This window comes from Corythoichthys intestinalis, chromosome 14 (genome assembly GCF_030265065.1).
Source record: "Corythoichthys intestinalis isolate RoL2023-P3 chromosome 14, ASM3026506v1, whole genome shotgun sequence".
In the NCBI taxonomy this organism is placed as follows: Eukaryota; Metazoa; Chordata; class Actinopteri; order Syngnathiformes; family Syngnathidae; genus Corythoichthys; species Corythoichthys intestinalis.
The window spans coordinates 25,588,481-25,660,569 of NC_080408.1; positions in this window are offsets into that span (position 1 = coordinate 25,588,481).

Genomic DNA, 72,089 nt, shown 5'->3' on the forward strand with positions numbered 1-72,089 from the left:
AATGTACAAATGATAAATCAATGCTAGGACAAATATTTTTTTCTGATGATGGAGTGGATCCAATTTCGATTGAAGACAATATCTGTAGCTCCAATATCAAACCATAAATGAACTAAACCTTCATGTCAACTTTTAGTCTCTCTAAACCACAAAACAGCAAAAGGTGTCCCGTCCTCATTTCCTTCCCCCTTTCTCTTTTTCAAGGTTTGCTTATTTGCCTGCTGCGTCTTGTAACTCCCAGACCCAGGCATTTGGCCTCATATGTAAGTCTGTGTTTCCAATGGGTGTACAGTGGAAGCCACTTCGCCTCCCCATCATCAACAGAACATCTCCATAGTTTGAGTTTAATGAGCGATAAACGTGGCACAACTGCTAATGACGCATCTCTGTGTGTATTTGGATGTACTGTATGTGTGTGCGTTGCTGTCTCGATTAGAATGTCTATGCTTTAAGCAACTAAAGTGCTAGTTAGCAGTAGGGGTGTGTCTCCAAGGAGCTGGTTTTGATTCGATATGTGCCTGATGTGAGGCGCGAGGGGTTATCGGGTCAGGCCAATTACTTCCTTGTTGAGAGATTTGTGCTCTTTGATTCAAAGATTCCAAAGGGTACCCAGGTTCCAACAGTTCTGCACGGTATGGAGGGGTGGGTCAGTGAGCATGATTAAGGAGGTGTTAATTGGGGAATGTTGTTAAAACCAGCTGGGGATGTGGATATGTGACTGCAGGTGTGTGTACAGTGTTGTTTAGGGTCCAATTTTACGTGTACTCACAATGCAGCATAAATGAAAGTGTTCAGCCAATTTCTGCCATGCATTCATTTACAAGTAAGGCCGAAATGATCATTTAATGCCTGTGTCCATTTTTTTTTTTTCTTTTTTTTTTTTTCGTCCATTGATATGAATATGCGATACGACCCATTGATTTGAATAAGGCTAACTGCATCACTGGATAATACAACAGCAATTATTTTTGCTTAATTATCTGATGTGCCTATGATGTACCAAAATTAGATCATATTTAGTAAGTAGATGTTTTCACTGAACATGTGTATGTTGTATTGTTTTTATTTGTGTTGTTTGTCAAGAAAATGGTTGACTAGAGCTATATATACTGTACATCCATCCATCCATCCATCCATCCATCATCAACCGCTTAATCCGAGGTTAGATCAGGGGGCAGCAGCTTTACCAGGGAAGCCCAGACTTCCCTCTCCCCAGCCACTTCAACCAGCTCCCCCGGCGGGATTCCATACAGCATGTTAGCTACACTAATGTTATCTTGTCCGGATATTTTATTACAGGGGCTAGAGATCCAGATAATTTCTTAAACGCCGGATATCCGGTCAAGTATAAAATCGGAGCCTACGGAAGTGACGTCATGGAGCACGCCATCGCTATTTTTTGTGTGGCATAACGGTATCGTAAACAATGGATGCAAATTGTACACAAGCAGCTTTCCTGCTCCTCTTTTTACAACTGAAAGAGATAGTAAATTTTACGCTAGAATATGTCCGAAAAACACCAAAAAGTTTCCGGTTCAAAGGTGACCCGCGCAGACAATGACGTCACACACGAGGTTGGTCATTTTTGAGCAGGCATAGTCTACGCAAATGCAGGCGTCCCTTGCAGGAGCGTGGCGTTTATAAACGCACATTAAAGATAGTGCGGCCAGGTATAAAATATTATTTGAATTACAAGGCAAAAAAAATATCTGTCCTTGTGTCGACGTAGTCATAGTCTCTCCACCCCCGTCCCCGGGGCCTCCTGCTGGTGGGACATGTCCGGAACACCTCTCCAGGGAAGCGTCCAGGAGGCATCCAAACCACCTCAGTTGGCTCCCCTCAACGCGGAGGAGTGGCAACTCGACCCTGAGTCCCTCCCGGATAACCTAGCTTTTCACCATTATTATAAGCTGCTAGTATTTATTTAAACAATTCTGCTCCATGTGAACCCTGTGGCTTTAATTAAGAAGTGGATTGTTTATGGATTTTTTTTTTTTTTTTTGGTGGGGGTTTGGGGGATGGGGTCAAATATGCTGCATGCTTTTTCGTTAAAAAAAAAAAAAAAAAAGAAAAAGAAAAAAAGAAAAGAAAAAAAATCAACATTTCCATTCACAACATATATACATTGGTACCTCTACATACAAAGTTAATTCGTTCAAGAACCTTGACCTTGTTTGTAAGTCGAAATGATTGTATTTCGAGCAGGATTTTCCTCTAAGAATGCATTATAATTCCATTAATTCGTTCCACAGCCCAAAAACCTAAATCCTTAATAAATACTGCTGGTACTATAGCAAATAGCAATTACACAGAGCAAAACAAATAAATTATGAATACAAATTGGAATAATAATATAATAATTATAATGTAACGAATCGGGTTCTAATGGTGCAAATGTGTTTTCGTGGTGTAACTGAATGCATCGCGTGGCTGAGTTGACAAAGTGAGCCCGGGTGGATGGGACTTTTTACTTTCACTTTGTCTACTTTGATCAGCTGTGGAGGACAGTAGACGTTGCACAAGTTGATGGAATAAATGATTAGAAACCTGACGATTTCTTTGGCGATGTTACCACAATAATAATTGTCACCTTAAATTATAAAGAGTGGCAATAGAAGGTCGGAGGAAGACCGTCGAGAGTAGATATTCTACGGCTGCATTGTCAAGCCAGTTCACGGATGCGCACCCCACGCTCATATTCATTTTCATTTCGATGGTAAGCATCACCTTTTTCCTTTTTTTTCACCACTGGCACTAACATTGTTGGAACCCCTGTTGATTTATCTCACAAAATAATATGCCGTGCGTCCGTCTTCCGGGAAAACAAACTGCAGCGCCGTCATAGATCGTCGTATTTAGAGCATGTCGTCTGATGTAGAAACAAATGGTGAGTCAAATTTTACGTCGGATGTCAAAAAGATCGTGTGTCGAAGTGATTGTATGTCGAGGTACCACTGTACTCAATATACATTACACGGGTTGTGATTTGATACAAAAAACGATATCTTTACAGCCATAACGGTTCAATTATTATTTGGTTCAGTACGAAAGCAATTCAATTAAATACGATGTAGGGCGGAAAAGTGATACAATTTGATTCCACATGGGGGAAAAAAAAAAAAGAGCGAAAATGTTTTTTTTTTCCCCCCAAGACATAAATCTTAAAGAAAAGAAGAAGGAGAATTTTTAAAAAATGATATTCTTAAACTTTCTTAACAGATAAGAGGCACTTTTTATTATTTCTTCAGAACCTCAAGTAGAGAATGACACTATTGTCAAAAATTAAATAGATACAGTATATCTATATACATATTTTTTATTATCTTTGTGACATACTGAAGTACTTTTGTGATCTTGTTGCTGCTTTGGAAATAAAACTATTTTAGATCATCAACAAAAAGTGTGCTCTGCAGCTGAGTTTTAATAAGAGATACATTTCATGACTCACTGAGAAATCCTTGGAAGACTTTCAGAGGGTCTACAAACAAACAAAAACAACATCCTATGTGTGTACACGCGTATGTGGCTTGGTTGTTTTGTGTGGGTGGGTGTTTTGTGTGTAGGCGTGCGGGTGTGTGGGGTGGGGGTGTGCAGGTGTGTGTGTGATGTTGACATGGCATAATTTGGTGTGTGTGATGAAGTATTGAGTTGAACAGTTTCTCACTGGGCTCGTTTAACTTGTCATAAAAGATGTTCTCTTTATTGGCCCGACCTACCGGACACACACTCACATACCAAGCACTTAGCGTCATTTCCCATCTTCCCTCTACCTCTTAATCCACTTCTCCTGGGTTTGGACTTTACTGCTCCCTGCTTGGATGTGTGAGCTGCCCAGGATCAATGAATTGTTGTTGTCAGGAAAGTGTGAATTTAAACTGCAGGCCAATCCAGGAAACTAGAAGATGGGGTTGCCATTGGAGGAGGAGGAGGAAAGGTTGTCAGCAAAATGGATGATATATTTTAATGTTTGCTTTATTTGCTCTTGAGTAACGATTTCAAAATCTGCCATTCCAGAGAGAGGAAAGTTGCTCACAAATCACCTGGCGAATGTAGTATCATTATATGTTGAATACAATTTTTGAACTACGGTAGTAGCAACAGTAGACTAAAACAGTTTTCAAATTTTTAATATTTTATGAATAATGTCAGTGTGAAAGGCTTCAACTTCCAGATTTAAGATGCTCATATTTTGTATTATATTCAGATAGGGTTAAGATTAAAAAAAAAAAAAAAAGTATCTTAGTTTTAATTTTATTTTTTTATGTCCTGTTGGATAAGTCAGGGTGTGTTGTAATAACACTTTTTTTTAACGTTTTTGTTTTGATTGTGCCATTTCGGAATGGTAAGCAGACAATCAGAATTCGGCCTGCATACAGACTGATTGGTTCAGAGTGTTTGCGACATTTGAAACATTGTGTCACGCATCGCAAGCATGTGGACTGCACACACAGTTCAATGTGTGCTTGTAGGCAAGCAAGAGGGGCAAAGCAAGTGCAGACAATAACTCTAATATAATTGTAAGTTCATGAAAAATACATGTTTTCTTTCACACGTACACGTACAGTACATATGCATTCAAAACACGCTTTTGTGATTGTTGTTTCCCATTATATGCGTGTAATTGTGGCACAGACATAACGCTGTAGACAGAGGTGGGTAGAGTAGAGTAGCCAAAAATCTTACCAAGTAAGAGTAGTGTTACTTCAAAATGATATTACACAAGTAAAAGTAGTCATCCAAAAAAATGTATTCAAGAACAGGTAAAAAGTATCCAGTGAAAACAATACTTGAGTAATGAGTAACAATTTGAGTAACTGCTTATTTTTTTTTTTTTTTTTTTTAGACAATGGTGACTTTTTTTCTCTCAGTACAAACTTATCTGTATGAAATGTTCTTATACTGATACTGTACAATAACCTTTTACAAAACCACATTAAGGCAAATAATTCAATAAAAAAAATCATTAAAAAGAAAAAAAAAACAGTATTGAAGCATTATTTGTCCAAAGAGTATGAGTGTCCAAAAGTGAGTACACCCCTCGCATTTCTGCAGATATTTAAGTACAGCTCCCTCCATAATTATTGGCACCCCTGAAAAATATGTGTTTTTTAGCTTCTAATATATATATATATATATATATATATATATATTTAATTAAAAAAATATGGGACCTTTAATGGAAAAAAAGAGAAAAATCCAACCTTCAATACAAGTGCATTCATTCAGTGGGGAAAAAAAATCCCACATAAAGAAAAAATTATTTGCCATCAAATAATGTGTGTCACAATTATTAGCACCCCTGATGTTAATACTTTGTCCAACCCCCTTTTGCCAACAAAACAAGGTCTGGGGACTGAGATGGCCATGGGAGGAGCTTGATTTCGTGTCTGGTGAACCATTTCTGTGTAGATTTGGCCATATGTTTAGGGTCACTGTCTTGCTGAAAGACCCAGTGACGACTCATCTTCAGCTTCCGGGCAGAGGGCAACAGATTATGATTTAAAATATCCTGGTATTTCAAAGCATTCATGATGCCATGCACCCTAACAAGGTTCCCAGGGCCTTTCGAAGCTAAACAGCCCCACAGCATCACTGACCCACCCCCATACTTCACAGTGGGTATAAGGTGCTTTTCAGCATGCACATCTTTCGTGGCACGCCGGACCCACTTAGAGTGTTTGTTGCCAAAAAGCTCAATCTTGGTCTCATCTGACCAAAGCACACGGTCCCAGTTGAAGCCTGGGACCGTGTGTGTGTTTTGTTTGCTTTTTACAAAGAAGTGGCTTCGTAAGAAGCATTTCAAGGTCCTGGAGTGGCCTAGCCAGTCTCCAGATCTCAACCCCATAGAAAATCTGTGGGGGGAGTTGAAAGTCCGTGTTGCCCAACGACAGCCACAAAACATCACTGCTCTAGAGGAGATCTGCATGGAGGAATGGGCCAAAATACCAGCAACACTGTGTGAAAAGCTTATGAAGAGTTACAGAAAATGTTTGGCCTCCATTATTGCCAACAAAGGGTACATAACAAAGTATTGAGATGAACTTTTGGTATTGACCAAATACTTATTTTCCACCATGATTTTCAAATAAATTCTTTAAAAATCAAACAATGTGATTTTCTGTTTTTTTCCCCCACATTCTGTCTCTCATGGTTGAGGTTTACCCATGTTGACAGTTACAGGCCTCTCGAATATTTTCAAGTTTGCAAGTGGGAGAACTTGCATAATTAGTGGTTGACTAAATACTTTTTTTCCCCACTGTACATGGTAAATCAAAGAATACAAAACACAAAAATGTAACTTCAGAAACTAAGCCCATGTGTTACACTATAAGTGTATTTCCACATTGTTTTATCTTAATCAGTTTGCTGCACCAGTTTTTTTTCTCCCTGGTGAACACTTTAAACACTTCTGATGAAGGTTCAAGGTTTTCCACTTTACTCAAACATCTACCTCTTAATATTTGGATTTCACTTTTCCCTACTCCTTTGGGTCTTACTCCGCAAGTGCTCCTACCAGGTCTTTTGAGGGATATCCCTGCCCAAACTTGGCATCCTCACAACCAGATCATTTAGGATTTAGTCCAGCCTTGGCCCATCACTATTTTCAATCTGCATCAAATCACTTGATCATGAGTTCTTACCCTTGGGTTACTCCCATCACAGTACATTGATGGAACTCTGCTTTACCTCTTGCCTTTTTTTCCTTTACAATAAAATTGAGAGATATGGACACCAGCATATGGATGTCTTCCCATAACTTCAAGGTCAATCTGGAGAAATCTCAGTTTCACTTCACTTTTAGGACAGATGGGCTCCAGACTACTCAAAAGATTGTGGCAGCTAACTCCCGCAGGTTTTTGACATACGATGCAGCACTTTTCAAATTTATTTATTGTGTTCATCAGTGTTTAACTAATACAAATTGTTCATTGCACATTATTTCATTATCTGGTTTGAATCTATATCATGTGTTTTACCTCTTTGGCCCTCAATTGGGTCATAAACCTGTGTCCAAACCTTTTCTTCTGAGGGGTGCAGACAGAAGGAAAAAAAAACAAACAAAAAAAATACACGGCCACCCTGAAATCATTCAATTTTTTTTTTTAAAATAAGCTAGATCCACACATTTACCTTACCACTATATGCACCACTGAATAGGAGTTTTAATCACGACTTTAAAATGTCTACATATACCAGTACAGTGGTACCTTTACATACGAAGTTAATTCATTCCAGGACCTTTTTTGTAAGTCGAAATGGTCGTATGTCGAGCAGAATTTTCCCATAAGAATACATTATAATTCAATCAATTCGTTCCACAGCCCGAAAACCTACACTAAATCCTTGATAAATACTGCTGGTACTATTGCAAATAGCATTTACACAGAGCAAAACAAATGAATTGGGAATACAAATCAGAATAATAATATTAGGGGTGTGCCATCTTAGCCACCCCACGATTCGATTCGATTACGATTCAGGGTGCTACGATTCAGTTATTGAACGATGATCACGGTATTGACGATGATCAGGATTATCGATGCATCGTACATAATTAATTATTAAAGTAGCCAAACTGTCCATGATTTATTTGAAATATCTGAATGCTTCAACAGCATTTTTTTTGTTTTTTTTTTTACAAGAAAGCGCAAAAAAATTAACCATTTTAAAGGCAGTACTTATTTCTCAACATGCCCATACAACACACAGCTGACCTTGAGATACTCTTTTCCACAAAAAGGTACCAAAACATTACCTGTTTCATAGGCAGTACTTATTTGTCTTAAAGACCAAATGTGAAGAAATTTCATAACATGCCAAATAGGATCACAATTAAAGTAATTAAACATTGTCCAACAAATAAAGCATGAAAAAAATAATTTATATGTTGTATATTTGACAAAATAATTGCTTTTCCGAAGTACGAGCCTGAAAGGGGATGAACCCGGAAGTGATACATCACACCGAGAACAGCGATGGCAGCACTCCAAACGGCCGCCATACAAAGCCCTTCAAACAATGATTCAAACAGCGATATAAGCGATAGATCGAGCGCAAGGGAGGAGATCCAAGTTTTTGAAGAGTTGGAGGGAGAAGAGGAGGTTGGAATTTTATGTTGGACCTAACATGTATTAGCCAGACGCTAATCAGGATGCAAACAGTGCGCCAAGACTACCTGACATGGAATGGAGATAAGACCCATCGAGATTACAAGATTGGTAAAATACAGGCTGTTATTATTTTCGTTATTTGAAGATGCAGGCATTTGCACATAATTTTATGTTTTTGTCTATCTGATGACATTGTTTAAAAAAAATAATAATAATCAGACTTCATGTTCACTTTGGCAGATCCGGCAGCTCTCGTGCATATAGAATAATAATATAAAAACGTTGGGGGGATAGAAGGAGATGAGTCATTGATGGCTTTCTCCACTTTATTGTGGCAACAATAAGAAAACAAAATAATAGCGGACTGCCGCCACATTCGACTGCAAAGTTTTGCTTCTCGCTCATCTCACCCCCTCGCCTCCTACTACTCACCAGTCCCAGCGTCTCTTAAACGGATCGTGCATAGTGTTGTGTTATGAGCTTTTTGTTGACAAAGGTATCGAACACACGACGTGCTGACAACTTTGTTTCTTTATTAACACATGGAGCTAACAGTACGAACACAGCTTGGGGCTCTCGGCAGGCTGTGCGGAGCGATAGATAGAGCCTGTAGAAGTGGCGTCTAATGGCGTGAGGAAATGTAGTTTTTTTCACACAAGCGAACAGATTACAAAGCACCACTTCAGTGTTGTCCCGAGACTACATTTCCCATGATTTACTCCGTGAACTGCGCCGCTTGCTGATTCGTTGCGAGATTGACTCAATGGCTACGTTGGTTTCATTCACAAATTTATTTTTGAGTCTTTCGAAAAGGAGTAAATCTTTCGCTCAGTAACCCGCAGCATCCATCATAACGTTGTGCGTGCGTCTCTTAAAGGTGTCCAGGCGGCAGACGTGTCTTGAATTTCGTCCCGCTACTAGCGGCTGTCATAAAGTTACTAGGGAAAATAATCGTTTTTGAACATTTATGAATTGTAATTGAATCGTCACGTGTCAAATCGCGATGCATTTAATAATCGATTTTTTTGGGCACTCCCTTAAATAATATAGTAGTAATAATAATAAGTACCTGTAATAATGTTATGTAGAATCGGGTTCTAATGTGGCAGTATTTTTGTGTGGTGTACCTGAACGCACCGCATGGTTAACGTGTCAGAGTGAGGGAGAACGTTTTACTTTCACTTTACATGTTCAGCTGCAACGGACAGTAAGCATGTTGTGTTGTACAAGTTCTGAAATAAATGATCACAAACCTAAGGAAGCTGGCGATTTCTTTGGAAATGTTACAATAATAAAAATTGTCACCTTAACTTATAAAGACTGGCAAACGGAGGAGGACCGCCAAGATCATAGATTGTCTACGGCCGTAATGTTGAGCCAGTTCACGGATGCGCACCCCACACTCATATTTTTCTGTCATTTCCATCTTCAATTAAATTGTAGGCTCACCTTTTACCTTTATACACCACCTCAACTAACATTGTTGGAAGGAACCCATGTTGATTTCTCTCACAAAAAAATCCGCCATGCGACTGTGTTGCAGTAAAAGAAACTGCGGCGCTGTCATAAATCATCGTATTTTGAGCATGTCGTCGGATGTAGAAACAATTGGCGATTCAAATTTTACGTCAGATGACGAAAAGATTGTGAGTCGAAGCGATCGTATGTCGAGGTATCACTGTATATGTATATTGTGTCCAACTATCTGCCAGATGTGATCTTAAATTAGTTGATTCTGACACATTATTTTGGACCTACAGCTGGCCAAATCCCTTCATTTTGCTCATCATAATGGGCCATATTTTCAATGTTTTCAATAGCGCTAATTTTGTTCAATTCATCAGCTAAAATGCCTCTTAATTAGACAATATAATTTGTTTTATGTTTTTTTTTTTTAAACATGGTTTGTTCATTCTTGTTTTTCTTTTCTTTCTTTTTTTTTTTTTTTCAAATTAGCTTCTTTTTGTGCCAATTAAACCAAACTTTTAAGACTCCGAGATGTCTTAACATTTGTCACATGAAAACAAAACTCATGTTAAACTGTTGAAAATGTTAAGGCATACATATAGTACGGTACTTTGTTTTCTTTTAATGTCTTCTTTACTCTGTTCCACAGTTCAGAGTGTCCCATTTGTTACATTTATTTCCTTACTGGCAATTCACATAGTTTGCTACATTTCTCGAAATGCTGGCTTTCATACTGTATTCAAATGCACTATTTCTTCTGTTTTTTTCTTTGAATACAGTGTTCTGTTTGTATTTAACATCTCATGAGTTTTTAATCTCAGGATGAAAAGTAATTTGGCAATTTCTGTGATGGGGTTGGGGTCGTCTTGCCCATTCAATTTGAAATATATATTTTCCCACGCTAGCGCTGTTGCACAATGCTACTTGCTAAGTTGCTCCATGATGTATGCTACGTTATGGTCTTGCCATACATGTTATAACATTCTATGATTTATAACTTTGTTCAAACTGTGAATGAAAACATGTAACATTTCTTCACTGTGTTTCACAGAGAAGGCACCTGAGGTATGACATGACAGAACTCTGAGACCACTGTCAGTCTATTGTGTCATCCATCATATTTTACCAGCTTGAGTGTGTCATCTTTATCTTGACCAGGCCAGTGCATTGTTCTGCTAGGCCAGTCCTTCTCAATACGAGTCATGGTTTGCGAGGAACAGCCGAGAAACAATGTAGAGGTTAGTGAGGGGGATGGCAAAGGAGAGAGAAAGCGTATGTAGAAGAGACGGGAAAAACAAAAAAAGCCCTGAAGTGTAACTCAATATAGGAGAAAGTGTCATGTTGACAAATGTAACACAGTGTGATCTATTGTGGTGCTTGTTTTACAACACTTATACCCCACACTATGCTAAACAGCTGCCTGGGTGTGCAGACATAAACACAACCACTATACTTACAGCAGCAGCTCTATCAAGTACCAATAGAGAGCAAACAACAGCTAAACAACTTGTTTCTGACAAAAAATGAGGGGATATTAATTTAGTCTTGTTTTTTTTTTTGTCTGTAGTTTTTGGTGTTGTAGTTTGTTCTTGCCCTGACTTCTGTTAATCTCTGACTGGAAACAAACTAATATTTATCTTCATTACTAATTGAACAACAGCAATAAAGAATGCAATGTAGGAAAATTGACGACATTGTTGGGAGACACACACTCAAGGCACCTCATTGTCTGTGTGTGTGTTGTGATATACGAGCTGTGAGTTGCCGTAGCTGTAATGTCAACCTGCAAGCCATTCATAATGAACGCAGGTGAATAATGAATGGTTGTTGTCAGGGGCCGTGGTGGGCTGTTCCGCTTTGCCCTGATGGTTGTTTAACATGAATAGGAATTAGTGGACCAAAATGTTGGGTGTGTATGCATGTGTTTGTGTAAGAACGACTTTGACAATGTAGTTCTATTAAAAGGACAACCATTTATGACAAAGCAAGGTTTATTTGAGCAAGGTTTTGACAGCAGTAGTGTAGTGTGAATGGGCTACACTAGTATTTAACAGGAATATTGCTGTAATTTAATCATTCTTTATGGTATTAAGTACACGAAAAGTTTGCCGTAGTAATGTAGAAACAAGCCATATGTAACACACAAAAAAATGGACAACAGCATGCTGAGCTCCATCCATGTACAAGTAATAAAGGCTACCACTGCTCCCATGGAAGACAGACAGCAACAAGCAGGAAGATCAGTTTAAAACTATATTTTCAAAGACGACAACAACGCCATGAGTACTGTTGTAGCTATTGTCTACCTTGGTGCGAGACAAACACACAACTCTATGAGCGAAAACTAGCCAGCTGCAGCAACAGGTCTCAAAAGCTAACAGGGTATTTTTTTAATTGAAGATATTTTTGGGTAGCCATTAAGCCTGAACGATATATCGTTTAAACATCGCCATCGCGATGTGCGCGTGCGCGATAGACCCATTGCAAGCACGTGCGATATATATATATTTTTTTAATCCATATACGCCTTGCTTTCTACTCTGCGCACAGCCTCACAGCCTCCCTCTCCCAGCCCTTTGTTCCTGTCAGTCACTGCGGCACTTGCTTATTAAAGTTAATGATGGCTTTGATTTGGCCAAAGAAGCAGACTTCACACGGGCATCTGTCAATCATCGTTTAACTTGTTAAACAGTTTCTGCAAGGAAGCCGCACTGGAATAAACGCGTGTGTGGAGACGTAGGAGACATATAAATGCCAGAAGTGATCATGAGGAGTTTGAAATTTCTACATGTCACTCCAACTGTCACAGCTAAGGCAGATAAACAGAATCATTTAATAAAGCCAAGCATTTATCTACTACAGTACTTTATTCTTGTTCAAAAATGATTTGGTTGGACAGTTATGTTTAAAACTGATCATAATTTTGACATATGAAGTGCTTAAAAACCATTTTATACACATTTTTTTAAATCACTTAGGGGGAAAAAGTGTGAAAAAACATGTCTTATATGTATCTCTTTCCAATGCTATATCTGAATAAATACATTGAGCACAAAAAACACACACGCGCACACACACAAAAATTGGGGGGGGTGCGCTACTTCAGGGTTTTTCACTTATCGCGGCGGGTTCTGGTCCCCATTAACTGCGAAAAACGAGGGATCACTGTACACTGTGGTGATGGTGAGTCATCCAAAGTCTTTCCAAACAGCTATTCAAGTCATCAAGTGAAAATTACTTAAAAATATATATATACAGTGTATATATATTTTTTTAATTATAAAAATATACAGTACTGTGCAAAAGTTTTAGGCAGGTGTCTTGCCTAAAACTTTTGCACAGTACTGTATATATATATATGTTTCTTTTTAATATCGCAATATAATATCGCAATATATCGCAAACCCCCCAAAAATTGCAACAATAGTTTTTTCCAATATCGTTCAGGCCTAATAGCCATTCATGTTGCACAAAAATATATGCGACTTGCATGATGTCCGTGACATCACAGACATGCACACTGTGAATCGTGTGACACATCACGTGTCTCAGTGTTTAGTAAGTAAATATGGTCTCTTAGGGAGGTCTCGGCCACCGCGTTTTTGCGGCAACTTTTGAGGATTTAATGCTTCCACAGCTAGAAATTTTTTAACCTGATAGTTTCACCTGTTGTATCAAGGAACAGTACAGTGAGCCCTCGTTTTTCGCGGTTAATGGGAACCAGAACCCGCCACGAATAGTGAAAAACCGCAAAATGGTGCACCCCCGCTCCAAAAAATATTTTTTTGTATATTTTAACTCATTTGCTCCCAAAAACGTATAAATACGTTCTATTTTTAACTGTTTCACTGTCCCAAAAACGTATTTATACTTCTTTTACGTTTTTTTTTTTAAATTTTTTTTACAAGAGGCATCTCGAGGTTCTGTTGCACCTAAACTGCAATGCACAATGCTCAAAACTCATTTTAAAGCAATAAAACTGGCCACTGGAGGGCAGTAGCGCATTTTGTAAGAACTCATCTCGGGCCAAGAAAGGAAGTGAAGAAAAATAGGAAACGGAAGTTGGAGGGATCTTGTGAAAAAGCGTGAGAATTTGAGAAAAATGTGGATAACGATCGGGGAAAAAAAAGGCAAACGACACTGGAGGAGTGTTTTGAAAAGAAAACGAAACCATCGTCAAAGAAGGATTGAAAAAAAAAAAAATCTATCTTGATGAGACAGACGGTGATGGCCACAACAGTGTGAGGTTCCACACGCGTTCTGCAGAGCTCACGTTGCGTTACTCCTAAGCATGAGGTTGAAACCAACGATGAACATGATGAAAAAATTGAGACCGATCTTGATCCGAACTCATCAAATTACTGGGAGCCACCTCATTCAACCTGGAGCATCCGAGAGCTTCCAATGTTGTTATGTGCGCCAATAGTTCAACAGTTCAATAATTTAGTTATGTGTAAATAAATTGTTACTTTGCAACCAAAAGCTCTATTTGTCTTGTTGTTTATGCTATTTTGTAGAACGAAAACATTATTCAGATGTTTGGGATGTCACAAAAGCGGAAAAATAGCTGTGTTAAAGTCAATGTTTGAAATGTATGCTTTTACAAAAAGCTCAATTTCTCTGTTTTTTAATCAGAAATTGGAAAATTGCTCAAACTAAGCTATTTTCCAATGCTGGTTTCTAAAGAATGGAAAAAGATATGAACTAACACTTTTTTTTCTGCAGAAAGAAGAGAGTCTCTTTTGGTGGGTTCCGTGTTTATATAGCAATAGAACAGAATTTTCTTTGGGCCTTGCAAAATCAGTCAAAATCCATTAAAACGGCCGGGAGCGAAGGGCCTTGCTCCGGTGAAAATGGCTGGGAGTGAATGAGTTAATAATTGCTTTTTAAGAACTTCAAATGCAATAATTATAATACGTTTTAAACATGTTACTGTCCCACTGAATTACAGTGGGGAGAACAAGTATTTGATACACTGCCAATTGTGAGTATCAAATACTTGTTCTCTCCATTGTATTTCTAAACAAGAATTCAGTTGTAGAAAAATGCTTGGCTTTATTAATTGCTTAATTGAGCGAGTCTACACAAATCTGCTCCGAGCTGCTCACGTACACACAATGAATTGCCACAGCAACTGTTTAACAAGTTACATGATTGACGCATGCGGCGCTTTTGAAGCTCGTGACTCTGGCAAGATCAAACTCATTCATCTGTCAACCATCGTTAACTTTAATAAGTAACTATGCACTGCCTGCCTGATGAACAAAGAGCAGGAGGAGGGAGGGAGCGAGAGTACTACGCAATCGGCTCAGGACAGCTGATCTGAAAAAAATCCGCGATGGACTGAGGGCACGAAGTAGCGAGGAATCGCTGTATAAACAAATAAATCAGAATTGACCTCCAGTGTGAATGTAGTCTTGCACGTTTTGACACCCATGCCCGTATTTGATAAATAACTTTGAACTAACAGTTACATCTAAAATGAAGTGGTAAGTAATATGACTGAGTTATGTTTTTTTTTAAGGTAACTAGGAACACTAGAAATTACTTTTGGGTTTTGCAGTAATGTTGTGAGGAATACCGCCATTTTGATGGCTTTTCAATTGAAGATAAATTTCAGTATTGTGTGATGATTTCCATTTGAGAAATAAAGAAAGAAATAGTTTCAATTTTGGGAGAAAAAAAAAAACAGTCCCATTGGATCAATGCTGCCATTAATGAGTTTCATTCTGCAAAGAGTGACAGGTAATGAGTAATTCATTACTTATTTATGGACATTTGCATTTGGGGCAACACTATTTGCTGGAGTAATGGTCTTACTTAGCTACAGAGACAACATAATAGACATTATATTGTCCTTCTGAGATATTCACTGATGTCCCATTCATGTCTACTTTTGTGCATTGGTCTAGATTTTAAGTAGAGAAAAGTCTAAGGCTAGGCCATTTGTATTTTAGAATGAGCTTGTTTTCTGCACCCCACACTCCTCGTCACCTATAGTACTTCCTCAGCGTTCCATTCATCTGGAACTACATATTGAGTAAAACAAAGGGCTCACTTTGGCATTGGTGCATGTGTATGCATCTTAATGATAGAATAAATGAATTATTTTTGCCTAAGTGTGACAAATAAATATTTAGGCAAGGGGTATTTCAGTCCTTTCAAGGGCCAAATGCAAAAAGAAATACAAGGTGTTTTCTCACTTCCTTTATCTAGCTCACTTGTTCTTCAAACAGAAGGTTGAGAGCTGTTTTGTCCCAGCGAGTACAGGGTTTGGACGGTCCAGTTCTCCATATCAGCCTAAAGTTTTCAGAGAGGATATAACATCTTCATCATCATAATCGAGTGATGTGGGTAGATGGGCAAAGAAAGAGACAGGAGCTACGTCCCCATTCAGGGTCTCTATAATCAGAGTGTACATCTGAAGGCTAGTTACTTCAAAAGACTGAGCGAAGGCTTGTACCAATACCTTAAAACTTGTAGGATAGTCCTCTTACACATTCATAATTGGTTCACCCATTTACAGTGGGGCAAAGAAGTATTTAGTCAACCACCAATTGTGCAAGTTTTCCTACTTGAAAAGATTAGAGAGGCCTGTAATTGTCAACATGGCTAAACCTCAACCATGAGAGACAGAATGTGAAAAAAAAAAAAAAAACAGAAAATCCCATCGTTTGATTTTCAAAGAATTTATTTCCAAATTAGAGTAGAAAATAAGTATTTGCTCACCTACAAACAAGCAAGATTTCTTCTAACGAGGTCTAACGAGGCTCCACTCGTTACCTGTATTAGTGGCACCTGTTTTAGCTCATTATAGGTATAAAAGACAACTGTCCACAATCTCAGTCCGTCACACTCCAAACTCCACTATGGCCAAGACCAAAGAGCTGTCAAAGGACACCAGAGACAAAATTGTAGCCCTGCACCAGGCTGGGAAGACTGAATCTGCAATAGGTAAAATGCCTGGTGTAAAGAAATCAACTGTGAGAGCAATTATTAGAAAATGAAAGACCACTGATTATCTCCTTCAATCTGGGGCTCCATACAAGACCTCACCCCGTGGCGTCAAAATGATAACAAGAACGGTGAGCAAAAATCCCAGAACCACACGGGGGGACCTAGTGAATGACCTACAGAGAGCTGGCACCACAGTAGCAAAGGCTACTATCAGTAACACAATGCGCCGCCAGGGAGTCAAATCCTGCACTGCCAGACGTGTCCCCCTGCTGAAGCCAGTACACGTCCAGGCCCGTCTGCGGTTCGCTAGTGAGCACTTGGATGATCCAGAAGAGGACTGGGAGAATGTGTTATGGTCAGATGAAACCAAAATAGACATTTTTGGTAGACACACAGGTTCTCTTGTTGGGAGGAGAAAGAATACTGAATTGCATCCGAAGAACACCATACCCACTGTGAAGCATGGGGGTGGAAACATCATGCTTTGGGGCTGTTTTTCTGCAAAGGGACCGTGACGACTGATCTGTGTAAAGGAAAGAATGAATGGGGCCATGTATCGAGAGATTTTGAGTGAAAATCTCCTTCCATCAGCAAGGGCATTGTAGATGAGACATGGCTGGGTCTTTCAGCATGACAATGATCCCAAACATACACTTAAGAAGCATTTTAAGGTCCTGGAGAGGCCTAGCCAGTCTCCAGATCTCAACCCCATAGAAAATCTGTGGAGGGAGTTGAAAGTCTGTGTTGCCCAATGACAGCCCCAAAACATCACTGCTCTAGAGGAGATCTGCATGGAGGAATGGGCCAAAATAGCAGCAACAGTGTGTAAAAAGGTTGTGAAAAGTTACAGAAAACGTTTGGCCTCCGTTATTGCCAACAAAGGGTACATAACAAAGTATTGTGATGAACTTTTGATATTGACCAAATACTTATTTACCACCATGATTTAAAAATCAAACAATGTGATTTTCAGTTTTTTTTTTTTCCACATTCTGTCTGTCATGATTGAGGTTTACCCATGTTGACAATTACAGGCCTCTCTAATATTTTCAAGTGGGAGAACTTGTACAATTAGTGGTTGGCTAAATACTTATTTGCCCCACTGTACCTTATTAAAATTACATTTAATGAATTAGTTTGTGGTGGTTTCTTACACCATTGCATGTTCATAGTTTTTCAATAGAGCGCACATTTTATTAAACCCAGCACAGAGCGTCACGTATTTCAAAGCCCTGTAATAAGGTTGTTGAATATACATGAATGTGCTTCAAAACAATAGTCTTCTGCCACAATTTGTTATCTTTGCATGTGTGCAGCATTAGCAACAGGTACGCATGCACATTTACAATGACACACAACTGGCCCATCCTGCAGATAAAGCAGTCAAACCATTCAAACGCACATGATGTCTTATGGTCTGTTGCTCTCCAGGCTTTGAGATACTGTAGCTGTCGTTCAGCTCTTAAATTTCTGTCTGCCTACCTGCCTGTCTGTCTTCTACACACACATGAACACACACACCCCTGCAAACAACACACACACTCACAGTTATGGGCAATACTGAAGGTTGGTGGTCCATGTTGACAAATGATGTGCATCTCACGTGAGAACAATCCGACCCTTCAGGACAACATGTCTGAATGCCATTTTGTGCATTAATGCTTGGGAGGTTCTCTCCATGAATATCAGTATGACGGCAGATAGTTGAGTGACATGTATTTCTTATTCAAACACGTAGGTATTCAAATATTAAAGGCAGTCCGACAAGATCCGGCTGCCTTGTCTCAACCGTTGGGAACTATTGACTACACAATCTAACGATGGGAACTGTTAATGACACAATCTTTTAATGCGTGCTCTCACCAACAAATATTTTTCTCATTTGTAGAATGAAGAAAACCAAACAAGCACCTGAGTAGTTCATATTTGAAAGAAATACACATTTTTGAGACAGGGGAAAAGATATACGCACATAGGCGGAGTTTGAATTTTGGGGCTCGGGGGCGCAACATGTTGAAGACCTTGAAACGCAGTGTCAGCAATACAATTAACTTGCATGAATATTTATAATAATAAGTTGAAAATGAGTGTTTTTTTGTTTCCGCTCATTCTTGTGGGAAATTCTAAATCAGGCGGCTCAGACAATACTTTACGCCAAGATCGTCATCCATTGAATGTGGTACACCCGCAAGTGTCGTGCCAATGTAGTTACCCCTGTCAAAAATTGTATCCCCTGGGCGGAGACATATGGGGGTAGATTTGTGTCTTTATTATTCAATCAAAAAAAGTTGCTTCAATCAAATATATATTTTCAACCCCAAAAAAAGTCGCTTCAATCGAAAAAAAAAAAAAATGTGTTTGAATGCAAAAATAAATTTGAGACTCAAAAAACTAAAAAAAAAAAAAATGCATATGAAAGCTATTTCTTTTGATTGAAGTCAAGTTTCGTTTTTACTCAAGCAACTTTTTGATTGAAGTAATGTTTGATTTGTGTTTGGGCCACATTTTGGCTAGCACATTTTTGTCCTTATTATTCAATCAAAAATAAGTTGCTTCAAAAAAATATATTTTCATAAAGAAAAATCACTTTAATAAAAAAAAAAAAAAAAAAAAATTTCAATTATCGAAAAAGTTTTTGGATGCGAAAAAATATTTGAGATTGAAAAATTTGCATTTGAAAACTTTCAAGTTTTCTTTGATATTATGGGTAGGACATTTGTGTCTAAATCATTCGATCCCCAAAAAAGTTGCTTCAATAAAAAAAAATATATTTTCAATCAGGGAAAAAAAATAATTGGAAAAATAAAATTGCCTTCCCCTAATATATATATTTTTTTCTTTTTTTTTTAATTAAATGCAAAGCAAATGACAGTCTAAGATGCTAGTCACATGATCTGTTCAAAAAATAATTTTGACCCATTAAAAAAGTATATATATTATTTTTTATTTCATTCATTGTTGTAGCACTTTTATCGCTTTACAACGTTTATATACTGTATATAGGAAAGTCAATTACATGCAATTACACTTTTCGGCCACTATGGGGGGGGGCTGCCCCCCCCTTAAAATCCGCTTATGTATACGCACATACAAACACACACACATACAGTATGCCTTTGGGTTGTACTTTTAGCTCCACTGACATTTAACTAAAACCCAATCTCCATTTCTGCCATCTTTACTCCATAACCTCAGGGCTAGATGGTGGAAAATGGGGTGGTGTGCATGTGTGTGTGCATGTGATTGCCTGTGTGTGCGTGAAGAGAGCATCAGGATGTCCATTGTCCCCTGGGTGAGGTCAAGGTCTCTGTCCCCTATTCAATATCCCCACCTTCTGAGGACATTGCTCCAATAATATAGCGTTGAATCAAATATATAATCAGAGAAAATGTCCCCTTGTCGCCACCATGCCATAATCCAGAAGGAATTGGAATTGGAAAACTTATACAAGGGGTTAGGCAGCACAGTTAGAGTGTGCCCCAGGGCCTCAGCAGTTGAATGAGGTGGAAGGGGAGGTGACATGGCAGCGCGAAAGTGGAAGGAATGAAAGTGGAGAGGATTTTGATGTGAAAGTGATTCATTACCAGCTAATGAAGAGGATAGTGAGAAAAAGAAGTGAAAACATGAAGGTACAGAGTCTGCCTTTATTTGAGTTTCATGGTGTCAGTACTCCACTTGCTGGACTTGATTTTTTTTTTTTTTATTTCGCTGCAACCTCTGGTGATGAATAGCAAGGTAGGAGCCTGAAGTCACCTAGCCATTCCCCAACCACCAGCTTCTTCTGAACAACAGCACATCCAATGATATAGTAACATCACCCAGGTGAAACTAAAATTAGGGGCTCTTTCATTACTCACCACCCTACTTTGTATTGAAGTGTAAAGTGGATTTCTATTTTTTTTTTTTTGTTGTTATTAGCGAAATGTGCCTTTCTATTTTGATTTTTTGAAAAACAATTACTGTATTTTTTGGACTATAAGTCACAGGTTTTTTCATAGCTTGGCTGGTGGTGCGACTTATACTCAGGAGCGACTTATGTGTGAAATTATTAACACATTGTGATAGCATTTCACATGTTATTTTGATGCTTTGGAGTGACACTGATGGTTTGGTAAACTTGTTAGCATCTTCTTTATGCTGTAGTTATCTGAATAACTTAATAGCTATGGCCACATTCGTGTTCTGCCTTTGGCAATGTGTGTTCAGTTGTATTATTGACTTTTTATATATTGAAATGCATGCTTTTAGTTTGTGGCGCTTTCACGACCACGTGAGGGCGCACTCGGACTTGTTTACGTGAAGAAAACCGCTCACACGCCAGAAGAAGGCAGACAGCTACGCAACTTGAGTGAGTGGGCGAGTTAGCGAGAGAGAAAGTCGTGTGGTTGTTTGAACGATGTGCTAATGCTAGGGAACGCATGTTAACTGTTTGTGTCATTGCTGTAACAGCACCTAATTATCATTTATTTACGTTGATGTGAACCTGTTTGGTATCGAGGACGAAATTCCTCAAATTATACGGACGTCAAGCATTGTCATTTGGGAGTTTAGCTCGCTGTATAGCCAGGACCAAGCCGTGACGTCCTGGTGAGGACGGTATATTCGCATTTCGTTGTTCATGCACTGTACACTGTACACTTATTCAGCATGTTGTTCTCAATTGTATTTTTATATTAAAATTGCCTTTCAAGATGACAGATCTGTTCTATGTGTTGGATTTTATCAAGTAAAAGTCCCCCAAAATGCAACTTATACTCAAGTGCGACTCATATATAATTTTTTTCTCTTCGTTGGGCATTTTATGGCTGGTGCGACTTATACTCAGGTGCTTTTCTTTTATATATACAGGGTGTTTTTATGGCATGAGTCCTGTGTGGGGGTGTTTTGTCAAGCTCACAAATACTGAAGACCCAAGACTTCAGAGATTTCGGTGGATTGGCGGAAATGCTAGTTAATTTGAAAACTACGGTGGTACCTCTACATACGAAGTTAATTCGTTCCAGGATCTTGTTTTTAAGGAGAAATGGTCGTATGTCAAGCAGAATTTTCTCATTAGAATACATCATAATTCCATTAATTCGTTCCACTGCCCAAAAACCTACACTAAATCCTTAATAATCGCTGCTGGTACTATCACAAATAGCAATTACAAAGAGCAAAACAAATAAATTATGACTAAAAATCAGAATATTGACATAATAATAGTAATAATAATAACAATGACTGTAATAATGTAACGAACGGGGTTCTAATGTGGCAGATGTGTTTTGCGTGGTGTACCTGAACACACCGCGTGGCTGACTTGACAGAGGGAGAGAGGGGCTTTTTACTTTCGGCATGTTGTGTTGCCTGAAATAAATGATTAAAAATCTTACGACGCTGACAATTTTTTGGTGAAGTTACCACAATAATATTTGTCACTTTAACTTATAAAGACTGGCGAATGAAGGTCGGAGGAGGACCGTCGAGATCGTATACATTCTACGACCGTATTGCCGAGCCAGTTAACGGATGCGCGCACGACGCTCACATCTTTCTATCATTCCCATTTCCGTTTCAATGGTAAGCCTCACCTTTTTTCATATTTTTCACCACTTGGACTAACGGCCTTGGAACCTATGTTGATTTCTCTCACGAGAAATTGCGCCGTACCTTCGTCTTGCGGGAAAACAAAGAAACTGCGGCACTGTCATAAATCGTCGTATTTCGAACGTTTCGTCAGATGTAGAAACAAACGGTGTCGAAAATGTCGAAAAGATCATGTGTCGAAGCGATCATATGTCAAGGTACTTCTGTATATTATTTACATTGAAGTAATGTACTGTATGCTCATGTATTATAATGGTCAAGTATGTTGGACAATGTTGATGCCAAATTGAAAAAAATAAAAATCTTTTACTTGTTTTTCTGCTTTCAAGTAGATGCTAAATTCAGTCGAGAAAGCTAATTAAATTACATTAAAAACATAATAAATAATAATAAAGAAATAAATGATAATAAAATAAAAATGTATGTATGATGCAAATTAGTGACAACAGGCATCTATGAAAAAAAAAAAAGCATTGAAGCTGCTTTGACCTTGAATTTGACTTTCGTAACAATAGGCATCAATGAGGTTTTTTTTTTTTTATTTAAAAAAAAATAATAATAAAATAAAAAACTCTAATGCTTAATCCAGAAATGAATAATCGCAAAATGTTTATGTTAATCCACTAATGCCAACAGAGAGTTAACAGGTATTTTAAGTAAAAAGGAAAATGCAAATTTTAGAAATAAGTCATTTAAGTAAGTGAATGTATTTTATACTGTTTTACCGGTGCTTAATGCCACTATTCAACAACTAAAAATAAAAGATTAAAAATAATGCACATTATTGAGTCTCCCCCCCCCCCCCCCCGCTTTTTTTATTTTTATTTTATTTTTTATTTTTTTTGTTTGTCTCCTTAAGAACATTATTAAACATGTTGACAATTATTTGACAAGTATTTTGATAACACTTCAATATCAGGATTTTTTCCCCCTTTAGCTCTTACCTAATTTGATTCTTTTAGGTTATTTTTCTTTACTCTCTACTCCATTTGTATTTCATCTTTACCTCTATAAGGAACAGAATATTGTCTTACAAGAATATCATTGAAAATATTACTTGGTTGCTTTACTAGTAATCAATGCCCTACGTTCTGTAAGATTCAGGTATCTACTTACGTTAAAGGTAGGTCACATAACCAGTCATCAACATTACTAGACCAGATCACCACCTTCAAAATCACGTTTTTTTTGTTTTTTGTTTTTTTTTAACCCACACCTTTATCAAAAGGACACTCAAGTGACATTGATTTTTTCCTTGCCACCCTCTTTCTCCAATTGCTCTTTTCCTATCGAGTCTTTTTCCCTCATCCCTTTTCATTTGTCTCTGTCATTACCCCAATGTGCTTCCTTCATCTCCTTGTGTTATCTTCACCTCTCGCTCATTCTCTTTCCCCAGCACACCTTCCTTCCTGGTTGTCATGGGAAGGCCAATGCTGTCAGGGAAGTTTTCCCAACCTCCTCATCCTCTCATTTTTCATCAGCTCGCCCAAATACACGCTCATACACGCACACACCCCACACACGCGCACATGCGCACACACCGGGCCATCTCAACCCCTCCTTCTGCTCTCCTGTCTGTCCGTGGTGCAAATGCATTTGTTCAATACCTCCAGCAAACAGATTAGCAGGCTCTTATCAGCGACAGGGCGACAGTGATAATGGTTTTCACCACATCTTCCCTCTGCTACAGATTAAAATGGGGCAGGTCATCCAGAACAAGCGCACAAACACACACCCACGTCCATGTTCACTTGAAAATACTTGCACACAGCTTTAAAACCACCCAAAGATTCCAATAATGTTTTTATACTGTGATTGGAAGTCACAGAAGAACATACAATGACTATTGACCAACAGCAGGATGCAACAGTCTGTTTTCTTCTGATGTTCCTGAAAACCCTCCCCCTCCTTGTATTGTATCTCAGCTCACAGTTCCGTTTCCTTTCCAAGCCATTGTTGCAAGACAGGGCCAAAAGATACAAGAAAACGTCAGTTTCAATCTGACGAACCGAAGTTAGGAAACCTTTTTTTGTTAGTCTTGATTTACTGTACATAGGGGTGGATATCATGTACACTTCTAGCATTATATAGGGGTGGTCAAGTAATTTTGCTGTATTTAAACATAGCTGGTTAAGTATAGGTGGGTAGAAGTTAGCTAACATTTTTTTTCTTGGTTTCTAGTTTGCCGAAAGTCAAAATAAAACGATCGCAACAGCATCAAAAACTAGATAGAGGATGAAGTGTGCTTGATAGGTTTTTTCTTGGTTTTCTGGTTTATTGTTGCAAAAACAAGAGAAGCTGGAGGCAAGAGATGGCAAGTGGCGAAGAGGAAGACAAAAAGTGAGACACAGTCCTGCAAATTGCTTTCAGACATAAGGGCTACCGGAGTTCAGCATATGTCTGAAAGAGGCTCATGATGCTGCATTTAACAGACTAGTAAAATACGTTACACGAAACAACTACCGTATTTTTCGGACTACAATTCGCACTTAAGTGTAAGTCGCACCAGCCATAAAATGCCCAACGAAGAGAAAAAAAACATATAAATCGCACCGGATTATAAATCGCATTTTTGGGGGAAATTTACTTGATAAAATCCAACACATAGAAAAGATATGTCATCTTGAAATGCATTTTAATATAAAAATACAACAGAGAACAACATGCTGAATAAATGTACAGTGTACAGTGCATAAACAACGAAATGCGAATAAACTGTCCTCACCAGGACGCTACGGCTCTATACAGCGAACTCCCAAATGACGATGCTGAACGTCTGTATAATTTTCTGAATCAATTTGGTCCTCGATACTATACAGGTTCGCATCAACGTAAATAAATGATAATTCGGTGTTATTACTGCAATAACATAAACGGTTAGCATGCGTTCGCTAGCATTAGCACATTGTTCAAACAACCACACAACTGGCTCTAAGTGTCCGATCGCGGGTGGAAAACACACAACAACAACAACAGAAAAGATGATACACACAGGTGTTGCCTCTGTAGAGATATTTTAAAAGCATAAACAATGAACGTAGGTTCCCAGCCGTGTTTCTCTCTCGCTAACTCGCCCACTCACTCAGAGCTACGTAGCTGTCTGTCTTCTTCTGGCATGTGAGCGCTCTTCTTCACGTAAACAAGTGCGAGTGCGCCCCCACGTGCGCATTAAAGCGCCACAAACTAAAAGCAAGCATTTCAATATAAAAAAAGTCAATAATACAACTGAACACACATTGCCAAAGGCAGAACGCGAACGTGGCCATAGCTATTAAGAGTTATTCAGATAACTATAGCATAAACAAAATAACATGTGAAATGATATCATAATGAGTTAATAATTTCACACATGTCGCTCCTGAGTATAAGTCGCACCCCCAGCCAAAATATGAAAAAAACGTGACTTATAGTCCGAAAAATACAGTAGTCGCCCACATCTCTAATTCTTATGGGAAAATCCAACTCAACATACGACCATTTTGACTAACAAACCAGATCCTAGAACTAATCCAATTCTTGTGTAGAGGCACCACTGTATTTCCTAGATCTTCAAACTTTAAAACAGGTCGGTTTGACCTGTAACATAACAGGAGGGTTAAGTGAAATTACTGATCCATATAACCAATTGTTTATAAAGGAAAATTTTGAGAATCTGCCAAACTTTTTCATGCCAAACAATTAAGAGAGTTACTTTAAACTCACTCTTTATGATGGCATGCAAAGATCAGGGCACCCTTGGTATGCCAACACCTTATTATGCCATTCTATAATAATACACTTTACCTTGAAAAAAATGTAATTTCAGGTCATGAATGCTTGGAAATATAATTTGGTTACTGCGGTTTAAATTTCACTGTGAAAAAGGTACTAGTGCTTATATATTTTGTTTTTAAGAAAAAAAAATACTGTTTTCAACCCAGTGAATTGTGTAAGGAGCATATGTAATTTGTTCATTTGAATGTGAATTACACGCAAGACACATATTACCAGCGAGTGCAATCCATGAAAGCAAACACACAATACAGTGCCCGCTATTTCGGATCTTAGTAAATCAGACCCTCAGAGCAATAAGTGGTGCAAACGACACACTGTATTCTTGTCTCAACTGTCCTTTCCTTCAGTTTTCATAATGCTATTATTCTAAAAATTGGATTCTAAGTACAGTATATTCAAACTCGCATATATCACTTTCTAGCATTTATTGCATGTAAGTACGTTATGGTTTGTCTGTTGTCAATGTTTGAAGCAGGGAGCTAATGTGAGAGCGATGTGTGATGAGATATACATATTTAATGAGGTGGGATGAGATGTGGGTGAGGGCAAGGTCAGGGGTGGCATCCGTGCACACATATAACACATTAAACATGCGTAGCTACTCATAGTGATGTCTGTGCTGTGTGTAGACATACACATCTATACCCTCAAAGGAGCGTGTGTGTGAAACATGCTCTCATTAGACTAGCTGCATAGGATTAACAACAGCAGTGGCATTTGGTGGCTTGTAAGAATCCAGTCCATAAAAACAGAACAATGAAGAAAGGTGAGTGTGTGAGGGGTATGCAAATGTTTTTATTTTCCAAATGCTCTCCTTGACACTACCGATGTTTTTCTGTGTGTAGATTACAGCCACTGTCGTACTCATTGATCAGGTTAACACAGACCCAACATGAAAGTTTATCGGGCCTCAGCGTATATTTTTGATAGGGTTGTCAAACGATTCAAATTTTTAATCGCGTTAATTACAGCTTAAAAATTAATTAATTGTATATACATTCAACATACTGTACATAAGTACTGTATTTGTTTATTATAACAATAAATCAACAACATGGCATTAACATTATTAACATTCTGTAAAAAACGATCCATGGATAGAAAGACTTGTAGTTCTTAAAAGATAAATGTTAGTACAAGTAATAGAAATTTTATATTAAAACCCCTCTTAATGTTTTCGTTTTAATAAAATTTGTAAAATTTTCAATCAAAAAATAAACTAATAGCTCGCCTTTTTTGATGTCAATAATTACACAATGCTCATGGTGCTGAAACCCATAAAATTAGTCGCACCCAAGCGCCAGCAGAGGGCATGACAACTGGACATGATACTGTGCTGTCATTTTAATTGGTTTGAGCCGGGCATGTGCGTTAAATGCGTCAAATATTTTAACGTGATTAATTAAAAAAATAATAATAATAAAAAAATGGATGCCCCGTTAACGCGATAATTTTGACATCCCTAATTTTTTAGTTGATTGCAACCAGTTCTGAGCTTGCACTGGATGGATGGATGGATGGATGGATGGATGGATGGATGGATGGATGGATGGATGGATGGATGGATGGATGGATGGATGGATGGATGGATGGATGGATGGATGGATGGATGGATGGATGGATGGATGGATGGATGGATGGATGGATGGATGGATGGATGGATGGATGGATGGATGGATGGATGGATGGATGGATGGATGGATGGATGGATGGATGGATGGATGCTCCGTTACATTTACTTGAGTAACCTTTTTGGAAAAATGTACTTCTAAGACTAGTTTTACGAAGACATACTTTTTACTTCAGTAGATTTGTGAAGAAGAAATGCTACTCTTACTCAGCTACTTTGGGCTACATAAGAGTCATTCCATTTTTCCTCTTTATTCTACATATTAGATGTATTATTTTATTTTGCCAGTGATGCCAAGAGGAGCTCTACCAATTTCACCAATGAGACATTTCAACAATAATCACATGACTCCATTTCACCCCTCAGTAGCAAGCTTTCCGTTCTATGATCATGTCAGCCTGTTCAATCACATGGCGTCTTCAAAGTACCGTAAAAAAAGGAAGTAATTGGCATACAGAGTTGCCCTCAAAATGGCTCGAAAGCGCGGATTTAAACCTCTCTCCCAGTTTTCAGTTGGCACCTTTTGACCACGGAAAAACCGAGATATGATCCTTTTAATTTCATAATAGTAATTTTGAAGGAACTATTCACTATTCAAACTACGAACTTTTTTCCCCTCTAGAGGGCACTCGTGCTCTTTGGATGAATTTTTTTTTTTTTTTTGTCTCGCCAGAATTTAGTGATTTTTTTGTTGTTGTTTTAATATGGCTTTGTTATTGCACAGTGTCAATATAACAACAGTTCATATAGATAAGATTGTGCTGAGAGAAAATACCATTGTTTAAAAAAATCAAACAAAAATGTAAGCAGTTACTCATAATGTTACTCATTACTTGAGTATTCTTTTCACCAAACACTTTTTTACTTGTAGTTGAGTACATTTTTTGGATGACTACTTTTACTTTTACTTGAGTAATATTATTTTAAAGTAATCCTGTTCTTATTTAAGCAAAATTTTGTCTACTCTACCCACCTCTGCCCATGAACGATTCATGCCATGGTAAGAGAAAACCCTAAAAGGCAATATACACTGTAATCTGTACTTCCAGTAGATATTCGCAACTGCAATAGCATTTTTCATTTGCACAACCCATACATTCAGGTTAAAATAATATAAAGAGTTCCTTTTTTTTTTTTTTTTTTTTTTTTTTTGCCAGTCAACGCAGAAAGTTATTTCAGTTATTTCAAGAAATGAAATGCAATTTGAATGCAAATAAACAGAGTATTTTAAGCCTTTGTTTCCTCTAATTCAGATGGTTGTGGATAAATGGTCATGAAATGCCAATATTTATGTTTGGAAATTTTGGGGAATATATTGAGATGAAATCTTTTGAAGTCTTGATGTCACCTCCTAATCAGCTAAATAACTCAAGACAGCTGCAAAGTTTCAATGAACCTTTAGACTGTCTCTCACTACACGATCATACGAACGACTGCTGACTTGACAGATGTCCAGAAGACAGCCTTCACAAGGAACTTCAGCCACAAAAGGTCTCTGCTTATAAAGATTTACAGAATAATGTTGCATGAGTGACTGAAAGAAAAAAGTGTGGTTCGAATATGTGCATAAGCATTGAGCAACAGGGAAAACCTTAAACAGTGCCCTGAATACACCAAGTTATTTGAGGTACGTAGTTCTAAATGACACTAATTTGAACAAACGGTTACTTGTGTACTCTTGTCTGCTAAAAATAATAAAAAAGATATGTACTGTACAAAGAGTGATGCTTTAGGGACTTTTTTCCTCGTTATACCAAACTGTGACCCTGAAACTGAATTATTTACCATCCCATTATAAATTATATTGGTCATTCTGCAAAAGTTCATTTTACCCTCATAATTCTGTATAACAAATATTACATGCTGAGTGGCTATAACATGTAATCCTGCTGTGATCCTAAAACCAGAACTAAACTACATGGACTAGCACCTACTATTTTCAATCCTGACTTAGTTTCATTCCCTCTCATTTCCCTCTCATTTATGCACAATTTTCCATTCCCCCTTTACCGCCACCTGCAATTTCATCATTTCTTCTGTTCTCCAGGCCATTTCACACCATTTCGTTTCTCTTTTCACCAGGTCTCCTCTCTCCCCCGTCTATAGCTATCCCACTGTCATGGAAGCGATGATTATGACTAGTGAGCATAATGCATAGCCATGAATAGGACTGTCTGGTTGATTGTGATGTATAGTTTTTCATTACAACTTCCCAGCCCCTGTCATTAGGCAAAGAGTGAATGGTGAAGAGAGGTAGAGGTAATGTTGGTAGGCTATCTACAGTATTTATCTAAGATGTTTTTTTTTTCTAGTTTTTATTTTTTTAAAGAAAGAAAAAAACAAGAAAAGATAAAAAAGAAGGAAATTGGACAGGTATGAGTGCTGGCCCCTGATTATATGATTACATTACATAAATGAATATTTGTCAAGCTGAAGAGGCACTACAATATTTGCATTGTTTACTAATATGTATTTCAGATGTAAGTAATACAGTACTGTACCAGTGGTACAAAGAAAAACTCCTCCATATAACTCTAACCTTTTATTGGACTCATTTTTAAAAATCCGAATGACAAATATGAGCATTTTGCACTCGCACAATGTTTTACACCGTACACATTACTCAGTGGCTTGCCACTTGACACCAGTCTTGAAATAGTTTGAAGTTGTGCTTAAAATTTGGTGGTTGATAACTATTTCGTGCAAACAACACATGGTAGAAAGAGAGACAAGGAAGGGACAACAGACATGAGAAAAAAAGCTGTGCAACCTGTGCAACTGCCAGTTTACAACAACAGTAGATTGGCCCTACGTTTTGATGGTAACGATGACATCCTCACCATCTCTTCCTCCTCGGCCCACTAACACTTCCCTACTTCCATGGTTGCATTCACTGAATTTCCACAGCTTCTTTGAATTGTTTGTCGGAGAAAATGTCCACTTTTGAAAGCCGATGAGGGGCGGGTAGAATAGTCGCTGGTGGGGCAATATTGAATGACTGAATAAATAAAAATGACAAGGGGAGAATAATTGGCCGTTTCATAGTAGCCATGTCATAACATGCATTAAACCATTTTATTTATGCTTTTGTTTCTATACCATTGATTTGTATATCAATAAATAAACAACTTTGTAGATATAGTATTAATTTTTCTTTTAAGTCTCCCAATACACACATACAAAAACACTCTTATATGCATTAATCGTATATGCATATATTTTATTATGCTATATAAATAATTGTATTTACAACTTTTGCAAGAATAAACAACAACTCGATTGTCTTTCATAGACATTTTTGCAACTAGATCAGCGTGGCTCCCGGTCGACTTTATATTAATATTATTATGTTTTGTAGTCCAGTGTAACATGACGTAGTAATTCTAATTTTCCGTCTGTCCAAACAGAAAACCAGGCTGCCATTACCATTTCACCGCTAAAAGTATTAAAAAAAAAATAAGTCAGTTGAGCGGAGAAAGATGTTGTCAAGGAACTGCGCATATTGACTGTCGTGTTGTAAAACTGCACTGCCCCCTACTGAATGGCATGGATACTGCTATATCGTATTCACACAGACTTGCACCATAGTTCGAACGGAAATTGAAATCGAGCTCTGGTCTTGCGCATGTAAATCTGTAATGGGCTACTCTCTGCTGATTCGGTCGGAGAGTCTTCGTGTAAAAGACCCCTAAGTAAGGTCACACCGTCACTAAAGATGAAATCTGACCTATCAAACTACAAGGAAAAAGGCACAGTGAGCTACATGAACACAAATTGAAACAATAGGTTATGTTAATAGTGTGGTATTAATATATAACTCAATACTCTGTTATGATTGATCATTTCTAAGCTGCAAAGAAGCAACTTGGTGGTTAGTGACAATTAGCTCCTCAAAAGGAACCTCGGACTTACTTTTAGGCTGTAATAGGCCACAATTGTTCTCTTTTACTAAAATTTGTTATTAGAAACACATAAAAGATTGCCATTGATTTTAAAATCTATAATATTTAGTATATGTTTTCACCTACACGCGCCACCAGGTTTTATGCACGCAATGGCCGCTCAGGGTGATGACATAGTTTGTCAATGTCACTAGACGAATACTACCGGGGTTCTGCAATTCCTTCCTACGCGGCGAGACGTCCAACACTTGCGCACATCAGTTAAAAGCAGTGAGTACTTACTATTTGTGTTTTTATTGAGTCTTCTATTACCTTTTAATTATCTCGAAATGCTTTTTGCATGTGTATCCCTCTCATACTTTTACGCATTGTGGTTTCTAATGGTATCTTTAAAGCAGATTGTTGATCTGTTGACCACATTAGTCACATAGCCTATTTAAACCACCCTTATTTGATATTACTACATTTAAGTATTTTCTTAAGGCATCTTTAGTATGTTTTGTCATTATGCATCTAAACAAAACAAGCTGAAAGCGCGCGTTAGTACTTTGGGTGTCAAATTGGCCTCTTGTAGGAGCACATAGCACATTTTGGCAGAAGACCGTTTTTCTCATACTCTCGTCTCATCTCATCCCGTCTTTCCTGTTCATTTTACTTTTGCTGCTTGTTTTTGTGAAATATCGACAGTGCTATCATGCTCATTAATGTTCCTCTTGGGTTCAAATTGAAGGGTTGAACAGATGACATGTTTATGTCACTAGTCATAGCACGTAACACAGTGACTTCACCGCCCTGCGACGTCAGCAACAATGGCGACCTACTAGTTAAACTAACTTTACAAATTGTATAAGAAGAGGGTTTTAATATGAAATTATTTTAACTCTATATAATGTTTATCTTTTAAGAACTCAAGTTTTTCTATCCTTGGATCCCTTTAAATTCAACCCTCATTGTTTTGGCCAGAAATGGATTTGACATAAAACAAACAAAATATGCTTTCACCAAAAATTTTGAGAATTTGAGGGTATTTACAAATCAAAATCAGATGAACAATTCCAATACGAATACCCTGATTTGGATGTGTCGAATTAAATCTAAAAGTCTGCAGTTAAAGTACCAGTATATCTTGTACATTTAATTTCAAATCCAGCGCTGTGGGGCGGCGGTGATGACCTGACTGTAAATAGTAGAAATAAGTCATGTATTTAGTGTTATTTTCAACACAGTAGTTTTTTCACTTCTTTGTTTAGATGCAACTATTCATTTCTTCATTGCTCTTAGTCATTAAAAAGAATACTTCACTACCGGTTCACTCATTATTATTGTTTTCTGATAAGTGCAAATACGTCATTCCTCCCCACAGCTGCGTCCTGCCTAGTCACTGTCAGCAATCAACTGCAAAATTTCTACTACCTACCATAATGTTTTTTTTTTCTTTCTTTCTTTCTTTCTTTAGGGAAACTTACTTTTGCACGCTACACAGCTGTGCTCGATCTTGCCAAATATATGTCATGACAAACAGCTAAGGAAGCACACACACATAGAAAACAAGCAGCATGTCAATCTGCTTATATTATGTTATTATTTGGTAGCAGACCAGTAACGTTAAGTTTTATACAAATTTAAAATTCCTTAGCAATGTACAGTGGTAGCTCTATATACGAAGTTAATTCGTTCCAGGACCTTGTTTGTAAGTCGAAATTGTCGTATGTCGAGCAGGATTTTCCCAAAAGAATACATTATTATAATTCCATTGATTCGTTCCACAGCCCAAAAACCTACACTAAATCCTTAATAAATACTGCTGGTACTATTACAAATGGCAATTACACCTAGCAAAACACAAATTATTAATACAAACTGGAATAATAAAATAATGATAATAATAATTCCTGTAATAATGTAACTACCGTATTTTCGGACTGTAAGTCGCAGTTGTTTTCATAGCTTGGCTGGGGGTGCGACTTATACTCTGAAGCGACTTATGTGTGAAATTATAAACACATTATATAATTTCACATGTTATTTTGTTGTTTTGGAGTGACACTAATGGTTTGGTAAACTTGTTAGCATGTTCTTTATGCTATACTTATCTGAATAACTCTTAACAGCTATGTTATGTTAACATACCGGCCACGTTCGAATTTTGTCGGTCATGCATCATGTAACATTATCATACTTATTCAGCATGTTGTTGTTGAATGTATTTTTATTTTAAATTGCCTTTCAAGATGACATATCTGTTCTACGTGTTGGATTTTATCTAGTATATTTCGCCCAAAAATCCAACTTATACTCCAGTGTAACTTATATATGTTTTTTTCCTCTTCGTTGGGCATTTTATGGCTGGTGCGAGTTATAGTCCGAAAAATACTGTAATTGGGTTCTAATGTGGCGGACATTTTTTGCTGTACCTGAACGCACCGTGTGGCTGACGTGACAGTGAGATAGAGCAGGGGTCCCCAACCTTTTTTGCACCACGGACCGGTGTGATTTGAGTCTTTTTTTCACGGACTGGTGTTCTGTCAAATTTTTCACCCTTATAAAATTTTGCTCCCAAAGCTTTTGTGGCGGCGAAAAAAGCCCTCTTTTATATAAAGTTGGACTCTCAATGTTATCCAACGGTGCTAAAAAACTATTTACATCATAAACATACATGTGCAACACGAAAATGGCTTAAATATATGCTTGTCACGGCGAAGTTGTGAAGTGAGAGTGCTCCTTGCAGTTGTTGTGTGCAGCTAACGTAAGTTAATATTCCTTTCTTTAAAGAAAGTTTGTAGTGTGTACTTTGGAATCGCTGCATTCGCGGTCATTTTTAACGTTACGCGCATGAAAATTTGTCAGAACAACGGCAATGTGCGGCAGAAAATACAACAAATACAAAATAACATTTGTTTTTAGCCCCGTCATGTTACGTGCAGGGAAAATACAACTCACCCGCTGAATCAGTGGGAGGCCTGAGCTTGTTTTGTTGAGACGAGATAGTCCCGAGATGGGAGAGTGAGAGAAGCCCGCTTCACAAAGATACGATGTTGGAAATTGGAACACAGTTTTCAGTGCCCTCCTAGTGATGTCAGGATATTCCGAAATGACTTTAATCCATCTCTACAAACTGATATTCCTGTTGCACAGACATGGTCGAATCACTTGGTTTATTCACATACGGGTCACGAATCCACTCCTTCGCAATTTGTGGGTCTTTAGTGATTGGGAAGTAGCATAAATTTTGTTTTCCCTGATGTTGTAGGCTCATCTTCTGGCTCGTCAGGTGCCTTTTTCTCCATTAAAAATCTGTCCAAAAACGTCTGTTTTTCAGTTATTCTAGTGTGGGGGTTAATTATTTCCGGGATCAAATGTGATGGGCGTCGACCTACGTCATACGTTATTATCGAGGCCAAGCGCACATAGATATACAAAACAAGATGTACTGCTAACAGTCTAATCAATGCATTTCTATGACAACCTCCCATCCTGTAGTTGTATATCTAGAGTAGACAGGGATATTGGTGTGTTAAGCGGCACAGGCCAAAGTCAATCGGCCAGAATGCAGTCGTTAATAAATTATTTATTATTTCTTCGTGGCCCAGTAACAAATGCGCCACGGTCATTGGGGACCCCTGAGATAAAGAGTGTGGTTCTATTTGACTTCCTCTTTTAAAGTTTTGCTGTTACTGTCAACTGGAGCGGACAGTAGGCATGTTGTGTTGCACAAGTTCTGAAATAAGTTGCGCGAAAGTGCCAAGGGTTCTCGGTTCGCGGGGATGGGGTCCCCTAGCCCCCAGCGCGGCCGCCAATCTCCGCAGACTGGGGCTTCTTCCCCAGTGGCTTTCAGGCTGGCTCTCCTGCGGTTAGAAGCCATGCGGCTTCTTCCCCAGCAGCTTTCAGGCTGGCTCCCCTCCACGGCCGGTTGCTGAGAGTCGGCCCTCACTTTCATTGCGCCTCTGGCTTTCGTCGCTGGGAGATGCCTCTGGGTAAGCGTCATCTTTTTCGGGTTTTTCCCTTCACCACCTGCACTAACCTTCTTGGAAACTGTTGATTTCTCTCACAAGAAAAGATACACCAGTCTGTGGCGCTGTCATGTCGCCGTATTACGAGCATGTCTTTGGATGTAGAAACATATGACGACTCAAATTTTACGTCTGATGTCGAAAGATCGTGTGTCGAAGCGATTGTATGTCGAGGTACCACTGTATTGTGTATGTTCTTAAGACAATTACAAGTAATTCTTGTCAATTCTTTATGCTTGCCAACAATCTGGATGTCCTGCAGTTTAATAAAAATGCTAGCATGGTGAGAAATGCTAGAAGAAATGGCCAATGGGCTTGTTTCAGTAGCAATTGCTACACAAACATCCAATGAAGCAGCCGTTAATGTTAAGCGAATGAAAATGGGGGTGTTTGTTGCTTAAAGCGTTAGATTTTAAGTGCTGACCTATTATTAGGATGCAATGTGTAATAAAACATGAAATTTGCGTGGAGAATGTTGCTCTACACTGTTGGAATGGCTGACTAGCACTTGGGAATCTATTAGCCTTTGTGTAAATGGCTTGTTGCTTTTACACACCCTGACTCTGGAGCATAGCCACTCACTTTGTAATTAGTGCTGCATTTTTGCCAAAGAACTGATGGCTTACCCCAAGCATGCACTCTCTCACATAAACACACACACACACATTTAACAATTAGTGTGTTTTAAGTGATAAAGAAATTATGTAAATGGCTGAGGAGTCCAGGAGATGCTTGCTTATTCAATTCAAACAGGTCCGGGCCCCATTACCATATCCTGAACATCTGACTTAATTAGGAGCATCCGTGGAAGAGGGATGAGAGAGATGAGAGAGACAAAGAATTTTAACGGCATCCATTCGCCTCATAAAGAGGTTATTAGGAGTCGAGGCTGAAGATGGCTGCTAATGATGTGTTGGGGAAATTAGGCCGATCAAACATTAAAAGCCAAAGCCCCCTCCTGTGGGCAGAGAAGCAGCCAAATGGGTCAATTAGAGAGGTATTATTTCTCTTTTTCTCTGTCCCTCGCAAGAAAGGCAAAACAAGTGGAAGCTGATCTGCATAAAGTGTTTATCAAGACAGACGTGTCCACTTAGGGGCAATCACGCTGAAATACCTCATCCAGCTTGATGAAAACGAGGGGGAGGGGACAAATTGGGGAGCCATGTATCTCTGTGTGAGTGTGTTTTGGGTTAATTAACAGGACAATCACGCTTTTGATTTGTTGCCCCTGTGTTCTGTCGCCAGAGTTGGAAACCGCGTTTCACGGAGTTTAAATGCATGCAAGGAAAGGAGGACGGGTGGGGCATGATATTAGTGCTCCTCAATCTAGCAATAATTTTGTTGGGGCCCACATAATGTCCTGGTCGCTATAAATTATAATAACGAGAATAGAGTTAACTGGTAAGGGGCTTAAAATTGCCTAAAATATAGTTCAGACATGCAGTCCTGGGTGTACTTGCCCAGTCAGCTTAGATAATGTAGCTATAGAAAAAAGCCTTCTCCAGTTATTACTTTAACATCTTGAAACAGCTGTTTTTTTTTGTAGGGCTAGTATTATTAAAAAAATAGGAATTTTCATACATTCAATTGCAATCAACAACATTACGGTGATAAGAATATGCCTGAAATAACACACTACACGCATTGTAACATGAACAATTTTTTGGTTCTGTGAAATGGCTGAGGCAATCCATTTCAGAAGCAACATTATAGAGAACTTTACCATCGCGTTAGAATTGCTTGTACATATGTCCATAATGTTAGCATTCAGCAGTTCTTCTCAAATAGTGGGGCACAAGCCCTGGCACATGCAACCTCGGGGGAACCTACTTTTTTGCTGTACTAGAACAAAGTGTAATCGCATATCCACTCAGTGGGTGGCAATGGTGCTCTCATTTTCAGAGTGTGCGCAGTATTTTTGAACCCAACAAGAGCACACAGCAAAGAGCACTGGAGATATAGAGCGCCAAGACAAGGAAATATGACGACACTTACTGTATGTAGTGTTTGGCTTTTTGCTTTGACTTTTATGACAGTGGGAGACGAGGAAAGACCAGTCTGTTTACTGTGTCTAAAAATCTTTGCTGCAGACAGCAGGAAGCCTTATCAATTAAAACGTCACTTAAAGACATCAGAACCCAATCACATTGATAAGCCACATGATATTTTTTTCCCCAGCGGAAACGTGCCGAATATTGCCAACAATCGTCCCCAATCATGAGTATACCAGCGAGCACTGGCATACCGTATTGCTCAGTGCAAAATAACCCCACACAACAGCAAAGAAGTTGATACTGCCTGCAGCAAAAATAAAAACTGCCCTTCTCTCCAATGACACTGTCATTTTTTAGCAGGGGCGAGAGCAAAAAGTGGTATATCCATTTTGCCACATTGCAAAAAAATGCCACATGGTAAAATCCATTTTGCCACATGGCAAAAAAAATGCCACATTGCAAAAGCCATTTTGCCACGTGGCATTTTTTTTGTCATGTAGCATTTTTTTTGCCATGTCGCAAAATTGATTTTGCCATGTGGCATTTTTTTGCAATGTGGTAAAATGGATATTTCCATGTGGTATTTTTTTGCAATGTGGCAAAATGTATTTTGCCATGTGGCATTTTTTTGCAATGTGGCAAAATGTATTTTGCCATGTGGAATTTTTTTTTTTTTTTTGCCATTTGGCATTTTTTTGCCATGTAGCAAAATTGATTTTGCCATGTGGCATTTTTTTGCTATGTGGCAAAATGTATTTTGACATATGGCATATTTCTTTTTTTGGTATTTGGCAAAATGGATTTTGTTTGTGGCATTTAAAAATTTTTTTTTTTTTGGTATGTGGCATTTTTTTTTGGGGGGGGGGGGGGGGGGGGTATATGGCGTTTTTGCAGGCCATCCACGTCCATGCCATTGACGGATATGCACATCCAAATTTTCCATTCATTTTAAATGGCAGAAAAACATGTGTGGCCGTGATTTGTGAATATAGACTTACCATTTCAGTGCAGTGACATTCAACTGGCACCCAAGTCAGGTTATGCCATTGACAGCTATGAACGTCCAAATTTCCCATTTCCCAAAATGCCACGTGTCAAAATACATTTTTCCACATGACAAAAAAAAATACCATTTGGCAAAATAAATTTTGCCACAAAGCAAAAAAAATGCCACATGGCAAAAAATGCCACATAGAAAAATCCATTTTGCCACATAAAAATACCCCATGGCTAAATCCATTTTATCCCATGGCAAAAACAAATGCCACACGGCATAAATAAATGCCACATGGCAAAATCCATTTTGCCACATGGCAAAAAAAAAAAAATGCCACATGGCAAAAATATGCCAAATGGCAAAATCCATTTTGCCACATGGCAAAAAAATGCCACATGGCAAAAAAATGCCAAATGGCAAAATCCATTTTGCCACACGGCAAATTTTTTATTTCAGTGTCAAATGGTCAAAAAATGTACCTTGAGTGTATTTTTACAGTTTGGATGTGACTTTTTTTTTTAATTCAGAAATTTTAATGTGCTTCAAGTATTTTCTGTTACAAACAAAACAATGTTCACGAAGTCGTACTTTATTTGATCATTTTAGTTATATTAGTATTAATATTATTATTTAATTAGACGATTATTTAAGTTGATCTACATTACTTTTACCTTTAATATTAAGAAGGGTTGAATGTTATGGAGAGGTGTACTTATGATAATAATAATTTCCTTATAAAAGAAAAAAATGACACTATTTACAGTGGCAGCAGAGGTTTAGGGGACGTGCAACGTTTATGTCTTCCTGGGGTGGCGGGGTAACAGAAAATAATTGAGAAGCAATGGTATATAGCATTGTGGTTTCGTTGATTTATTTTATTTTATTAGCCTATAAATTAAGAATGTTAAAAAATGTGACGCATGAGTCATCATGCAATTCATTTGGCATGCCATTTGAGCTTGGATTTACCAGTAATTGTTTTGGTTTTATGTCTTTGTATTAGTAGAGGCTACATTTTACTGAAACAAATAAGAAGGTCCGTGCTCAATGTCAGAGATTCTATTATTGACTGATATGGACACAAGTTTATATGCTTTATTGTTCATTATGTTAATTGAACATGTTTTGAGTCTTATCCTGTATGTTTGCGAAACAAAAGGAGAATGCATGTGCTTTAACATAGGCCTTTAACAAGACAGAGGAGAGACTGAGTGTGTAAGAGAGATAGGGAGACATGAGAGGGAGAAGAGTATGTGAAGGAAAGTGTAATTCTTGTAGTGAGTTTCAAATAAATTAGCTCTTAACCGTTCAGGGTTAGGCTAACATATTAGAATTTTCCATCCTCTTGCTCTAAATCACCGGCGAGTCCGCTCTGCGCAAAGGGCAGGCTGCTCATCTCTCAACTGACGGGACAGATTGCATTACTGAGCAATATACCTTTATTTCCTCTATTTAATCCTCCGGCACACGGGCCAATCAGTGCGCAGCTAGCGGTAATATGCGCTGTGCATGGCCAATTGAACATAGAGAAATGCACTTACCTATAGTCATATACACACACGCACACATTTCTTTGTATGATTTTTAACAATGACCGGGGGAGAAAAACTACATGTCATATCATATTTTTTTCCATCTACTGTCACAAAATATTTGCATGACACACCTATACAAACACACACCCTCAGATTAATTTTCTCTTTTCAAGTAGCAGTATCTAGTCAGTTTCTTCTGGTGCATCAGTAATCAACCTTGATGCTCACTGCTGTTGTGGCCATTGATTTTTCTGTTCCACATGTGGGTGAAAATTGCACTTTAAGTTACCCTGAGTGTTAAATTAATAATGAAACCACAAGAGTGCCCTCTCCTGACTTTCAATTAACACCGCCAGGATTAGAGGGGATGGATGGAAGGATGGATGAGCAGAGAGAAGAGAGATAGAAGGAGAGTGAAGGACTAGCCACTATGACATCTATTCTCAAGGTCTGGATTTAATCGATTTTGGTGTCCCGTCCTTATTCGAGTCTGTTAAAAATGAAGGTGTTGCTCCTGAAATCATCTTGACTGAAAAGACGATTCAAACTGCATTGGTGACCAACTTAGCAAAATAAGTCAGATGATGCAGAAAGACTTTCCACGAAAAAGACAAAAATGTCTCACAAGGTGATTTTCTTATTGCCATATCCTAATTTAACACTACACAATCATCTCTTTTATTATTTCAAAGTTTGGTTATCGTTGAATGAAAATTGCACAGGGTTCAAAAATCCCATTTTGTTGAAGGTAGTCCACCAAGACGTCAGAGATGATCTCGAATACAATCGCTCATTTCTTACCAGTTTTGTAAATATCCATATGTGGAATCCCAATTTATGGCTATTAGTATGAATGGTGCTGCAAATGCATGGTTGCGATTTGAACAGGTATCAACAAAAATTCAGTAACGAAAATTAGAGTGAAGGCAGAAACTAGGATGAATGACGACAACTCTGGTGATCTTAAAAATGACACCAATGATGGTCAAATCAACGGGTTCGAACAAACAAAAATGGTTCAGCTTTGGACATGAATCAATGAACAAAGATCCCTTAGTTGTTGATGAAGTTTAATGACACTGTTTCAGGATTAATTCTAAAAGTAAAATGAAATAAAGTCATTATTTAAAAGACAGAAACGGAATATGTCTGTTTCAGTGACAAATCTGGTGCTTGTCCGACCTCACTAACATATTGGATACGGACAAGTGAAGGATTGTTGTAAAAGTGTCATTTTCCTACTTTGTTTTCTCCTAATTTTGAAAATTTAAGATGCACGGACAGCCCAAATTCAAGTTAAGAAACATCATACACTGCTGGCCAAAAGTATGGGACCCATGCAATTCTGTCAGATAATGCTCAGTTTCTCCCAGAAAATGATTGCACTTACAAATGCTTTGGTCGTAATTTCTTAATTTATTTTGCTTGTAATGAAAAAACACAAAAGTGAATGGGAAAAAAATTAAATCATTATCATTTTACACAAAACTCCAAAAAAGGGCCAGATAAAAGTATTGGAACTAGAGATGCCGATCGATCAGGATGCCGATCGATCGGGTCCGATCACGTCATTTTCAAAGTATCGGAATCGGCAAAAAAATTTCGGCCATGCCTTTTTTTAATATATATATATTTTTTAATTAAATCGTTTTCTAAATATATTTAACGTTACAGACATAATATGTTACACTCATCCAGAGTCTTTAGTTTAGGCTTAAGGTACCGATAACAGCGGTAATTAATTTTTAAAAAATGTATCATGTTAAATATTTAACGCAATTAATGCATGCATTGCACGACCCACTCACGCATTGTCGCGCTCAATCTATAATGGCACCGTTTTACCCATTTAGAGAGATGAAAGGCAGCGTAAAATGAGTAGAGTGATTTATGGCAGCCTTTGGAGCCTTTTTTTGATAGGCTAAAGCCTTACAATCCCTCTCCCTACGATTAGAAATATCATGGGAAGCAATGTGCGGAAGCAAGGTAGCAATTGATCTTTTTCTTAACACCTTCTGTTATTTCCCAACACAGAGAAGATATATGAATTGGTAGCACTACGCACAGTCATGGGTCCACTTCGCATCATGCATTTGGGTTGAATGGCTGCAGTATCATTTACTGAAAGCTCAACAAATACACTAGATGGCAATATTTAGTCACAATATACAAAGTCACAAGTCTTTCTATCCGTGGATCCCTCTCACAGAAAGAATGTCAATAATGTAAATGCCATCTTGAGGATTTATTGTCATAATAAACAAATACAGTACTTATGTACTGTATGTTGAATGTATATATTCGTCCGAGTTGTATTCATTTTTTTCTTAATGCATTGCCAAAATGTATATGATCGGGAAAAATTATCGGGAATGATTGGAATTGAATCGGGAGCAAAAAAAAGCAATCTGATCGGGAAATATCGGGATCGGCAGATACTCAAACTAAAATGATCAGGATCGGATCGGGAGCAAAAAAACGTGATCGGAACAACCCTAATTGGAACCCTTTGAAAAATCATATGATGCTTCTCTAATTTGTGTAATTAACACCATCTGTAACCTGTGGCACATAACAGGTGATGGCAATAACTAAATCCCACTTGCAGCCAGTTAAAATGAATTAAAGTTGACTCAACATCTGTCCTGTGTCCTTGTGTGTACCACATTTAGCATGGAGAAAAGAAAGAAGACCAAAGAACTGTCTGAGGACTCGAGAAGAAAAATTGTGCGGAAGCATGGGCAATCTCAAGGCTACAAGCCCATCTCCAAAGACCTGAATGTTCCTGTGTCTACCGTGCGCAGTGTCATCAATAAGTGTAAAGCCCATGGCACTGTGGCTAAACTCCCTAGATGTGGACGGAAAAGAAAAATTGACGAGAGATTTCAACGAAAGATTGTGCGGATGGTGGATAAAGAACCTTGACTAACATCCAAACAAATTCAAGCTGTCCTATAGTCCGAGGGTACAACAGTGTCAACCCGTACTATCCATCGGCATCTGAATGAAAAGGGACTTTATGGTAGGATACCCAGGAAGACCCCACTTCTGACCCAGAGACATAAAAAAGTCAGGCTGGAGTTTGCCAAAACTTACCTGAGAAAGCCAAAACGTTTTGGAAGAATGTTCTCTGGTCAGATGAGACAAAAGTAGAGCTTTTTGGGAAAAGACATCAACATAGAGTTTACAGGAGAAAAAAAAAAAAAAAAAAACGAGGCCTTCAAAGAAAAGAACGCGGTCCCCACAGTCAAACATGGCGGAGTTTCCCTGATGGTTTGGGGTTGCTTTGCTGTCTCTGGCACTGCACTGCTTGACCTTGTCACTGGCATTATGAAGTCTGAAGACTACCAAATAATTTTGCAGCATAATGTAGGGCCCAGTGTGAGAAAGCTGGGTCTCCCTCAGTGGTCATGGGTCTTCCAGCAGGACAATGACCCAAAACACACTTCAAAAAGCACTAGAAAATGGTTTGAGAGACTTCTAAAGTGGCCAGCAATGAGTCCAGTCCTGAATCCTATAGAACACCTTTGTAGAGATCTGAAAATGCCAGTTTGGAGAAGGCACCCTTTAAATCTCAGCGACCTGGAGCAGTTGGCCAAAGAAGAATGGTCTAAAATTCCAGCAGAGTATTGTAAGAAACTAATTGATGGATACCAGAAGCAGTTGTTCGCAGTTATTTTGTCTCAAGGTTGTGCTACCAAGTATTAGGCTGTGGGTGCCAATACTTTTGGAGTTTTGTGTAAAATAATTTTTTTTCATTCTCTTTCGTGTTTTTTCATTGCAAGCAAAGTAAATGAAAGTATTACTACCAAAGCATTTGTAATTGCAGTCATTTTCTGGGAGAAATTGAGCATTATCTGACGGAATTGCAGGGGTGCCAATACATTTGGCCAGCACTGTAAGTGGTTGAATTGCAAGGGCGTAGGTTTGCATAGGGACAGTAGGGACATAACACTATAACTTTTCAGGATGCTCAAATTGTCCCCACCAACTTTTAAGCAACTTATTTGGATTATATAAAGAGTTCAGTTATATAGGTCATTTAGATTGTCTTCCCATGCTGTCATGATAGTATAGACCCTACCATTATTAGGTGAATCATTTTCATTATATTCAGACTTACATTTATCCCTTCTCACATGCTGAATGTGCCGGTCCATTTTTCCCCCCTCAAACGAACGTTTGGTTGGCAAATATAACCACAACTTGAAGAGAGCTTTTTGAAGATATATTGTAAAACATTACCTTGCAGTAATTTGTAACATTGCAGTTAAGTCCCCTAAAAAGTACGAAAAAGTGGGACTTTTTTTTTAAATTAGCATTGTTTGATACAAGGGCGTAGGTTTGCATAGGGACGGGAGGGACATAACACTGCCAACTTTTCAGGATGCACAAATTGTCCACACCAACTTTAAAGCAAACTTATTTGCATTACCATATGAAGAGTTCACCCCTCGGTGCAGTGTCTGCAGTGATGCGGACTCTGCACTGGTCCGTTGTGGTGAAGAAAGAGCTGAGCCAAAAGGCGAAGCTCTCGATTTACCGGTCGATCTACGTTCCTACCCTAACCTATGGTCACGAGCTGTGGGTCGTGACCGAAAGAACAAGATCCCGGACACAAGCAGCCTAGATGAGTTTCCTCCGCAGGGTGTCCGGGCTTTCCCTTAGAGATAGGGTGAGAAGCCCGGTCATCCGGGAGGGGCTTGGTGTCGAGCCGCTACTCCTCCGCGTTGAAAGGAGCCAGTTGAGGTGGCTTGGGCATGTGGTTCGGATGCCTCCTGGAGAGGTGTTTCGGCCATGTCCACCGGCGGGAGGTCCTGGGGACGACCCAGGACACGCTGGAGAGACTATGTCGCTCGGCTGAACTGGGAACGCCTTGGAATCCCGGAGAAGCTGGCTGAAGTGGCTGGGGAGAGGGAAGTCTGGGCTTCCCTGCTAAAGCTGCTGCCCCCACGACCCGACCCCGGACTAAGCGGAAGATGATGGATGGATGGATGGATGGATGGATGGATGGATGGATGGATGGATGGATGGATGGATGGATGGATGGATGGATGGATGGATGGATGGATGGATGGATGGATGGATGGATGGATGGATGGATGGATGGATGGATGGATGGATGGATGGATGGATGGATGGATGGATGGATGGATGGATGGATGGATAAAGAGTTAAGTTATATCGGTAATTTAGATTGTCTTCCCTTGTTGTCATGATAGCATAGACCCTACCATTATTAGGTGAATCATTTTCATTATATTCAGACTTACATTTATCCCTTCTCACTTGCTGAATGTGCCGGTCCATTTTTTCCCCCCTCAAACGAACGTTTGGTTGGTAGATGAGTTGAAGCCCTCCCGTCCCATCACAAAAACACACACACATACTTACACAGCCCCAACAGATTCATGTCGACAACATGCCGCCTCCTCTACCCCCTTCGGAGAGTTTTTTTTTTCAGCCAGCAGCAGGTAAAAAGACATCAATGTTGTAGAAGTGGGGGAAACACCACTAATTTTGCTACTGAAAGTCCGACCTGCATCAGAGTTAGGATTACATTAAACTTGCTAACCTGCAAAACTACTGTGGTCAGGCCAGCGTCCACAAGGAAGAACGAAGTCAAGCCAGCCTCTCCTTATTTGGATCATTGTTTGCGTTATGTGCATTATGTGCATTACAGTAATATCGTCCCTACCAATGTTGAGACCAAACCTACGCCCTAGTTGAATTTACATTGCTTATCTGAGAATATTATATTTTTAATGATACTAAAACCTTAATTCTGAAACAAAGGATCACTGTGACTCTCTCTGCTATGCAGGATCACATTCATTAGATACATTTTTGGAGAGTATGAGGGTCTAAACAAGTAGCCAACATTACCATCATCTGGTAAACAGTGCAAACTCGAAGAATTAAGAATATTTAACCATACTTGTAACCTTTTTTGAATATGCAAAGTATTGCAATAATGAACGCTCATGTTGTTGTTAATCTAGCTAATCAGTTCTGTGAAGTTATGAAGATTTTAAAAAATTAAAAAGACAGACAAACAAACCCACTAAACTCTCACGCACACACACATTTACAGTTTATACTGCTAGTTCAGTCTGACCCTGCTTTCCCATCTCTCCGTCAGAGGAAACACCTGCTTGATGGAGCTCTATTTTAGGAAAGTGAGAACATCCCGGAGCCTTTTAGGTAGGTCTGTGTGTGTGTGTGCGTGCTTGGGATGCGTGTGAGGGTGTGTGTTTGTGACTGTTCGCCATAATCAGAAGGGTAAGGTATTATAGAAAAGAAGTCATAGCCTTTATGATGTGTACCCGTGAGTGAAACTATGTTGAACTCTTACCTCTGTGACTGCTCAAACACCTGCACACAGTTATCATATCACTTCCGAACTCCAGGCATCTTCCAAAAAAAACAAAAAGAATGAAGCATGTCAATAAATGTTTAATGTCATGTATATATGTATGTATGAGGTGCTGCATAGGCAAAATATACAATTTACTTTTCACAGATTCATTCAAAACACCTCTCACACATATCACACGCAACAAGATTTTTCTATCCGGTTGACTATTTCAGCGAAACAAACTTTCTCTGTTCCTTTTTATTTATTTTTGTTCCAAATATTTTTGTTCCAATAGCCTACTTTTTTTTCTTTACTTTCTCACTTTGTAACATGGATTGCCAAACTAGCATATAAGTAATTGATCTGTAGATTTTACCACTACACTAAGATTCTTATAGAAACCTGGTTTAACAAAAATGAGCTGCCAAATCATGAATGAGTTTGTGAATCTTCATTGATCAGTTTAAGGTAAAAAACTGAGAACATATTTTCCACCCACAATATTCGCTTAACTGAGATGGAATATGCCTACTTTGTTTTTACAGTATATGCTGTCCATCTAATCACATACAGTGTGTGAGTGTGTGTTTTTGGTTTGGTTTTTAATAAATGGATGCTTAATCAATGTTGTAGTCTCACCTTATCATAAGTAAGCAACATTCATCCATTCCCTATCCTATTTAGGGTTGTGGGGTGTTGGAGCCCATCCCAGCTGAATCCGGGTCAAAGGCAGACTAAACCCTTAACTGGTCAGCAATCAGTCACAGAGCTCATATACTGTGTTGCTGGAAGGCCACTTATGCTCTTCTGTTATTGAGAATGAACCGAACACAGGGTGGCAGTACCTAAGAAAGGCGAATGTAAGAATATTCATTAACAGTAAAATGAAATGAAAGAGCACAAAAGAGTTGGAGTCAAATGGCTTAACTTCCTATTAATAAAGTATTTTTTTGACAAGAACACTATTCAAAACCACACCACACTCGCACACACATTAACTTACATGGGCCAGGTGCACTGTGAGTCTCTTGTTATTCTCTTGATGTACTGTACTCCATAGCACAATGTTTTCAGATCATCCTTGCTGATAACTTCCTGCTTCCTGTTTCTTACCTCTGCTACTTCCTGCGCTCTAAAGCATGTGGATCCAAGCCTAAAGATAACACAAGAAAATGTCTAGCAAAATCTTCCACAGACCTTTGCATTGTGTTCTATTATTAAATTCAGAGAGGTAATGTGCCTGTACTCCTCTACTATTTTTGGGAGGATCTTATTATTATTTTTATTTTGTTAAACAGCTAAAATAAATAAATAAAATACAAATTTAAAAATAAGCTACAATTGCAACCAGTTAATTTGGAAAAAGAAAAGTAATTTAGATGCTTGAGTCCTTGGTTAAAGGCCTAAATCAGGTGTAAATTGTTATATTTAATAAAGTCAACAGCTGCAGACATCAGGGACTCAACATAAAAAATGACAAATGGTTTTGCCAAAACTGTATTGTAAGTTAATAGCATATTTATCGTTTAGCCTTCACACAAAAAGGACAACTAGTTGTGGGGATACGATTGTTGGGTCAACAATCGCTAGTCTTGGAATAGGAGAAAATAGGTTATTGCTATGGCTTCTGTCTTTACTTCTATGATAACCTGTATCTTGTTTCTAGTGATCACATCTTTTATACTTATTTTTCATTTATTCATTCATGCATTCATTCATTTCAATTTGGTCAATTCAATTAGTTATTGCCAATAAGGTTAAAACTATTTTCTGTGGATTCAATACGGTATAGGTATTTGATAAATTAAATACATGGGAGAATAGCAACTACTTGCACCTGAAGATATTTTTGTATGATTGAATTGTAAACTATAGTATGTTGCCCATGTTTTGTTAATCAAAGGAAGGACGTTGACACTAAAAATGCAGTTTACAAGTAACTGACACTAATATACTTCCCTGCAACCCTTGATAGGATAAGCGGTACGGAAAATGAATGAATGAATGAATGAATAATAGACCTCCAGGAAATGGCAAGAATACACACTTGTGTCCGCTTCCTGTTTGACAGATTCATTAAGTGTTTTGCTGATGGTGACCACAGAACAGGACATGAACACTAGAGTTGTGAGACTGGTTGCAACATAGATCATTGCTGATATGAAACATTGCGTGTTAATACCAAACACTAACATGAGTTTGCGTTAATGATAACAACAAAAATCTATTGAGGATTAGATACTATGATGTTAGACCATACATCATTTACTAATGAATGAGTGACATCTGGTGGGGGCTTGTGTGGCAGTGGATTGTCACCCAGGCGGACATTCACTTGGAAACATGTCACCAGACATCAGCTGCTTTACGTTACTGAATTTGTTTTGAATTATGAAGTGACTGATGAATCCTGTGGGTAATTTAATAAAGCTCTAAAGCTCAACAGGATGGAGATGTATATAACATTACACATGTAAAAATATATGTTGTTGTTTTTTAAATACTGTGAATGGTAAAAAGGCTAATGATTTATTTTTACAGCAGCAGATTAAAAAGCCAGGCATTATGTAAGTAGAAGTTTGTTTAATACGTCTTATTTTTACAATTCAACAGTTCCAGTATGTCTTATTCTATCACATGCTTTCTTGAAAATGACAATGATGACAATACAATATCTGCAGAAAACGCATTGGGTGCATTGTTGACTGCTTTATGATCAAACAGTTGAATAATTACACACAAACGAAAACAGTTAAACAGGCTTGCATGGTAATGTCACATGGTAACCTATAAAGACTATTTAAAAATGGTACATTTAAAAACTGCCCAAACTTGCAAAAGCTGCTGCATGGGTATGTGAGCCATTCCACTGAAATCAGACAGTTGGGTAAAAAAAATTTTTAAAAACGAAATTAACATAAAAAAACAAAGACATTCCAGCTTCTCATTGTGCTTTTGGCAACGTTCGGCAACCACAGATATTTGAACTTTCATTTGAATTGGAAAAGTATTCAGAATATTGCGTTTAGCTGTTGATATTAGTAAAGATGGTAGAAGCAGCTCAAAAACAGCATGTCTGTCATGATGGGTCTGCTCACTAAAGAACACTCAAACCAAATTTTAGGATTCCAACTGTAAAGTGAAAGTTTCTGAGGTGAGGGTTTATTCTAAATCAATTAAAAAATAAATAACAAACATGAAATTAAATGCACATATTGCGTTTGAAGGGGCACTGTTTCTCAAGCTGGTTTCAGTGGAATGGCTCACATGATATGAGGTCACTCAACTGTTACCGTATTGGCCCGAATATAGGATGGAGGTTTTTGCATTGAAATAAGACTGAAAAATTGGGGGTCGTCTTATATTCGCGGTCTAGACGTTATACCCATTCACGACGCTAGATGGCGCCAGATATCATTGAAGCGATGTTCTGTCATGAGAGATCTCAGCTACTCTCAAGTTTAACCAGTTTGCATTGTTTTATTGCAATGTTTTTCCTTATTCCGATTTGTTTCAAGACTACAGTTACAGTTAGACTTCACTTTGATGGTTAATGCAGTTATTGCAATTTTGTTGTTTTATCACAATTAGGGGTGTAACGATACACAAAAATCTCAGTTCGGTACGTACCTCGGTTTTGAGGTCAGGGTTCGGTTCATTTTCGGTACAGTAAGAAAACAAAATGCAGAATATAAATGTGCTAGTTGTTTATTACACACCTTTGTGCTTTCAACAATAGGAACATTAGCCTATACAAAGCTAGAATTCTGCTCAAAAAGTAGGAGGAATTTAAAGATAATCCAACAACAATTTGCCTTTCAGACCCCGCGTATTGGTCAGCTTTCTTTCTCAAAGAAAGAAGAAAAAAGAAGTCCTTTGCTAAAGAGAAAAGCAATCCCAATGCCAAAGATTTTAACATGTTTTTTAGAAATGAAATGCCTCAATTAATATTTTTCTTTTCTTATGAACAGTTTTCAAAAGCTTTATTGGTGGATTTTCTCAAGTTATAGCGCCACACAGAAATTAATAAATTTAATTGTATAAGCAGGATCTGTGTATTATTCTTATTATTTAATTACAGGTGTTTTAGCTCATTTCAATTTACTTTATTTAAATGAGCGGTTGTGGTAGGAAGGTTTTGTATTGAACATGGGGCCGTGTTGGTTATTATTATAGCAGAGAAGACAGCAGTAAATCAACAAAGACAAGTCAACTGTGCCCCGATCTACCACTCAAGAGATCTGATGGACTCAAAAAGTGGGTTACGATTGCATAGTTTGAAAATCGACCGGATCCACCGTATTTTTATACGAGTGACTTCCGGTCTGCCCGATCCTAGCTACTGGTAGTAGTATTGGAGGCTCACGTCTCGCGTCAAATAATAAACTCTGCCGTTCTTTTCGCGTGTGTCGTGTTGAGCCGCTTCTGGGATGCGTCTAACACGCGGCCGCACAGCGACTGGTGTGCATTGGCTGATTCACTTTAACGCTCGCGTTTCACTGCATTCTCGTGGAGGCCACGTTGTTGCGCCGTTGACGTTTCTGGGTTATACTGTGTTGGTCCTCATTATAGTAGAGAAGACTGAGTAAATATAATCTACACAAAGAAAATGTAACCCGATCGACTCACAAAGTAAGGGTTACATTACGTCAGAAACTCGTTCGGTACACCTCCGTTCCAAACCGAGCCCCACGTACCGAAACGGTTCAATACAAATACATGTACCGTTACACCCTTAATCACAATAAATTGGTTTTTTAACATTTCAAAAACCAGAAGCCATTCATTTACGAATGTGATTGCACTTTAGTTTACATATTTAAATGTTCAGATATTATGATTTGAATGAGGCAAAATAATATGGTTTTTCTCTCAAATATATTGTTATAATCATTTGTTTCAGATGGACTGTAATGATTTTCTGTATAAAAATTATTTTGGTGTTCAAAAAGTCTTTTTTCAAACTTGAGTCCTGAAAAAGAGGGGGTCGTCTTATAATCAGGGCAGTCTTATATTCGGGCCAATACGGTATATTTAATACATCTGACCAGGAAAATGTCAATATAAAAGAAGGAAAATACAGCATGTACAATGTTCTATACGCTTTAAGGTACTCAATATTTATGTCAGTAATATGAGATTACACATAATTTAGTTGGATTTTTAAAAGGTTTGAATTACATTTCTGTCCCATTTGGCATAACTTCCTAAAATGTAAAGCAGGGGGAGCAAATGACAAAGAAAATGAGAATGCTGGAGGAGAGTTGATTGGGGAGGGCCTGTTTTGCAACACAGGTCCTCCCTTCTGACATACACGCTGAACACAAATATCATTCATTAACAGTAATATGCCATCTTAACACTGATGGATGGGGCACAGGCCCACAGCCCTCAAGTGTCTCGCAGCCAGGCGAGCACTCACACACACACTTGTAAAACACACAGAGACAATTTAACGACAGACCTGCTGGGAAGCTGGGATAGCTGACTATCAGTCACACACATACACACGCACATGCGGCCATAACAGGGAGTACAACATGCGGGAGCCTGGAGCTCAGGTGTCAAGCTTGCACACTGCAAATGAAGAGATTTCCTGCAGCCGGTGAGCTTTGATGGCTCTATGATTTCTCCATCGCTCACTAGCACTCCTCTGAGGGAACAAGGAGTGAAAGACAAAAAGCGACCAAGAAAAAAAAAAAAGGAAAAATAGACAGCGTCGCAAAATAGACAGTTTTGGAATTGTGAGATTTAAATCATGGTTTAAAAACTGTTTTCTTGGATTGCTCCCTGTTGTGTACTTGAGAATCAGAATAATTTATAATAAAAGGAGTAGTGGATAGTTTTGTGTCTGCCAAATCCACAAGTCCTTGTGTGGAATATTTTTTGTGCACGTTTTGTAGTTGCTGTATATATTTCCTTTTATTCACATAAACAAATCTGTTCATTTCTCCTTGTCACACATAATCATTTATTTTCCCCATCGTTCTGTGTCTTGTCTAGTTTGTGAATACTGGTGAATACCGGAGACGAGCACTGTTTTGATTACAAGGAGTCTTGTCCAAGGTCACCGATTTGTCCACATGTTCTTTACTCTAGTGTTTATCCACTATTTTTCATAAAGAAGCTGGCTCTAGCCTGCCGCCTGCTAAAACAGCAAATATAAACTATAATCTCGAAGGTCGGGGCAGATTGACTTGAGGATACCTGCATGGGGCTCCCGGGGACATTTGTCCTGGCCGGACAGCTTTTAATTATTCTTTCCCTAATAAATATTTTAGGTGATTATTGCTTCATTTTTGTTCCTGAATTGTGTGTCCTCATCTCCTGTTCATTAAGAGAATAAAAGAACCTGTAAATCGACTTTTTTCTTCTTCAGTTTGAAAAAGGCTAGCAAATTGTTATGACTTTTTTTTTTTTTTTTTTTTCAAATTCACACTTTAGACTTCAGGGGGCGCTGATTCTTGACTCTTGACACCTTGTACAATGCCAATTCTTAAATCTTGACAAGGTGATGATGCTGGAACTTTTGTTTGGTGCTGTTCCAGTGAAATTTACTAAGATGACTGCCTGAAGAAGACATCAAATTCCCCTTAGTCCTTGATGATATGGGGCTGAATGTCAGGCAAAGGCACTGGGGAGATGGTTAAATCTTCAATAAATGCACAAGTTTATATTGAAATTTAAGACAGCTTTCTTATTCCTTCAATTGAAAATATGTTTGTCATTTTCTAAGATGACAATCTCCACAGAGCTAAAACTGTTAAATGATTCCTTGGAGAAAGACTCATCCAGTCAATGTCATGGCCTGCAAATAGCCCAGATCTCAACCCTATTGATAACCTGTGGTGGAAATTGAAAAAAATGGTCCACAGCAAGGCTCCGACCTGCAAGGATGATCTGGCAACTGCAATCAAAGAGAGTTGGCACCAAATTGATGTAGAATACTCAGCAAGTCCATGCCTCAGAGACTGCAAGCTGTTATAAAAGCCAGAGGTGGTGCTACTAAATACTAGAGATGTGTTTTGATTGTTATATCTTTGTTTATTTGTCATGATTCCATATTTCCATATATATTTCCCTGCACTTGCTCTATAAAATTAACATTTACTGACCACCACAGTGTTTTTTATTCATTTCTTTTAGAGTTTCTGAATGCTAAAGCGTTGCACTTTTGAAATAATTCATTGTTTTGTCAAGCTTTTTATGTGAGTTTGTTCTACATGATAAAAAGTCTGAGTGAGTGCTCGTCCGACACTGGGGATTCCATACTTTTTGCTAGGGGTTGTATAATGCATATCCCCGCAGCTAGACAAATACATTTGAAAACTAAAAGGGCCAATTAGCCTCAGTTTAACTCCTCCTTTTCACAACACTAAAATAAATTGCACATGAAGATCCAACAGCGCGCTGCACACCAGCAGCTCAACAACAAAAACAAACAATAATATGTCTACAATGCAAGCATTTTTAACTATTTGAAGACAAAAAAGCACAATCATCATCATTTTGACCTCGAACTGAATTTTAGAAAATGTTGCTGTTTTTGTAAGGAAAAAGCTGCTCATTCGGTTTTGTGCCATGTTAATGCTTCCTCTGTCAAGAGTTTACATTTCCGTTCCAATAGCACCTTATTCAACATGACCCGGTAGCAAGCAAGGTATCAGGTGGTGTTATTAACAAAAAAAAAAAAAAAAACTTTTTCAACAAATATATTCAATCCCCAAAGTTAAATACGCTATTGTTTCAACATGTTTTATTAATTTATTTATTATTATTTTGCTTACAACGAAACACATTTATTCACCGAAATACTAGGGGGTGCTGCAGCACCCTCAGCACCCCTCTTCCCATGCCACTCTTCGGCTCAACTTAGATTTGTTCTTTTTTTGCGGCACTTCAAAGACGCTGCGTCATCGTATCACGCCGGCGTGATCGTCAGCCTCTGAGGGATAACGTTATTACAATACAGGCACTGACTACTGCAATTTCTGTGTGAAAAAAATCATTCTATAAAATTGTGAAGCCCTACGTATGTTATGGTGTGTTGCAATTATGCGTGTTCAATTTTACGTGCTCTTACTATGACAATGTACATTTTTGAAGGTGATGGCTGAGGTAAAAGCCCAGTTGAAGTGCTCACGGTTCGCCCCTGCTATAAGGTTATTGGTCAGTTATCCACTTCCCCTAATATGTTTGACGAATTCGAACTCTTGTTCACTAACCCCTCACCTTCCGCCAATCCTAATGATAATATTAAGGGCGCTTTCACATTAGACCAAGAGACCTACAGTGGGACAAATAAGTATTTAGTCAACCACCAATTGGGCAAGTTCTCCTTCTTGAAAAGATTAGAGCGGCCAGTAATTGTCAACATGGGTAAACCTCAACTATGAGAGACAATGTGGAAAAAAAGAACAGAAAATGAAATTGTTTGATTTTTAAAGAATTTATTTCCAAATTAGAGTGGAAAATACGTATTTGGTCACCTACATACAAGCAAGATTTCTGGCTGTCAAAGAGGTCTATCTTCTTCTAGCGAGGTCTAACGAGGCTCAACTCGTTACCTGTATTAATGGCACCTGTTTTAACTCATTATCGGTAGAAAAGACACCTGTCCACAAGCTCAATCAGTCACACTCCAAACTCCACTATGGCCAAGACCAAAGAGCTGTTGAAGGACATCTGAGACAAAATTGTAGATCTGCACCAGGCTGGGAAGACTGAATCTGCAATAGGTAAAACGCTTGGTGTAAAGAGATCAACTGTGGGGGCAATTATTAGAAAATGGAAGACATACAAGACCACTGATAATCTCCCTCGATCTGGGGCTCCGTGCAAGATCTCACCCCGTGGCGTCAAAATTATAACAAGAACGGTGAGCAAAAATCCCAGAACCACACGGGGGGACCTAGTGAATGACCTACAGAGAGCTGGGACCACAGTAACAAAGGCTACTATCAGTAAAATAATGCGCCGCCATGGACTCAAATCCAGACGATGCCAGACGTGTCCCCCTGCTGAAGACTGTACACATCCAGGCCCGTCTGCAGTTCACTAGAGAGCATTTGGATGATCCAGAAGAGGACTGGGAGAATGTGTTATGGTCAGATGAAACCAAAAGAGAACTTTTTGGTAGAAACACAGGTTCTCGTGTTTGGAGGAGAAAGAATACTGAATTGCAGCCGAAGAACACCATACCCACAGTGAAGCATGGGGGTGGAAACATCATGCTTTGGGGTTGTTTTTCTGCAAAGGGACCAGGACGACTGCTCTGTGTAAAGGAAAGAATGAATGGGGCTATGTATCGAGAGATTTTGAGTGAAAATATCTTTTCATCAGCAAGGGCATTGAAGAAGAGATGTGGCTGGGTCTTTCAGCATGACAATGATCCCAAACACACAGCCAGGGCAGCAAAGGAGTGGCTTCGTAAGAAGCATTTCAAGGTCCTGGAGTGGCCTAGCCAGTCTCCAGATCTCAATCCCATAGAAAATCTGTGGAGGGAGTTCAAAGTCTGTGTTGCCCAACGACAGCCCCAAAACATCACTACACTAGAGGAGATCTGCATGGAGAAATGGGCCAAAATACCAGCAACAGTTTGTGAAAAGCTTGTGAAGAGTTACAGAAAACGTTTGGCCTCCGTTATTGCCAACAAAGGGTACATAGGAAAGTATTGAGATAAACATTTGGTTTTAACCAAATACTTATTTTCCACCATGATTTGCTAACAAATTCTTTAAAAATCAAACACTGTAATTTTCTGTTTTTTTTCCCACATTCTGTCTCTCAAGGTTGAGGTTTCCCAATGTTGACAATCACAGGCCTCTCTAATATTTTCAAGAGGGAGAACTTGCACAGTTACTGGTTGACTAAATACTTATTTGCCCCACTGTACCTCGCAACAACACTTGAAATGACTTGTAGAAAAGTAGTCTTGGAGTTTCCAAGTAGCATCACGTAGACGAAGGGCGCACTCATTCATTGGACAAATAGAAGGGGAAATACGTCCCTTCTGGGAGAGGAGGGAGCGTGGAGCGTCACAGCATGGTGCTGTGATGCTGCATGTAATGTAGCATAGCCTAGCAAGTCACCGCTCGGCCAGCGGCAGGGTCGCTCCCTCCCAACTCGATGCCGAGCAAACTGGAGCATATAAAAAATTCATGTCATTTTTGTGACTTTTTAGACTGTCAAATTGTCACCACTTCCTGGAGAGCGAGACACTAACAAAATGGCCGCCCGGAGAGGCGCCGCCCGTATCTGCCACTGTCACTCTCACATGGTACCTTCAGCAACAGCATGCAAAACACACCCGCCACACTAGACTAGATTCTGTGTATCAAATAAAACACAACTGTCACACAGTGGTGAGGTCCTGTCGTGTCATGGTCATTTCCTGCTTTATTTTGTAAGTCTCACCCTCCTTGTTTCAGAGCACTTGCCCTTCCTCTTGTCACCTAATCACCTATTGTTTCCACCTGTTCCCCATTACCTCTGTGAGTGTATATATAATCTAGTTCCCCTTTGTTTTCTGCAAGAGTGTCATTGTTTACCGCCTTGTCACCCCAGCTCACTTCTTGCCCACAGCCATAGAAGAAAATCCGATCTTGAATCTTTTGTAAGCATTTCTTAGTTTGTTTGCTACCTTGTGTTTTTGATAACATTTTTGCCTTCCTCAGTGAAGTGATTTTTTTGTTGAAGAACCTGCCTTCTGATTGTGAATCTATTGTAAGCGTTTCTGAGTTTGTTTGCTACTTTGTGTTTTTGATAATGTTTTTGCCTTCCTTAGTGATTTTTTGTTTTGTTTTTGCCTTGAGAGAGACATTGTTGAATAAATCATTTTTGTTAACCAAGAAAACTCTGCATCTGGGTCCTGCCTGTAGTCCAGTTCTGACAACAACAACATTTGGTTATGGCTAATCGTCTGTCATCTTGCCATTGTTTGTTTTGAATAGTGCACACGCTGCACTTGTGCTTCCGACAACGCCCTGGGTGATCTGTCACAGCCTGGAGCATCATAGCGGCACGCTAGTGGTGTGGTCCCAACTACAGTCCGGATGCGCGTTCACATTTACAAAACAAAGCGGACTATCTGAGAAAAAGAACTCTGGTCCATTTAAAACAGACCAAACATAGCTAGTGTGAAAGCCCTCTAAGATATGTCACAGAGAGAAAAAGATAGTGGTAGATTCAAATGCTAATATTAGAGAGACGGAACAGAAGCGAGATTGTGGCCGTCACCATAACGCATCTATCACACCTCCATGTGCAATAATAATTTGTGCATATGTGCCTACCTTATGTGTTGTGCATGTGTAGTAATATGAAAATAGATGCAATGAACTGACCTCATCTGCCTCTCTCATTTCCCTCCAGCCATTTTAGTTCTTGTCAGAGTCAGCAGAGCCATTGTGGCTCAACTAGGGAGCACTTTGTCCTCATTAGAACGCTTCTGAATGGAAGCAGAGAACAAAGCATGGTGAGTGTAAACGAGAAAAGAAAATTCATTTTTCATTGCACATTTAATTAGTTTGTACATTGTTACTGCTATTCCCATGTGCATGAATTAAAAGACAACAAGGTTAGAATTTATGATGGTAAGAAAAAGATACCATTATACTGTATATTTTTCTTTTTTTTCAAGTAATCCTTATTTTGCCAGGTATTAGGTAATAAACCGAATGATATGTGAGATGCAATGAGTATTATCATTCAGAGCAAATGTTCGAATATATACAGTACGTCCATGCTGCCATACCAGCGTTATGGTTATGGATTAGGCACATTCCATAAGTGCGGGATTGTGCTATGAGCCAGGCAGAGACGTATTGGTCATATAAAAACTGCATCTGTGATGTAGTTAATCATTTATTCAGCTAACATCTTCATTCCTTTAACGCAGGGCAGCTCTATAGGAACAGTAAGACATATTTTCCCCCATAAAAACAATTCTCCTCATTGTCATTTTTTGCTTTTGTTAACCTCCCCTCCACACCAACCCAGAGCCACCCACACACACCTTGTTGCTGTTATTCAAATCCCTAACAGTCCATATTCCATAAAATTCGTGCATAACTTCTGAGATGCTCCTTAGGTGTCTGGACACTTTGCTCTTATCATCTTTCCAAGCTTTTTGATGTATACTTTTGTTTTAATGCCTTCACAGTTACTTGTTTACGAGGTGGTTTTAAAACAATTATTTTTCCTGTATGAATAAAGTAATTTAAAACTTTTAAAACTGCATTTTTTTTTTACTGCAATTGGGTTAACTGATTAAAAAAGAAAGACAAAAATTTGTAAACGGAACAATTACAAAATGTATAATATATATATAATATATATATACAGTGCCTTGCAAAAGTATTCGGCCCCCTTGAATCTTGCAACCTTTCGCCAAATTTCAGGCTTCAAACATAAAGATATGAAATTTATTTTTTTTGTCAAGAATCAACAACAAGTGGGACACAATCGTGAAGTGGAACAACATTTATTGGATAATTTAAACTTTTTTAACAAATAAAAAACTGAAAAGTGGGGCGTGCAATATTATTCGGCCCCCTTGCGTTAATACTTTGTAGCGCCACCTTTTGCTCCAATTACAGCTGCAAGTCGCTTGGGGTATGTTTCTATCAGTTTTGCACATCGAGAGACTGACATTCTTGCCCATTCTTCCTTGCAAAACAGCTCGAGCTCAGTGAGGTTGGATGGAGAGTGTTTGTGAACAGCAGTCTTCAGCTGTTTCCACAAATTCTCGATTGGATTCTGGTCTGGACTTTGACATGGCCATTCTAACACCTGGATACGTTTATTTTTGAACCATTCCATTGTAGATTTGGCTTTATGTTTTGGATCATTGTCCTGTTGGTAGATAAATCTCCGTCCCAGTCTCAGGTCTTGTGCAGATAGCAACAGGTTTTCTTCCAGAATGTTCCTGTATTTGGCTGCATCCATCTTCCCGTCAATTTTAACCATCTTCCCTGTCCCTGCTGAAGAAAAGCAGGCCCAAACCATGATGCTGCCACCACCATGTTTGACAGTGGGGATGGTGTGTTCAGGGTGATGAGCTGTGTTGCTTTTACGCCAAACATATCTTCCACATGTTTGATGTGTCTCCCAGGTGGCTTGTGGCAAACTTTAAATGAGACTTTTTATGGATATCTTTGAGAAATGGCTTTCTTCTTGCCACTCTTCCATAAAGGCCAGATTTGTGAAGTGTACAACTGATTGTTGTCCTATGGACAGACTCTCCCAACTCAGCTGTAGATCTCTGCAGTTCATCCAGAGTGATCATGGGCCTCTTGGCTGCATCTCTGATCAGTTTTCTCCTTGTTTGAGAAGAAAGTTTGGAAGGACGGCCGGGTCTTGGTAGATTTGCAGTGGTCTGATGCTCCTTCCATTTCAATATGATGGCTTGCACAGTGCTCCTTGAGATGTTTAAAGCTTGGGAAATCTTTTTGTATCCAAATCCGGCTTTAAACTTCACCACAACAGTATCTCGGACCTGCCTGGTGTGTTCCTTGGTTTTCATAATGCTCTCTGCACTTTAAACAGAACCCTGAGACTATCACAGAGCAGGTGCATTTATACGGAGACTTGATTACACACAGGTGGATTCTATTTATCATCATCGGTCATTTAGGACAACATTGGATCATTCAGAGATCCTCACTGAACTTCTGGAGTGAGTTTGCTGCACTGAAAGTAAAGGGGCCGAATAATATTGCACGCCCCACTTTTCAGTTTTTCATTTGTTAAAAAAGTTTAAATTATCCAATAAATGTTGTTCCACTTCACGATTGTGTCCCACTTGTTGTTGATTCTTGACAAAAAAATTAAATTTCATATCTTTATGTTTGAAGCCTGAAATGTGGCGAAAGGTTGCAAGATTCAAGGGGTCTGAATACTTTTGCAAGGCACTGTAAATATATATATATATATATATATATATATATATATATATATATATATATATATATGGCGGAAAACACAGACAAGACTGAAAGAGCAGTTTCTGCTATTGCATTCCTCTTTAAAATAAACTGCTGTATTTTAAGCCAAAAGAACTGTTGTGTTTGATAGAACAATATGTCTATATGCTGCCAAAGCAGATTCATGGTGCATTAAGCCCCTGAACTATTTTTAATTTGTCCCTTTTACCCTGGAAACCCCCGTTTACAGACGCAAATGCTTTTGTTTCAACCCAGCCATAAAAAGAAAGTAAGTAATTATATTTGTTAATTAAAATGTCTATCATTTTTATCTTAGAATCATTAATTGAAGCCTAATATTTTGTTTAAAAAAAAAAAAAAAAAACACTTCAGAAAATAATTCTCGCATATTTTAAACTTTTAAACAAATGACGTCACAATGAAAAACATGGAATCTGTAAAAAAGTCATGGCTATCTACCTCATACGTAGCTATCGATTAATTGCATTTTTTTTGTTACGGTCGCTTTTTCCCCAATATGTTAGATGATAAATAATCGATCAAAGAAAAATTGAAGAAAAACGTTTAAAAGAGTATATATATGAAAAAGAACCTCTCGACCACTCCTTGATGTCTGCGATTTCTGCATCGCGACTCTCATTGTATTACAATGTTTCACCCATAAAATCCCCCAAGAATCCGGCTGTGGCCATTAACATCTGTGTCTTGACACTCGATGATACATGCTACATGGAGTTTTTGGATCGAAACAAGGTAAGTACGCGATAATATGTCGTTAAAATCTTGGCGTCTTTAATTTTGCTATCGCGTGCTCTCGCCTCCAGTTAGGATTTTGCTGTTTAAAAACATTTTTTTTTTTTTTTTAAATGCCCTCCTGTTCAAAATTTTTCCTCCTCCAGAAAATGGAGATTTTTAAGCTTTTCAATGATGTATCACACATGCATATAGGACAATTTTGAGTATATATTTTTTAATATATATACACATATAAATATTTATATATATATATATATATTAGGGCTGTCAAAATTATTGTGTTAACGGGCGGTAATTATTATTTTTTTTAATTAATCACATTAAAATATTTGACGCAATTAACGCACATGCCCCGCTCAAACAGATTAAAACGACAGCACAGGGTCACATGCACTTGTTACTTGTGTTTTTGGGAGTTTTGTCGCCCTCTGCTGGCGCTTGGGTGAGACTGATTTTATGGGTTCAGCACCATGAGAGTTGTGTAATTATTGACATCAACAATGGCGAGCTACTAGTTTATTTTTTGATTGAAAATTTTACAAATTTTATTAAAATGAAAACATTACGGGGGTTTTAATATAAAATTTCTATAACTTGTACTAAAATTTATCTTTTAAGAACTACAAGTCTTTCTATCCATGGATCGCTTTAACAGAATGTTAATGTTAATGCCATCTTGTTGATTTATTGTTATAATAAACAAATACAGTACTACTGTACAGTATGTTGAATGTATATATCCGTCTTGTGTCTTATCTTTCCATTCCTACAATAATTTACAGTTACAGTACATTTTTTTTTTTTTTTTAATTCGTATTTATCATATTGATATTATCCAATAACAGTGAACAGGTGAAGTGGCATAATACATATCTTGGAGTATCTCTGTATCAATAACAGTGAACAGGTGAAGTGGCATAATACATATCTTGGAGTATCTCTGTATCACACAATCGTTGTCCTACAAGTATTTTGTCCTGATTCCCCTTCAGGCTGAACACAGTCACTCCCGACAATATTAAAATTTATGAAAATCCTCTGTGTAATATCCAGCCAGTACCAGGCTGCCTGCTGTATATATTTATAATAGCAGCTTTATTAAATCAGTTCAAAGTGGGATGATGCCATGATTACGTCCAGGTTGGGGAATGAGGGGGGCCGTGAAAAGGAAACGAGGAAGAAAAATCAATCCCATTCGGTAATTGCATATTACAGCATTATTTTGCGAATTGATGTTGATAATACATATGTTTACATTTGCCGTGATTAAAATCAATGCTGTAAAGTGAGTTATGATGGTACGGCCTGATGGGACGGCTTTATGGCTGAGCAGGACTAATGAGGTGGTTGATGGGAAGGAAGCATCGTCTCTATTCATCTCTTAACAGTATCCATTCTAGGACAGACTAGGAAAATTTCAAGTAACATTTCTGATGGTAGTGAGTCATTATTTCCCCCTTTCTCAGTACAAGATTATTCCCATTAAAGCCCATATAAGAATGAAAGGCCTGAATTCTTGGTTTAAAGATCCCTCATTTGGAAGAAATCACCTCTCACACAAATCAATAAATGTTGGCAGAACCATAGGTATGACTTTCGTAACCATTTCAAAATCATCACATTATTTACCGAAGATACACCCTGTGAGGAAGGGATACACCAACTACCAATAAGAGAGGGAAAAGGGAGGGCAGAAAATAATAGGGTATGACAGGGCAGGGTGAGTGTGCAAGCAGTGCTAATGATGTAAAATAAGCAACCCATATAAACAAAATTGTGATTGTCATCATAATATTCAGTTTTCGTAAATCCCAGCATCAACAATTACTGTATACAGTATCTCTCAGCGTCTAATGATCAGTGATGTTAATCTTACTTTAAAAAAGTAATTAGTTACAGTTACTAATGACTTCTTCTAAAAAGGAATTTTAACGTAAGATGAGATGTGGCTGGGTAATTCAACGTAAGCGTAATTAGTAACTTGGCAAAGCAACTGATGTTACTATTCATGTTGTACACGTTATTTCATGATCAATTCTATAACATCTTTCACATCACAGATTAACTGATTTAATTGAACTGTCTTTTTCATTCCAAAAAACTTAGGTCACGCTTTTTACATTTTTTTTTTTTTTTTTTTTTTAATTTCACCGATATGAAAGTGTAATGATATACAAACTTTAACTTCCAAATGCTGTGAGAAAAAAGCCTTTTTTTCCTGTTGTACTGTTGACTTGTGTTTACCGTCACACCCCTACTACTGTTTATATAGGGCGGAAAACACAGACAAGACTGAAAAAGCAGTTTCTGCTCTTACACTCCTCTTTAAAAGAAATTGCTGTATTTTAAGCCAAAACAACTGTTGTTTTTGATAGAACACTATGTCTAGATGCTGCCATAGCAGATTAATGGCGGATTAAGCCCCCAAACTATTTTTAATTTGTCCGTTTTACCCTGACAACCCCCGTTTACAGACGTCGCACAACCGCTTGTGTTTCAACCCAGCCATAAAACTAAGGTAATTAATTATTATTTATTATTCTAAATGTCTGTCGTTTTTGGCTTAGAATCATTAATTGATGTCTCATATTTCGTTTAAAAAAAAAAACGACTTTAAAAAATTATTCACTCACATATTTTAAACTTTTAAACAAATTACGTCACAATGAAAATAATGGCGTCTGTAAAAAAAAGTCACGGATATCTACCTCATAACTATCGCTTAATTGTATATATATATATATATATATTTTTTTTTTTTTACTGTCGCATTTTCTCCGATATGTTAGATGATAGATAATCGATCCAAACAAAGAAAAATTGAAAACAAAAATCGTTTAAAAGGGTAAATATATGAAAAAGAAAATCTCGACCACTCCTTGATGTCTGCAATTTCTGCATCACGACCATTGTTATATTACCATGTTTCACCCATAAAATCCCCCAAAAATCCAGCAGTGGCCAATCACAGCTTTGTCTTGACACTCAGTGATACATGCTACATGGAGTTTTTGGATCGAAACAAGGTAAGTACCTGTACCTGAATTGCTGCGTGCCGGTCTGACACCTACTGAGATTGCAGCAAATCTGAGAATATCCAGATGTGCAGTCTACAAAGTTAAAAAGAAACTGAAAGATACTGGAAAAGCCTCACGAAAACCTGCGTCTGGAATTGCCAATCTGTGCGGACCAAAAAGTTGATTGACAAGGTGATATGTGGCCACCCCAGAGTCCAGATCTCAATCCCCTGGATTATAGCATATGGGTAACTGTGGAGGACAGTGCCTGTAAGAAGCCACAAACTTCTGTGGCAGCCTTGGAGAGGTCCATTGTTAGATCTTGGGAAAAGATGACAGCATCCTACATAAAGAAGCGTTCCGCAGGCGCCTGGAGGCTTTTGTGACACTTAAGGGAGGACACATTGAAAAATAGAGTGTACTGTACATGTTCTTTACAATAATGTATAATTTGTGATTAAATTCTAATTCTAAACTGAATAAACATGGCATTTAAGTTGTATTATGGCAGTGTAAACTTTTTTTTGGGTCACCCTGTAGTAATGCATGCCCTCACGTCCGCAGTAATGGTAACTAGGGTTGGGAATCTCTGGCATGAAGCCAATTCGATATGTATCTAGATACACAGGTTACGATTAAAAAACGATACATTTTTAAGGCAGAGCGATTCGATACAGTTTAAGAACGATACGGTTCGATACAGTGCAGTATTTCAATCTCTGTATTTCCTGGTGTTTTGAACAGTAGAGGTAGGTAATTTTAAGTGCAGCCTTTCAACGTAAACATCTTACAAACTAAAATTATATGCAGGAGCTCTAGAAAAAAAAGAATTAAACCTGCTAGTGTTATCATAATGAATAAATAATAAATAAAGCATGATGCTATTATTCTTTACCTCTGGTATAATTGGGGGAATAAAAACATGGCATTCTAGCCAGATAGGTCAATAATCATTATTTTAACCTTATACACAGCAAAGTCATTCACTTATGCCTGTGCTTCCACATTTTTATTCCTCATCACTGTCCAAATCTTTTTTGAAGGGCAGATTTTTCTTGAGGAGGATCAACTGATCCACATGTTCATGTTTAAGTAGACTGCGTTTCGTGGAAACAATACCTCCAGCAGGTCGTGCCATTGTAGTGGGTTATTTTTTAGGGTTAAAAACTCACGATCTCTGTCCCATACACATCTAGCTGCCATCTTCACTTCAAAGTTCGACTTTTGTTTCCTGGTGCGTTGAAAATCAATCGCTGTCATTCGTAACTTCCGCCTGGCAAGCTGGCGTCAGCGCTCGTGTTTTTTGTCCATTGTTTTAGCATTTAGCATTTAGACTGTGGTTTTGTTTGCTCTGGCGTAAGCCTGTCGCAATATGCAATAATTCTATTTATAATTTATAAATTAAAATGAAGGTGGTAATTTTTCCACTGCGATTTATCGCCTCGCGTGCACGTGCGTGTGCGCGTGCGGCAGACGTGCTGTTAAAAGTTACCAACTGTGCAAAATGCATCTTCGTTCCAGGTCCGGCAAAAAATAGCGCCGGAGCCAATCGTTCCCATTATATCCTATTGTTCAACGTATACCGGCCGCGCCAGTGCTCCGGATTGACTGCAGACCATCTCCGGCGTGCCGGTGTTGTTGATGTGTGGGCGCTCCCGTCAGGGGTGACATTTCACGCGGGGCGGCTATTTTTCGGCACATCACCGGATATTTGAGTGGCAAATTAAGAGCGCTGTGCTTCAAACTCGTCCTGATTATGAAAGTCGATTGTCATATGCTGGTGTTGTGCAGTAATGAGCATATGTGACTTCTGTGGCGTTGGCTAACTTTTTTAATGCGCGTACACACTATATATCATGAAATAGCAAACTAGATGTGCGACGTCCCATGCCATTGGCTACGTGATCCCAGAGTGATTATGGGACACGTAGTCCATATACTACATCGATTAATTATAAACCGCCATGATTGAATGATAGTTAAGAAGGCCAAATCAATCCATACCAGTGACTATAGATAATGCTGCAAATATTGTTAATTCAGTCCGTGACACAGATGGATTCGGACCACAAATAGGATGTCTTGCTCATGTAGTAAACCTAGCTGCTAAGAGAGCAGTAGCAATCAACAGTGTGACCCGCCTTACTTTACAAACAGTAAAGATTGTTCTCTGCACTTTTATACTAAATTTCTTCAGATCAGTAAGAAGTAAGCACATAGATATTATACACTAAAATGCATGTTTCTATGATGGCAATTTAATTTTTGCTCGTTTGCAAAAAAAAAAAAAAAAAAAAAAAAAAAAAAAACATGGCATGCTTGCGATGGCAGCCATCGCAAGCATGCCGTTTTTTTTTTTTTTTAAACCCTCCCAGTTCAAATGGATTGGACGTCTACTAGTGATAAACTCACTTCTATTCACAGCAGAAGCTTATTTTCTGTTTATTAGTTGTTTGTAGAATATCCTAGAATGATTTCCTGACCAATGTATCGATATCATGTATCGATATTGTTGTATCGCCATATCGTCAGATCATCGTTATCGTGAACTTTGTATCGCAAATCGTATCGTATCGTGAAGTACCAAGAGGTTCCCACTCCTAGTTGCAAAGCATTCCAACCATTATCGGGACCAAACCAGGACGCCAGAACAGAAGGGACTAATGTGGGAACTAAAGGATGAAAGATTTATGTCTTATGACTTGTCTTAGGGGGAAAATATATTAAATATGTAAACAATCAAACAAAGAAAATCAATTTGCCATCTGGAATGGATTTTGTGGTGAAAAGTCCACTTACTATATAGTTTTGAATTAACATTTGCCTTCATCCAGTGTTCACTGTGATAGTTTTAAACATTGTTTGCTCCACCTGAGCTCTGGTAATTGAATGCAACATAACACAAACTTATTTGTTTTGTTCAAACACATGTAGATCTCTGTTGTAAAAACAAATTGTGAGCACTAACAAATAAAAAGATAAGAAGCAAAAGAAGAGAAGCCATGAATGATGAAGATTGAAACGTGTCTTGAGCATTGTAGAATCAGGATCAAGTTTTCACACTGTTCTTCACTCAACAAGGGGGAACCACAAATAAATAGTGTATGTGATCACAACTTCTCTGGAAACCACAGAGAACCATCAAGTGCTAATAGTCTCATAAACATCATCAGATTTACACACATTGCTGTAAATACATTAATGCCATGGCAATGCTTTGCCGGACACTCCAAATGCTTTACTATATATTGTAAACGTCAGCCTTGAAAAGAAGGCAATGTATTTCCTGCTTACTTTTCACTTACCTCTCTTGTAACAATATCCCTGAAACATTTTCTTTTTTTATTTAACTGCTCATTAAAAGGGTGAAAGCATCATTAAGGACAATCCAGATGGAAAACTGCTAGACGTCCTTTAACTCTAAATGTTAGTATGTTTGACACAAGGGCGTAGGTTTGGTCTCAACATTGGTGGGGACGATATTACCGTACTGCACATAATGCAAACATTGATCAAAATAAGGGACGACTAGCTTGACTTTGTTGTTCCTTGTGGAGGCTGGCCTGACCGAAGTATTTTTGACGGTTAGCAAGTTTAATGTTATGCTAATTGTTGCAGGTTGGACTTTCAGTAGCAAAATTAGTGGTGTTTCCCCCACCTCCGCCACATTGACGTCTTTTTACATGACTTACAGTGGCTGCTGCTGGCAAAAACAAAACAACAAAAAAAAACTCAAATATCAAATTTCTCCGAAGCGGGTGGCATGTTGTCGACATGAATCTGTTGGGGTTTTGTGAGTATGTCTGTGTGTGTGTTTTTGTGGCGGCACTGGTGGCTTCAAGTCATCAGCCAACCAAACGTTCGTTTAAGGGGGGAAAAAAATGGACCGGCACATTCAGCAAGTGAAAAGGGATAAATGTAAGTCTGAACATAATGAAAATAATTCACTTAATAGTAATTATTCTATCTTTACAACATATGGTAAGACAATCTAAATTACCTACAGTATACATTTGAACTCTTTAAATAATGTAATAAGGTTGCTTAAAAGTCGGTGGGGACAATTTGAGCATCCTGAAAAGTTGCTAGTGTTATGTCCCTACCGTCTCGATGCAAACCTACGCCCTTGGTTTGACAATACACACACACACCTTACCCTTGTGTCAAATTATCACAATCAAAAATGTGTTACAATAATGTACAGGGGGTGCATCACGACATTTGCAAATCTGTTCTGATGATTGTCGTCTTGATAATGCTCCCATTATTTCATGGGAACAAAACATACCAAACAAAAATAATATTTTGTTATTCAACAAAAACAATAACCAACAAACATGATACCAAAGAATACAATGAGCATTGACATTAGTGCCAACAGGAAAGCTGTGTTTGTTCACCTACATTCCTGAGCAAAATTATCTACCGTATTTTTCGGACTATAAGTCGCAGTTTTTTTCATAGTTCGGCTGGGGGGGCGGCTTATACTCCGGAACGACTTATGTGTGAAATTATTAATACATTATTATATCATTTCACATGTTATTTTGGTGTTTTGGAGTGACACTGGTGGTTTGTTAAACTTGTTAGCATGTTCTTTATGCTATAGTTGTCTGAATAACTCTTAGCAGCTAAGTTACGTTAACATACCGGCCAATTTCGCATTTCGTTGTTCATGCATCATGTAACATTATCATACTGTACACTTATTCAGCACGTTGTTCTCAATTGTATTTTAAATTGCCTTTCAAGAAGACATATCTTTTATATGTGTTGGAGTTTATCAAGTAAATTTCCCCCAAAAATGCAACTTATACTCAGGTGTGACTTATATATGTTTTTTTTCCCTCTTCGTTGGGCATTTTATCGCTGGTGCGATTTATACTCAGGTGCGACTTATAGTCCGAAAAATACAGTACAATTTATATATATATAATTCTCTTGAACTTAACCGTTTAATCTAAACTGCTAACTTTGCTTTTTTTTTTTCTTTCTTTCTTTACTTGGGTCATGAGTAAGCAGGAGCCGACGTATGTCATTTTAGTCTGGGGAAGAAGCAAAGTACACTCTGCTTATATGCCAATGATACTTTAAAAAAAATCATTAGTTATACATGATAACAATACTAATCAAATTTTCATCAGCTGAGAGCAGCAGTAACTGTCAATCACAGAACATACAATGGTCCGTATTGCATGTTTTAAATCTAAATGTTTTTTTACTTACACCAGAAGTTTCATTGAAATTCGATTTGGTCCTGTTCTTTTTTTTCTTCTAGTAAACTCAGACTATACTCCCGAACTGCATTTTACCATCTATCTAATTTGTGAACGGGGATGTGTATGTGCTCATAAGTGTGTGTGGCTCTGCAGCAAAGCAGCAGATCGTTGCGATGTGCAGTTCACGGGGACAATGAAATATAGCCACAATTAGCCCTGGACACAGTTCAATGATGATAGAGAGGCTCGGCACCCCTTAGACCATGATTAAAAGGCCCGCCCAGCCCACCGCTGATAAAGACAACCGAGCTCTCATTATTAGTACACGTTGGCCACCGACTATCACAGCAGTACTTCATCCAGTTGTGATTTGGGATGACTTTTGTCCATTTATCACGCATCAGTCCCAGCTGGGATGTATACCGCGCTTTTTGTGTGCTGTCAGACCTATGTTATATGATTTAATGCAGTGGTTCTCGAATATTTTACATCAAGTACCCTGTCAAATTGCACTTGGCTTCATCCACCATAATGGCAAATATTAAAATACAGTGGTGCAGTAGGCCCCCTTTTTTTTCAAGTCACAATTTGAACATTAACATTGTGCTTACATTTTATTTGGAAATATGGTCATGTATTATTTAAGGACATTAGCGGATTTTAGCCCTGGTGGCCGTAAAGTGTCGTAGCATATAATTGATTTTCCTATATATAAGTTTAAAGCAATAAAACTGCAACAAAAGTGAATGAATGAACAAAAAAATATATTTTTATAATGGGTCAAAATTATTTTTCGAACAGATCATGTGACTAGCTACTTAGACAGTCATTTGCTTTGCATATAATTTTTAAAAAAGAAAATCAAATGATTTTTTTCTTTGATTGAAAATATACATATTTTTTTGATTGAAGCAACTTTTTGGGGGATTAAATGATTTAGACACAAATGTCCTACCCATAATATGGCCCAAACACAAAAAGGATTGCTTCAATCAAAGAAAACTTGAAAAGTGTTCAAATGCAAATTTTTCAATCCCAAATATTTTTTTTGTATTCAAAAACTTTACCATCATTGATTTTTTTTTTTTTTCTGACTGAAGTGATTTTTGTGATTGAAGTGATTGAAAATACCGGTATATATATATTTTAGAGGCAATTTATTTTTTGATTGAATAATGACAAAAATGTCCTAGCCAAAATGTGTAAATGTGGCCCAAACACAAATCAACATTACTTCCATCAAAAAAATTGATTCAATCAAAAAAGTTGCTTCAATCAAAAAAAAAAAAAAATTAAAAAAATAGTTAAAAAAAAAAAATCGAAGAAAAATAGCTTTCGCATGCATGCAGTTTCAAATTTATCTTTGCATTCAAACACTTTTGTTTTTTTAATTGAAGCGACTTTTTTTGGTTGAAAATATATTTTGATGGAATAATAAAGACACAAATCTACCTCCATATGGCTCCGCCCAGGGGATACAATTTTTAACTACATTGGCACGACAACGGCGGGCGTATCATATTCAATCGATGACGATCTTGGCGAAAAGTATTGCCTAAGCAGCCTGTTTCCCCTCAGCTTATTTCCCCTCAAGAATGATGGGAAACAAAAAATACTCATTGTCAACTTATTATTGTAAATATTCTTGTAAGTCAATTTTATTGCTAACACTGGGTTTCGGGGTCATCAAGATGCTGTTCCCCCCATGCCCCAAAAGTCAAACTCCGCCTATGTTTAAGGAGTTGGTTAAATGGCATTACCCTTAAAAGTTGTTGCCAAATATTTGGGAGGAGGAGGGGTGGTTATTTAATTACCAGTTGTTATTTTTTCAGAGACCCTAAATTGTATATGGAGTTCACTTATATTGCACTTTATTTATACCATCAGTGTGCCCAAAGCACTTTACAATTGCAAACACACACACACATTCTTACAACAGTGCTGCCATGTTTGCTATAATTTTACATCTAAGTGAATAGTATAATGATAGCAGTTATTTACTTTTAAAGGATTTTTTTTTCTTTTTCTTCAAACGGCGTGGAATTAGTGCAGAATGCCAAACAGTAGTATTGGAACAGCACCAATCTTATTAATCGTAATTCTCCCTTGCCCAAAAGCAAATATCAAATCTATTTTTTGTTTGTTTGTATGTTTGTTTGTTTGTTTGTTTGTTTGCCACCTAATTTGAATGGCTCTATGGTTTCAATATGTTTGGTAACATTCAAACTGTATTATAAATGGAACATTTGCAATGTACTGTATGTAAAAATGTTTTCCTAATATGGTTAAGATACAAACTGGTCAGTAGTCATGTTGTCTGTGTAAACTTTAGGCTAGGGACTGCAGTCACCACTGGGTGTGGAGAAAGTCACTCCTTTAAAAATATGTAAGGGAAAAAAATGGAGCAGTTGATAGATGGAGGGGTGGTAATGAAATGGAGACATCAACGACCATGAAGAGAAGAAGAGAGGGAGGGGAGTCTAGCATAGAAACATCCCAAAAGAGAGGGAGAACAAGGAGAAACATGAAGAGCGACCGAGAGGGGATAAGAAGAATAGCCCTTCGCCTGTGTTCCATCAAGGGAGAAATTACACATTTACTAAGGTTTTTTCTTAAGACGACGGCCCTCATAGATCAAATCGCTTGGATGTACCAGCCAATTTTCAACATGAAATATAGACACCAGAAATCTATTACACCTGCATTCTCTCCCTACTGCTCTCTGCCGTTCGTCCCCACAAAGGCTGATGTATCTATATCACTTTTGCCCCTCCCATCTCTTTGACACCCCACCCCCTTCTAAGGACCATGTTTCGAGCTCTGACAT